Here is a 60,948-nt window from a genome sequence, read left to right as displayed (position 1 = left end):
TGTCAGTGGTACTATTTTTAGAGTTCCTGTAATCGAATAAATATTTCGCAATTTTATCATGTATTGTTAATTTGTTACAACCCTGTAAAATTATTGCCTTCAGCTCCTTTTTTTACAATTTTGACAAAACTTTCGGCCTGCCCGTTACTAGATTTCTTGGGTCCATTATTTTCATAATTACATGTTTTTAATTATCGTGGATGCTTACAGTAAATGGGTCGAGTGTTATAACATGCCTTAAAATAAGTAAAATGTGCCCTAACGAGGGAAAAGTGAAATACGTGAATTTCGTAACGGACGGCGATCTGCCTGTCACGTTAAACGATTTGCGCCGGGAAACGACTCGCGACACTAACCTGAGTACTGTAAAGGATACCTTATGTAGGTATGATGTCAGGATCCCATCCTCGTCGCCACTGTTAAGTATTTGCGCGGGAAATCGGGAAATGACATTCGTCAATCAAACTCGCTAGTTTGTTGCACACTGCTTTGATATTTTTAAAATCGAATAGAATGCGCGGGACGCAGCCCGCGCAGTAATGCCAACATAAGGGCGCGCAGTAATACCAAGCGCGCATGCGCGACAGGAGTACCAATATAACAATAGTTTAACTAGGAACTTGACTAGTTCAAGCCATGCTAGAGGCTCATTTTTATGAGCAGCATTCGGCGACACAAGACGCGTGACGTGTTAAAGTAGTTAAACACCACGAAATAAAACACACAAATATTTTAATTAATCTGTATTATCTAAAATTACAAATCTTTCATAATTCAATCATTACACCTAGTTACCACGTGATTATTCAGCACATACTATTTACTTTGTCGTCTAAAAATATCAGATTTACATTTTTACATCAATCTCTAACTATTAACACTGAATTACATATCTGTGGGGCGGGAGGAATTAGAAAAAAGATATAAGGCAGCCATCTTTAAAATGCTTGTCTATAAACTTGAAGGAACTGATTGTCATTAAAATATTTGAAATGATTTTACATGAAGAGGAGAACTAAATGAGAAAATTTGTGCTGAAATCAAGTATAAAAGAACTTAAATGAAAAATTCGACTTAAACTAGCTTTCTAACAGCATGCTTTAGAAATATTGGTGCATACTTTAGTCCGATATAACATTTGAAATAAAATAATTAACGAAAAATGTATATACATAATTATATTCCCTTTTTACTTATTTATTTCATTTAACTGACTGTGTCGTAGTAATTTTATACTATTTCATTTTGAAAAACAAATATTATTAATACCATAAAACGAAGTGAATAGAATTCAAAGGGTGAATAATTACAGGAAAAGAGTGAATAGATGTTACAATATTTTCCCAACTTTTATTCACCCCTTTGAATTCTTTTCACACCGTTTTACTTTGTACATATTTTTGCAGTTATCTAATAAATACTATTTATTTATATTATATATCTTATGATCGATTGGTTTTTGGTTTGTAAAATATATCTATATAGAAGATTATTATTGCTTTACAGAATACATTAAAAACAATATTTCTAAACACGCTGTCAAAGTAAAAATTGCACCTATTTCATTCTAAAATATTGCCAAAAATGGGACCGAAACAGTATTTACAAATCAACACAAGATAAAACAATTAGGATCAATTCATATTAGCACAGTTAAACCGTCAAATGACACAGCAAATTCACCTTTATCAGGATTAAAATAAAGCACATTATTCCTTTAGAGACAAAACGCAAGACGATCGAATTCGCGCGTTTATTTTTATCATAGAAGGAAAATGATCTTTACTTTGCAGTGATAAGGCTGAATTTGCTATGTTAAACATTTCAGATTGACGTTTTGAATTCTGCGCCAATACGAATGGCCGTTTGGACAAAATGGCGTCACCAAAATGTCCATATTTTACATTGTGTCAAGTTGTAAATATCAGTTATATCAATATGTTGATATTTTCACGAAAATATATATCTTTTAAAAGAATGGTGAATCAAATATTTCATTTGAATTGTCAGTACATACGTTTGTAAGATTCAAATCTTAAAATTCATTCATACATTTAAAGTAAGGATTAAATTAAAAGTATAAAAAGCTTGGAAAGTAACTTGGAAATCAGCTAAAAACATATACTATGTTGCGTCGCTTAGACATATTCATATGACAAGTGTATTACATAATTACGTCAAACTATAGTAGACAGAAAAATAAAAATATATAATTTCATTTTGAAACAAAAAAAGTAATTTTAATGTATAAGCTCTGGCAACACTGATTTTAACCTGTCAATCTGTATTCCAAATTCAAATGCGCAATTTGAATTTCGAATTACAATTTAAAATAAATATATTATCCACTCTAACGTCCATGGATAGCACGGTATCCAAAAAAAAGGAGCGTCATACGTCCATGGATACTATAGTATCCAAAGCGACTAGTTCTGTTTAACTCCCTCTAGTTTAAAATACGGTCTTGTTTGGTGAGTTTTGACTGATTATCTATACAGCTGAATAAATTGTTCGACGAAAAAATAAGACATGGCGTTGTAATATGCTTTGACAAACAAAATATAATTTTTTAAAGTTAGTTGACTCGTTTTTGAAGTGTTTTTGTGAGTTCCAACAATTATGTCGTAAATACTACAGTTTTGTTTAATTTATCTTGCAAGTGTTATACATCAAAATAAACTAGAAGATTTGTGCTTTACGATGATGTATAAATATCACAGTTTTAGCTGATAAATCTAGTCTAATTTTAACTTCAAACGATTGTTTCGAAAAAAATGGCCGGTCGTATGGTGTTGGCCACTTTTAGTTTTGTTTATACATATTTTACATACTTTGCATTACAATAGTATATAAAATATCGAAATACATTTCGTAATAAGCAAAATAATACATTTTTCAAAGAGAAATATACTAAATTCATTGAAGATTCCATAATAATGTCAATGTGTTCCTCAGGTTTTTTGATGTGTAAAATTACGAGTAGTGTTTTCTTTCGATTTAATTACAATACTTAGAGTTAACCGAATATAATCATATATACATCAAAAGAAAGGGTAATGAGTCTAGTTTGTTGTAAAAATATTTTATTGATAAAATATGCAATAGTTGTGCCGTATATTCTAAAAAGGTAGAAATAATTCTGTTTTTTTTTTCTGTGTTTCATGTTTAACCCGTTTTATTGTATTTTAAAGATTAACTAAAGATTTAAAAAAATCGTTAAGATTGTAGAGTATTTTTCTATCTTTTTTTTGGTATTCTTTTCTTTATTCTAGGCATTACGGTTCAGTAGCTATATAGGTTTTTTGTTACGACGAACTTGCGAGTCGCGCGCGGTTCGGATGCCGTGCGCGGCTGGACGTTAGAGAGATAAACGGTCGCGCGGGCCGGACGTTAGAGTGGTTATAGACCTCTTATCTGCCTGTATCTATAGTTTGACGTAAAGAAGTTTCTAATAGGTTTTATTTACGGTGTATTTTATACAGAAAACCAACATACATCTAATATATCTAGAAGCATTGTAGTTACACATACATAGAGCACAATTCAGTATGAATATCGACCCGAAATAGCAAAAAAATGTCAATTTTCATGCTCGAAAGGTTTCAGTTTAAGCTGTACTTGATCGGGAGTCGATATTCATACTGTATTGTAATTACTAATCATCTGTAAGGCAACCATTGGTAGTGGATAGTCTAAGACATTGATATGGGAGCGCACTTATTCTTGGTTCGTGATCATCTAACGGGTGCGAGGGGAAATGTGCTCAAGTATGAAAGTTATAAGGTTGAAAATTGTTTGATGTAGTTACGAATCTAATTTTGATATGAGAGAAAATTATTTATTTATTAATAAAAACAACATATATTAACATAGTAGGTCATTATTAAGCAACCTTTTCTCAAAATCTAAGTTTTATGCTTCAAGAAATGTCTAACAATTTTTTCTTTTAAGTTTGCCATCTCTTTCTAACACACTCTTTCTCTTTCAGAGCACATTTCCTCTCCCCGTTGGAGGGTAAGCAAGGGGTGTGTGTTATTAAATACTAAATTACTTTGGTCGTTAGGTAACTTACGGAAAAAAGACGGATTTGTTACCAAGAAGTGATCGGACGCTACCATACCAACGTATGAGTGGAGATACGAACTATTTATAGTACTTCAGCAACTCGCATTCGAAGCAATTACCACCTTATTCTATAAAGGATAAGGTATAATTTAGCTGTTTTTATGTAGCTTCCAAACGCAAATTGCCGAAGCACAAAAAAAGTATTTAATATTACAATGAAACACATTCTGCATAATGAAACACTAGTCAAACGGATTTCTTACATACTTATACATAAACAAATAAAAAAAAAACACCCAAATCAGATGAGATCCTGGACAAACCAGATTCAATGTGATATGAAAAGCGGTGCAAAACTCTTTTGTAAAAAAAAAGTAAAGAGGCTGAATGAGTTTGTTGTCTGAGCCAGTGCTGTCAAATTTTTAAAAAAGGAATTTGGTTTGGCGGGGCAATTTAGAACATTGGTTAACCAACGCCAATGGTTTGGCCAACATTTTTATAAACCTATTTTTATGAGTCAAATGTTTGGGCAAACATTGGCTGTTATTGGCTGACCAATGCTTAAAAACTGTTAAGTATATATTTCTTTATTATAATCTGTATTATATTTATCTAAGTAAATATATATTTTTACTATATTATTTTGTCATTGACAACACTGGTCGAAAGTTAGTGTTGCAATATGGGAATTATTTATCTTTGTTACTATTCAAATTACATTTTTTAGTAAATATTCACTCACATGTTTGTTTTAAATATTTGTAGGCACAAAACCACTAATTTATTAGTTAAGGCACAACTCTAGATGGCAAAAGAAAATAGAATTATATTTGGATATATATTTTTAATAATGGCAAGATTTTTAACGTCGAATGAGTTGATAATAGTCACATTTTAATGTGAAATAAGTGATATTTTTTTTATTTAACCAATTTACAACACAGAAGTCATGTATTTTTCCTACTTAGGTAAACTAATTTAGGTAATTTAGTCAAATTGGAAAGTTTGAAATATTTTGTAATAAATACATTACCAGGCACTTTAACCACTCTAACGTCCATGGATAGCACGGTATCCAAAAAAAAAGGAGCGTCATACGTCCATGGATACTATAGTTTCCAAGGTGACGAGTTCTGTTTAACTCCCTCTAGTTTAAAATACGGTCTTGTTTGGTGAGTTTTGACTGATTATCTATACAGCTGAATAAATTGTTCGACGAAAAAATAAGACATGGCGTTGTAATATGCTTTGACAAACAAAATATAATTTTTTAAAGTTAGTTGACTCGTTTTTGAAGTGTTTTTGTGAGTTCCAACAATTATGTCGTAAATACTACAGTTTTGTTTAATTCATCTTGCAAGTGTTATACATCAAAATAAACTAGAAGATTTGTGCTTTACGATGATGTATAAATATCACAGTTTTAGCTGATAAATCTAGTCTAATTTTAACTTCAAACGATTGTTGTTTCGAAAAAAATGGCCGGTCTGGTGTTGGCCACTTTTAGTTTTGTTTATACATATTTTACATACTTTGCATTACAATAGTATATAAAATATCGAAATACATTTCGTAATAAGCAAAATAATATATTTTTCAAAGAGAAATATACTAAATTCATTGAAGATTCCATAATAATGTCAATGTGTTCCTCAGGTTTTTTGATGTGTAAAATTACGAGTAGTGTTTTCTTTCGATTTAATTACAATACTTAGAGTTAACCGAATATAATCATATATACATCAAAAGAAAGGGTAATGAGTCTAGTTTGTTGTAAAAATATTTTATTGATAAAATATGCAATAGTTGTGCCGTATATTCTAAAAAGGTAGAAATAATTCTGTTTTTTTTCTGTGTTTCATGTTTAACCCGTTTTATTGTATTTTAAAGATTAACTAAAGATTTAAAAAAATCGTTAAGATTGATCAGTATTCTTCAATCTTTTTTTTGGTATTCTTTTCTTTATTCTAGGCATTACGGTTCAGTAGCTATATAGGTTTTTTGTTACGACGAACTTGCGAGTCGCGCGCGGTTCGGATGCCGTGCGCGGCTGGACGTTAGAGAGATAAACGGTCGCGCGGGCCGGACGTTAGAGTGGTTATGTATGAAACTAGAAATACTAGCACTGAGCTTGCAAGACTTTTTCATTGAAAGGAAAATCAACTTTACTCCTTATAGAATAAGATTGCTCCTTATAGGAAAAGAGACAACGCTATACATATGTATCGCCATCTCTTTCACTCATAAGAAGTATGTATAGAAGTTCTATAGTCTTACTTACTCATTGCTATATACAAGGTGTAATAAAAATGTAAGACAATGCAGATGTTAGTTTAAGCCATGACAAAAAACAAAATTCAGTTTTAATTTAATAGTACTTTAAGAAATAAAAAAAATGATCTTCCCACAGAAATTAACGCGACTCTCAACAATCATAAAGTAGTGTGTGAAAATAAACAAAACTTACATTTTTCTACTATAACCCAAAACTACTAAATCAAAACTTTCATACCCAAACTAACACCAGCAAAAGTTAAACATTAAATTCCTATCACACCCTGTACCATTTCCGTCTCTATCAACAAACATGTGAGTGAATAACTAACCTGTGTATGTGTGTGTGAGGTGTGTGAGTAATGTTACATGTGTGTGTAGGTGATACGTAGGTCACTATAGTCTTTGCACTTGCTTGCACTAGGGCTAGCCTTCCCGCTTGATGCTTGGCATCTGTGGTGGGGGTTCGGCTAGGCCTTTCACCTGGAACAAATCATATTAAGTGTTTATTATTATTTTTTTATATATATAGGCAATAGGCTCACCCCCTATTACATGGGATTTATAACACAAATGGTGAAAAGTGGGTGTACATTGTATAGCGGCATTACGGCCGTAATGTGCATGTGCACCTCTGCCTACCCCTTCGGGGATAAAAGGCGTGACGTTGTGTGTGTGTGTATTTCTTTTTTTTAGAACTTGTTTTTCGTCTGGAACTTCTTTCGACTCTGGAAGACAGACTATGGATAGAAAAATATCACAGCAATAGGTGGTTTTTTGTGGTATAAGCCGGTAAACGAGCGGACGAATCACTTGATGGTAAACAATCTTCGCCGCTCATTGACACTTGAAACACCAGAGGCGTTACAAGTGTTCTGCCGCCTTATTTACAGAATAGTGCTTTAGATAACCTCACTTTCAAATTTTTTACTTCAATAAGTAGGAAAAAAAAAGAAAATTAAAATATGTTAGTTTCATAAAGATTGGATCATACCATTAACTAATCTGTTAAGTCTACATTTACTCGCAAAAAGTGAAGTGATCTACTTCACATTACTCCATAAGTTTGTTACAAAAAAATCCCAAGGCCAGGAATGTTTTTATAGTAAAGATGGTAACTACTTAAGTGGTTTAACTAAGGTACTTAGAAAAACCCAAGCAATTGGCTACTTGATACATAGTAAAGACGGATTTACCCATTACTCGGCTTAAAATATAGCTTATAAGTTATTTCGAACAACATTCTTTGAACGATCCATTAATTCCTAGTTAAAGGAGGGAAGCCCACGGTTTTTTTTAAGCTAAAAAATATGTAGAAATATCGAAAATGTAAACAACATATTATCACGCCTTTAATCCCCGAAGGGTATGTAACATCCGCTTTAAATAAGTTGTGTTATAAATCCCGTGTAATTTCAAGTACCTACGATCCATGCTGAGAAATTCCACCAGACACCAGCTTGGGCAAAGGAGTACCAGGAAGTATTCCTTTGCCCAAGCCTGGAAGTAATTCTTTGCTTGGCTGTCCCATACCATCCAATGACTTCTCCCGCCTTGGGCGAGGCGAGATCCGAGTGTCAGACTCTTACAGACTACAAACCACCCCATTCCTACTCCTGCTTTTCGAGCCGGAGCCCCGGTACTAGATCAACAAGGCAATAATAAAAGTTACCTTAAGCCGAGCTGCTGTCTTGAGGAAGGCGGGCAGCTGTTCTTGGGAGACGTTGACTTCCCCAGCGTACATGAACTCCAGGATAGCTTGCAGGTGGAGGTACGACACGTCCTTCAGGATTATTATCGGGTGCTTTGATGGATTCTCCTGTAAATATAACAATGACATTGAGTCAAATTTGGATACACATAACTATGTAGAAGAAAGAGTTTATTTTACTGTCTTTAGATCTCACACATACAAAAAAAAACAACTCTTCTGTTTGGCAAGTGTACTTAAAAATTGTATAAAATAAAATCATTTAAACTGGCTCTATCCATCTTGTTCAATATTATTTTTCTTTAGTTTTTGTGTTAAAAAGACTTATTATTTTGTTTATTAAACAAAGTAAATAATATAAATTCTTTAACCTCCCAGATTAAAACCGTTTCGAAATACTCTTTCAAGATGAAAGTTTTGCTCCTAAACCTAAAACATATACATAACCATCCACGCCTATCTCCCATGGGGATAGACAGAGGCAGACACAACGGAACGCCAATTGCTACGAATACTAAATAATTAAAACCTAAAATTTCCATTCACACATAGATTTAGGCATACACAGATAAAGTTACACACAAACACAGGTAGCGTAGTATCGCCTTACATTCAGCTAGTATCGAGTTCCCAGCTAATTCACTAAAACATCCTGCCTATGTCTAAATGTCTATTACTGTCTATGTTTACCCTTCGTATCCGTACGTGTTAATTACCAATCGTATTTATTAAATACCTACATTAGTCAAATTATCATCGTTACTTGTGTATTGTTATATAGAGTAGGCTTGTAATGACTCAATTTGGTGTATCATGTTTATGTAGGTAGTAAGTAGTTACATATTTTGATATTGATTTAAACATAATATATTTTCCGACTATCACTATATTTCGCCGTTTGTATGTCTGTGTGGTAAGATCTTTAAAATTAAGTGACAGATTTTGTTGGGGGTTTTTGTAAAAGATAGAGTAATTCAAGAGGAAGGTTTGTATGTATAATAGCTCCGTATTTAAAGCAAAAGCCCCGGGGAAAAGCTAGTTTTTAAATATTTTGTAGGCAATATGGTGTTATAGTGCGCTGTTATAGAACTACTTGACCGCTCCTTAGTTGGCGAACAGGAGTGAGGGGGCTATGTATGTACAAAAAACTTTTGGATTTATTTCCTAAATTGAGTCATAATATCTAGGCAAGTATTTACAAATAAAAACTAAAGTAAAATTAACCAAATAGACACATCTATTCTGGAGCACGGATCAATGAATGACATACATTCAGCAATTGATTTTTATTTAAGTATACTGTAAATAAATGATTGCACCAGTCGGTATTGATCGTAAGTACAAATTGGTAAGGTCACTACTAAATATTGGTTAAATCGAGTATTATTACGTCTATTTGTTTGATGGTAACTTGCTTTATATTGGACAGTCTTCAGTTACACACCTTAACGTTTATTTCATAAGAAGTTCAGAGTCATTTAATTGTTACTTAAGCCAGTACTTAGCAATTGTTATCAGAACAAAATTGTTACTAAGTTATAGTTTGAGTAACTGGCCGTTAGCGTTAGTTTAGATGCTATACAAAATGTTTATGCAAAATGGTCTTATTGACCATCTATGGACAGTTTGCAATTAAGACCATTAATTTCCATATGATGTCCATAGATTCTGCTACCAAAGATAAAATATTGCCATGCTTATGTCAAAATGTTTATTATCTTTAGGAGCCAAATGTACCTAAAGTCACGTTATTGAGACTGGCAATAAGATTAATAATAACGGAACAAAAGTGATTATACAACTTCCCTAGCATTTCTTAGCAAAACAAATGGCTATGATGAATTTGTACTATGTAATATTGTTGTTTTTAGTGTAAATAATTCCAAGAATAATCTCCATTGTGTGTTAAAGGTCATTGCTGATACAGAGAGGAACAATTAATAAGATATAATGCCTGGGATTGCAGTATCACTGAAAGTTATGGAATGCTAATGATGTAAGATGATAAATCTTACTTTTTTTTAGTATGTAGCAGTCCTTATCCTATATACCTATCATTTTATTGTTTTATCTACACTATAAATATACAAGAAACTAGCGGACCCGACAGACGTTGTCCTGTCTACACGTCTGATTAATTAAAAAAAACATTGTCCAGCGAAAAAAAAAAAGTGAATCTAAACCATTCTCAGATCCCCTTGAACACACACAAAAATTTTCATCAAAATTGGTCCAGTGGTTTAAGAGAAGTTCAGTGACATACACACTTACAGAAGAATTATATATATAAAGATATTTATTGTTTTTCAGCTTACTCAAGTAATTATTTGATGAGGAACAACACACACGCATTTATAATAATGAGTGTGATTATCACTATATTCATAAAAGACTAGGATCAGTATCATTGGTACAAGTTTTATTCACATTTAAAGTAAATGAGAGGAGAGCATGTTTGGGGCTCTGATTGGCCTGCTCAAATAAACCAACCAATAACAGCGCCAAATGTCCTCTCATTTTGATTACTTTAAACATAAAGCAAACTCGTACTGTACTGGAAAAGTACTGGAGAATAACAATGTACCTATATTCCAATGAACAAATGCACAGAGGGAAAGAGTAGTTTTATAATAAATAGTGATACCAATACCATTAGCTCACCTCTAATAAGCTTTTGAAGTAGGGACTACATGCAGACAGAACCATTTTATGTGCCTTACATGTCTGGCCCTCACACGCTAACGTCACCTGGAAGAAAATAAAGATATTTTTAATAAAAGTTTTGATGATAAGAAACGAAATATTGTATTAGTTATGCTATGATTATGTAAGAGCTAAGCTGTGAAACTATGTGATCGTTACGACTACTATGCTATAATACTAAGCTATGTAGTTGTGCACCTAGAATATGTAATGAATATAATATTAGGGAAACTATCCATAGAATACATCATTTCATTTCAAAACATAACTTAGCTGTCCGTTTCCACCAGTGTTAAGCTCTGTGTACCAATGAATTTGATTGGTGGAAGCCAAACGTGTCCACAGCAACATAGCATAACACATATCTGGTGGAAAGGCATGTTAAGAGAGATGGTCTCATATAGCGGCATTGGATATGGTAATGGTTTCCATTAAATAAAACGTATGGGGGTAACTTCAATGGTTTTATTTAAATTAAGATCTGAGGGTAAGCAATATTGAAGGATTTTGCTAATTAATAGATGAATATAATAGGTATATTTTCTCCACAGCGTTTTAAAGAGTTCAAATGGTCAAAGCCAATAAGATTCACTTTATTCTAATGAGTATATATTATAAAAATGCACTGTACATCCTTTTTAGTTCATATTTTTAGTTAAGCAGTTGATTATGTACTTTAAATCTTTAGAGCATTGCAGTTTCTTTATTTTAATGCTCAGAAACTTAATTCAATGTTATAATACAACACAGTTGGACCATGGCATGTGAGAATTTTCAATGAACAGGAATCTTAACTGTTTAAAAGTTTAAGGTTATAATAGTTTGTTTGTACACAAATACACCAAAATATTATCATACTCACGTCTGTAAAGCTTTTCTCATCTCTCAAATGCCTAAAAGATGTCACCATATTAGTCTGGAAGTCGTTCCATTTCAGGAAAAATTGTTGATCACCCATTTTGAAGTTTAATTACACTGCAAAAACACAATTTAACTATTGAATTACACCTAATATGTTACACTTTTCACCGATTCTAGTAAGAATTGAGTTATTAGAAGTATTCTGAATATGTTTTTTGACAAACCTTCACAATTTAATAGTGCACTTTATATCGTTTACCTACGTCACTAGTTGCAATAGAAATGATGCTTACCTACGATCACTTGGTTACAATTTATTATTCTAAAATTTGGACCCTGTACACCAACTTAGATTTGTTGTACAAGGGCACCGCGTATTATTTCGAAAGTATCACAAATAGTTAAGCAATTGAATCTCAAAATAAAGACGCTGTCTCGCATAAATTAGTGACTTCTTTCTATTTCTTCAAAATTCCTTCATTCACCTATTTAGGGTTGCCATATGCGTTTTAGTGTTTTGCTTGTTTTAGAACTAAATTTTCTATGCCACCACGCTGTCACATTTTTTAATGTACTATTTTAATAGTTTTAGTTGATATTGTTTGGAGTAAATTAGTTTTGTTTACTTATCTTGTTTGCTCTTTGGTTAAAAACAATATTGTAGCTAATCGCACAAGATTATCATAATGTAATTATTGTCATTGTGAATAGAATACAACTTTTAGCTGCCTATCTAATCAACTTTATGCTATAATTATAACTGAATTTACAAAATCAGGTGGTGATCATAATTTTACCTATCTACTTTTTGCTTCTAGTTTTAATAAGACAATTATAAGTTCAAGCGTGTGAGAGCCATGCTTACGTATGAATATGCGCCGGCTCGACCGGAGTGATACCACGGCCTCATAGAAAACCAGCGTGTTGCAAAACGCTAGTGTTGTTTTACATTAGCGTTGCGTTGCGTCGGCTTACTGGCGGCCTAATTACCACCATCCCCAATCTAATTTCCCAATCCTCAAATTCTAAACTTATAAACCGGCAACGCACTTAGAGGTTCTATGGTTTGTTATTATAGTAAATTAAAATTTTATTTTACAGTACCGGCAGTACCCTTAAAATTGTAGTTTTCCTAAACAACCCTTTTCCCTACAAAATATCGATTTTAGATGAATAATTAATAAATTACCCTCAATGTGGGTAAAGGTTACCTATGGTATTCCTAATCATTCATTGGCCATCGTTCATTCTAAAATTTTAAGATGCGTTCATTCAAATTATGTTACGTTCATTACTTTAAAATTATTGCTTTTTATTGCTTATTATTCTATGTTACTTATTTATTATTTACGAAAGATATAATGTTGCAAAAAAAAAAAAAAAATTAATAATAAATGTATTAAGCGGTAAATAAAAATGTTCTTAAATAATTTATTAAAACAGGTAAAATTTGTATAAACGCCATCTTGTGGGGAGTAGCATCAACTCAGAAGACGAATAAGCCACCCGATTGATCATGATTGATTTAAATAAAAAATAATTGAAAGAAACGTAAACTATATGTTTATTCTTATATAATATATAAGGAATAGAAGTAGTACGGAAGGAAAAATATCTTTCTATCGTATCTTTTAACCGGTATGTATTAACCAGCTTGCAGGAAGCTAAAAGTACACACGGATTGTAATAGATGGCGCTGTTTCATTACCATTAGCACTACTGGTCGTAACTGTGTAGCCATCCATGGATTAAATTGTTATTTGTCCGTATTATAATTTTGTTTATACACTTTTTTTGTATTATCTACTAATAGAATTTTTGATAATTAATGCCGTTAGCATTCTCGGACTGGCAACCACCGGGTTGACGATACCACCATAAAGTGGTAGTTGCAAAGTTACGTTAGGCTCACGCGAGACGTTTTCAGTATTCCTAGGGATGTGCCGTAACAGACGTTGTACCTTGGGACTCCGGAGCAGGTCTATGTATAGAACTTGTTGCCCCTTATAGGTGCAGAGGGTGGACACCTGAGTGGTTTTAGTGAGATAAAAATCTCACACTCCTAAGTCTTATATCTCCAAAAAGATAGGCGCCTTTTGAAGGTTTCCTCCATGGTCATCAAAAAAGGGGCAAGTTTGTTTATACATTGTATTATAAGGTATAAAATAAAAGAAAGTAAATTTATTATTACACCATTATTTATTTGACAAAACCGTTTTTAAAACGACACTCATTGATATTGCGTAAAGAGAGGCAAAGTGTGAATCGTAACATCTTATTATAAGTATCATAATTGTATAGTAATAATTATTATTAAAACCATGCATAGTAATGGTAAAATTTTACTTTAATCTTATAATACGAGAGCATATTTTTAAACACACACGTACAACTACGTTTAAAAAGGCCAAGCGGTGTTGCCACATTATTCTTAAAATCTACAATCTTATAATATTTTTTTACTAGTAAGTACGAGATTACTACCTATTTTCTAATTATAATTATGTAACATTATTTTTCTTTAAACAGCAACTCATACCTAACTACTGGACGAAGCAAAATTTTTACACAAAAAGACACTAAATAAATACAATTTTTAAATATCAAAAATCATTCGCTTTTTTTCCTTCTAACTATAATTGACATGAAGCAGGAATCAGTTAAATTAATTATAATACGTACTAATTAATACACTTAGAATTTAAATCTAAAAAACTTACTTTGGTATACTTTTAAGTTACAAATGAAATATTTAGATATAATTTAAGAAAATTCACGTCTATCTTTGAAATGTAATAATTATGAATAGTAATTACGAATTTAGGTCTTATAAATGGTTTTAAGAGAAACAGTGACATTCTCATTCCATTAACTTCATCTTACTTGAAGTGATACATATTCTTAGCTTGTATTTTTCAAATAAATGTACCTTTGACATTGTTTCTCACATAACCAAGCCCTTAAACACACTTATATAGGTAGATACAATTTACACAATTATTGCTTAAATCTGACTTCTATACCATACTCTAAAAAGAGCATTATAATTATTAATAAATTCATATAATATTAATTATTATATTTAAACTTACATTATAATATATTTGGTATAAGTATAGTAGCATTACAAAATATACAAAGCACATTCGAACTTAGGTATATTCTAGCGTATGATTCGTCAATCCAGAATGGAGACTTTAATTCCTATAATTCTAATTAAATCCTACAGGTTCATAACCTTTACGAAAATAAAAAACATAATAATATTGCTGCACCGATATTTTACCAATAAAATAATAATTAAAAAACAAAACTCCAATAAATTTTTCAATGTAAAAACTAAATAGTTTTGTTGCTAACAAAATTAACTCCCATTTTGGTTAACGGGGCCACCGATAGCCGTGGGTTAGAAAACTTATATATTCAGAATTTATATATAGAAAAATATATTAAGATATAAGTACTAAGAGATCCTAACCTTTTCCTTAAGATAAACCCTAACATCTAGTCTTTGTCAGTAAAGAAATGCCATGAATTTGAGCAAACAAAATTCGTAAAATATAATTACACAATGTGTTAGAAAATTAACGTTTTCGAAGTTCTAAAGATGTCTATTATACACTTTACTTACTAAATTAGCATAAGACTGGCTTCTGCCCCATGAGATACAATATTTAAAGATTGAAATAGTACCTAGTATTTATGTATAAGATGAAACAAAATAGCATTATACTAGTTGAAGAATAATTATGTTAAGATATGGGCTGAAATATTCAAAAAGTTTTAGGTATAAGTTTAGACAAGTCTACAGAATCTATATAGAATTATTTTCTAAGTTATTATTATTAAATATAGGTAGTAAGATATTGTAAGAATAGAAGCTAAAACTATTCATTGGTTTTACAATAAATTGGAGTTTTACACATAAAAGTCTTAGCATAATTATCTAATATCTAGACTGTTAAGAGGATGATAACTTCGTAGTTTTGGTATCATAGCTTAGAATAAGGAAAAAAACTTCGTTAAAAAGTTGACTAGAACAATTTTGGAATTTGCGAAACATAAGTTTTTTTTTGGCTGACATAACAGCTTTATTACTAAAATGGGTGTTTTATAAGTAAGTACATACATGAAAAGTCACGGAGAATAGTACCCGACTAGATGGAAATGCAAAATTCATCGGCTTCTAGTTCGTCGATAGATTATGAGCTAACTATGTGCATTAAATATAAAGTGAAGTTTTCGAAAATAACTATGTATTTTATGTTTTTATTGTGTTTTAGAGTTTCACGAGAACTTAATGTTCTGACTGCGGTATTTAACTCTAAAATACAATACAAACTTACAATAAAATGACTCTATCATACTTACAACTGGCTTACATCGTTTATGTAAGAGCATGAGTATACACTAACAACTAAATTATTACAGTGTACTTTAATAACTGGCACTAAAACCTTCGTTGTTGTTTACCCACATATTTATACAAGCTTTAAGTACAGTAAGGCATAATAGGACGGTTTATACTTTATATTAAGGCAGCTAAAGGCACCTAGTAAATTATTATTTACACGCTATTGCATTGAAGTGAACTGTACCATAACGGTAGCACTTAATGCTTCTACTCGTTGCTAGATGGCGTTGTTATAAAATATACATTCGTTGAAGCTTTGGATAACTAGAAAAAAGATATTTACAATAATTTATTTGCGCAAACATACGTATGTTACGTCTACTCGTTGTTAGTCGAGGTTGTACCTTTATCAATTGCTTTGGACGTTTGTATTTGCATGTTTTGTAGAGGTAATTTTAGTCCTCGTGGCGCTAGGATAAGTCTAGCGGGTGTCACAAGGACTATTGCGTACTCTCATTTGTTTACGCCGAGTATCTTTGCGGCTTCGTCAGCGGACGAGAGGAGTTTGTTGATGGTCTTATCCGGGATCCCGAGGAGTTTGCCAATGAGATCGCTGTTCTCAGGGTCGTTTTCTGCCTCCGATGAGTATTTGCGCGACGTCATGTCGAGTTTCAGCTTCTTCTCGTAAGGGGCAGACGGCGGGGAGTTGTTGTTGTTCACATTGCTGGGGATCTCGCTTCCTGAACCGTCGTCGTCTTGGTAACGGTATCTGTAATAAGAAACTGAATTAGTTTACTGTTCGGTACTGTATAAGTAGTAGTGTATGTACTTATTAGGAGTTTTGAGGGCTTGGTAGTAGTTTGCTTTACGTTCAACGAGATCGAAACGGGAGCTTGTTCGGCACTCTGATTGGCCGGTACACAATAACCAAGCAATCTGAGCGTCGAACGCACCTAAAAGGATTGGTTGATTTATTTGAGCCGGCCAATCAGAGCTCCGAAGGCGCTCGTTTCAATTTCGTTAAACGTAAAACAAACTGCGCCCTCAGTTTTTAAGGGTACTGTAGATTTTCATAGTTCAAGATACGTTACTCACCCATTAGTGATACCATCCTCAAGCGGAGTGTTCGGAGGCGAGGGTTCCTCGTCATCAGTGATTTCCTCGCGATGTTTCTTGCGGTGCCGCAGCATGCTGTGCTTCAGCGTGAAGCGGCGGCGGCACAGGTCGCAGGCGAACGGTCGCTCCCCGGAGTGAGTCCTCATATGGCGGCGAAGGTCCTCGGCCGACCAGAAACGGCGAACACAGAATGCACAGACCACCTAAAAGAAGAAAAGAAGCATTTATTAGAAGCTTGTTTCTTACGTTCAGTATGATTTTTTTTAAAGGGACAAGTCCGCCACATCCTGTACCGCTGCAACTCCTGTAAACCAGGATCTACAGTAGATACAAACATGAAAACACCTGAACATTGAAGTCCGGCGCGTCCCAGGGACATGAATGACTGTTTTGGATACCGCAACGAAATAAATCAGAAGATATTATTAGAGGAGAAGATAAACATGATCAGTATGATTTATAAACACTTGAACGAAATTGCGTATAAAAGAAAGTGGTTGAGATCTTACCTTCCTGTTGGCATGGTCGGGAAACTTCCCTCTTTCGTCATCATCAGCGCTTTCACTCCTGTCGCTGGCAGCGTCCAAGGCTCCCTTGCTGACCAACTGCTCGTACTCCGCCGCATGGCCAGTCGCCAAGTGGGACAAAGCCCCACTCCTATCCCCGAAAGAGGCTTCACAAAGATGGCACTTGAAGACTAGACCACCATCATTGGTTTCCTCCAAGACCTCAGGAATAGGGGAACCAGGCTGAGAATCTGATCCATGCCGCGAGGACATGTGTTTCTTTAAGGTTTCAAGGGAAGAAAACGTGCTGGTCGGACATGAAGCGCATTTGAATGGCCTCTCCGGTACCGCTCGAGAGTCTGTAGTTGGTTGTGGTGGGGAGACGGTGTCTGGTACTGGTTCAGCAAGTACAGCCCTGGCGGACCCTCCGTGCTTCCTCAGCAGATGACGGTCGCAGTTGGACTTGGTGGTGAATAGAAGCGTGCAGTGGGGACACTTAAATGGCTTCTGTCCGGTGTGGGTGAGCACGTGGCGACGCAGCGATGATGACCAGGGAAACTTGCGGTGGCAGTAAGGGCATGACACTCTGTTCGGCGCTAGACTGTACGCCGACTTCTTCTTCGGTGGTAGTGCTGAGTCCGTTTCAGATCTAGAAAGGAAGTAAAAATTACTGTTAATAAATTATTTGTGAAACCATTTAAGATTAATTATGTATTTTTGTTTGCTGTATGGAATTATTTTATTGAATTTTCAACTTACTTGTTTTCATCGCTGCCCGAGTTATTGCCTTCGCTGGTGGAAGCGACTAATCCTTCCTCATCTTCTTCTTCATCACTACGAGTTGGCACCACCGGTACAGGTAGTGGCTCCTGCGTTGGCGACCCAGAACTCATGCCAGACTCGTTCTTGTCATTATTGATAGGAAGAGGTTTGTTGATCAAGTTGCCAGCGATCTTAACATCAAAGTCTTTTGCCATTTCCTGTTGGCAAGTTGCCATTAGGATTTCAGCGGCAGCCCGGCGCGCCGCGGTGTGATCTTCCGCCTTATTGTCCTCCGGCTCCTCATCAATCACGAGAGTATCCTCCTCGTCTTCCTCATTGTCGGCCACTTCATCAGAATCCCTTCGTACGGGTGAGCGTTCGGATTGTTGCAAGGGCCTCTCAAGATGGCGAGCTAATAGTGCGAACTTCATTCTCTCGTTCATGTTATCGGGCATAGGGTACGGTGGTGGGGCCCTCGGCGCTGGTCTTCGCACACTCCAGTGCTGCGGGTGCTGCTGTTTTACATGCCTTTCCATGTTGGAGCGCAGTGTAAAGCGAGCAGAGCATTGGGAGCATGAGAAGGGTCTCTCAGTTCTATAACGCCGTTGTTTCTGTTTCGGCATCAGAACACCATTCTTGATTACCATTTTCACAGAATCTGTTTGGGGCACTAGAGTGTTAGTCATTGGTGGTCTCGGTGACTCGGAGTGCGGCGATGGTATTGGAGACACGGACGGTGGCGGCTTCTGTTCTTCTTCTTCAGGCTCCAACTTGGTTTGACTTTCTTGCTCATTTGGCACAAGTCTGCCACCCGACATACTCAAGCCCCTGATGATTTCTTTCTGTATATGCTGTTTGATCTCGGCTAGTTCTTGCGAATCCGTAGGGTGGGGGAAGAAGGATGGCTGAAGTAGGTAAGGTGTGATGGGAAAGGATGGAGGCAAGGGCAGGCCAGGAATACCAGGAACAGCGCCAGCGTATAGCTGCGACAGTTGAGATGCGTAGTACGCCGGGTCTATTTTAGGAAGAGAATTCTCAAATAATCTCTGGGATGCTAACAGGAATCTTGTCTTTTCAAAAGCTGAAGCTGCGACACTGGCTGCGTCAGGCTCGAATGATGGACGTGGTGGGACTTTAGGCTCCTCGGACTCGGTGTCTCGTTTCTTTTTACTGAGATCAAGAACATCGCAGCTGTTATTGTCACTCGTGCTCAAGTCGACGGGAGCTTCTTCATCGTAAGAGTCGTGTATGTCGTTTGATTTGTAGGTTATGTCTGGTTGTCTGAACTCTGGTATTTGGGTGAGTTGACCAATGCCCTTGACTTTAATTCGCGGTTGGGACTGCGGTATGTCTCGAGTTATTGGCAGCGGCGACTCGGGCAAAGGTAACGGTAACGGTTTGCTAGTTAAGTTTGCGACAGGATGTCTTTCGGTAATGAAGCTAGGATTGAAATGTGTGAGCGGAGTATCACGTCCCGTATTTTCATTGCGTCGGTCGATATCCGGCGTGTGGAATGCGAGCGATCTCTTCACCTCATCTCGCGCTAATTTTGAGTTGACTTCATCATTATTTGGATCTTCAGATGGATGATAAATTATTGAGCGTTTTACATCCTCTCTAGTTATTTTCGCATGCCTGTTCCTCAGGTGGCGCTCGCAATTGGCTTTTGTTGTGAACGCATAATTGCACACAGCACATTCATAGGGCCTGTCGCCATTGTGTGTACGCATGTGGCGTACGAGCGCTGCCTTATCTAGAGAGGCGTGGGGACACATGTTGCACTGATAAGGTCCTGGGCCCGTGCCACTCAGATGTACTCTGTTATGTCCTTTCAGGGCGCGTAGGTTTGGGAACTTGGCAGGACATAGCCTACAAGGGAACTCACCACGCAGTTTCATTCGGCGGAACTCTGCGGCAAAATTATCTTGACTCTCTTCCTGATCTCTCTCTTTGATTATGGTGTCCGGTGGGGTTAAAATTGAGCTTTCTAAAGCCACTCTTGTGCCAGTGAGCCTCTCTAGCAGGCCTCCAGCAGATGTGACATTTAAAATTGACTTTATATCAGCGAAGTCGCAAGCAGCATCTATGTGTCTCATGCCGTTGGTGACATGGTTTTCGTCAAATTTGGGAGTAAATCTCTCCATTGGTGGTGTCAATGTACCCGTGATACCAAACGATCTATTTGTAAGGTCTAATTTAGCGAAGAAATCCTCTCTGCGGTCTCGTTCTTCGCGTGGGCTCGGGATACGTGTGGTGGAGAGGCAAGCCTTCTTGTGAATGTCCAAAGCTTGTCCACAGGGGAAGTCACGGTTGCACATGTCGCATCTGTAACGCTGGTCCGTCACTGACACGTGTGGGTTACGCTCACACACTCCTCGGGCGATCTCTGGGAACTTTTTACTGGAGAAATCTACGAATGTTAAGTCATCGAATCCAGATTTGGTGTCGTCACTGTGTGCGGTGAATCGGTGGAGGTCGTAGGCGTTGGCGGATTCAAATCTCTGCCGGCATTTTAGGCATTCGAACCTCGCTGTTCTTTTGTCCATAGGTTTGGGTGAGGGTGAGGTGGAGGCAGCTCGTTTGCGCGCCCTCCTCAGGTCATCTTCCTCGCTCCGGTCTGATCTGTTGTCGCTGTCGATGCTGGTCGTCCTCGTGACGCGGAGCTCCTTCTTGTCTATTTGAACTCCGTCCATTTCTTCATCAGCCTCGACCTTTGCTTCACTGATGACTTCCTCTGTTTTTATATCTGTAACAAAAGAGTACATGTTACAATTGATTACGGATTGTATGTTTGAATAACGCGGGGCGCTTTCTTACAATTCCAAGAAAAGTCGACAATAGATGAGTCAGGCAATTCACTTGTGCGAGGTCGCTATATTAGAATAATAATAATCTGATATTATCAGCATTGGAAACGATGCTAATAACAATTTGCTAATAGATTTCTAAATGTATTTCTTTGATTGAGTATTTATTTGTTGCTATTCGATAACAGATGGCGTTGCTTCCAACAATAACAATTGCACCATGAAAAGCTTTCTTTTCAATCTATTCATAAAATGAAGTTACTATTTCACTGAAATAATGAATCATCGGTCAAGATTCAAACCTTTAGTTACTTTTATACAAAACATCCTTAAATCCAGAGGCATACGAATCAAAATCGAATAACACGGTCTATCCCTAAAATTCTCAAACCACAACAAAGTTCTCGACGGATGATTCACACTATCTTTTGTTTTAAAACGATCTTTGGTTGTATAGAAAAATCCGTCGTAACGCTCAGAGAATAAAGCACATTTTCCGCTGATATGCGCACAGTGAGCGTCGCAGAGGCTATAGGGCACAAAAATCAATAAGACTGACACCTAGTGGGCTATAGCTAGAGCTGTATGTATGGTTGGCAAGCGACTGACTCACGTAAACGCTATCAGATCGTTGTTTTGTGAAAAGTAGCGATTGTGAGATACTTTAGGGACGTGCCATGAATAAATACATATATTTCGTGGGTAATTCCATAAGGCTCTCGCTCAATTTTCATGAATATGGTAGTACGCGAAGGTATTGAGAGTAATCTGGTCTAATATAAGTATCGATTGGATAGAAAAAGGCAATACTAGTAACATCACGTTGTTTATTTTTAAATGAAGGCGTCAATGTGATGATGGTATATCAAAACTAATCAATTTATATTGTCTTAGAATTAATTGTCTGTTACTAAATGACTAAAAAATTTTTGGAGGTCCCGAAATAGTGCCTTGAGGTACTCCCTACTATCCTTAGTTCCTAAAAACATTTCTTCATAATGATTTTGATATACAAACTCATATTAAGTTACTTTTTTACTTTAGTGTATCTAAAAAATACACCTGTCTTCTGTTTCATTCATTCTCAGATCTACAAACAAGATACGTAGATTAAGTAAGGCTATCAAACGCTTTCGTGAAATAGTAGCAGTTGTAGCATATTTAACGAACGTGATGGGAATAATTTCACATTATTTTGTCTGGAAAACACAGATTCTAATGAGATTGGATCGCGCCAATGCGCTTCAGAGTTTGAGTGTGTTATATTTTTTTATCTTATGATTTAGAGAAATGATAGATGATTAACCAAATTTGATTAAGCCTTTCACTGCCAATAAAGAACTGTTAAAGGCTATTCTTCCACTAGCGTCAGTCAGCGTTGTACATGGCTTCTTATGTGTTTAAACCTTTTTTGATAATTTTTTTCTTACTTTTATATGTGGTTAGTATCTTTTGTTCTTATAATTTTAGATGGATAGTTAGTAAAGATTTTTAAACTAGGTTACTTAAAGAGAATTCTATCCTTTGTAGGATTTAGAAGAAAAACTGAATCATCTACTTATTGTATGTAATCTAAGTCACACAAAGTCCAGTCAATTGTATTGATAAAAACTGCGTAGTATCGAGAAAACTATTGTTTTGAGAGTTCGTCATTCACATAGTAAGTACAGGCAACATTGGAAAAAAGAAATGTCAAAAGTGTGTCACAGATTATAATACTTTTTTTACGTCAGCTGTCATTAATGAATAATTTAATGGCCAAAACAAGAACACAGTATCTATAAACATTAAAATCAATTGCTGTTCGTTAGTCTCGCTAAAACTGGAGAACGGTTGGACCGATTTGGCAAATTTTGGTCTTAAATTATTTGTGGAAGTCCAGGGGAGGTTTAAAAGGAGAAAAAACAAATGTTTGAGGCGATACGAAGTTTGCCTGGTCAGCTAGTCTAACTTATAAAATTAAATGTCTACATGACAATGACGGCGGGCAACGCGTCAGTTTATAGTAATTCCCTAGCAGGACAATGTATGTGACTGACTGACTCATTACTCGTCACTAACCTACATAGACACGAGATTAATCAATGTAAATTATTATTTTACCAATTATGGCATTATAATCATTATATAACACAATTTAATGACGTTTACCGTGTTCTGATTTTAAGGAAGTTTGAATTTAATTTTAGAATGTTTAATAGAATTATCGTTTAATGATCATTTGCCTCATATCAATGGGATAATTATTTCTGTCCTTGTTAATAGTGATTCAATAATTTTATTTAGCGTTACCATGTGGTTACTGTTGAGTAAAATAGACTAGGTATATGTGTTACCAACCCTGATTTTCCCGTGAGTATCTATTATAAGAGTACTATTAAAGGACTACTAAACTAGCTGATTGTTCGGTTTGCTATAATGAATGAGATTAGAGAATTAACACTGGAAGAATATTTCTGAACAAGAAAATCCTTTTTAATGACTTAGATCTAAAACAAGGAACAGGCCATAATAAGCTCTAACAATGATAGAATCTTACTAATATTGTAACAAATGTGAATATTTGTGAGTTTGTTACTCAACCACGTGTAAAAATGGCTGAAGGGATAGGAATAAAATTTGGAACAGGGGTAGAAAATAGTCTGCAATAACACATAGGACACTTTTTATCCCACAGGACCGTGGATGAAGCTAACAGAAGCTAATAAATAATATAACTTACTACTAATAAATTGCTTTGAAAAGAAATCAAACGGATATAGTACCATATTACCTACATGTTGTAAAATAGGTGCAAACTCGACACCTCTGTAGGTTAACGCGAATTCAACAAAATTACCTCATAAGCTGAATACTTCGTATCAACGTATTTAGATAAACACATCCGTTAACACTCGAATTACATTTACCTAAATGATGTAAGAAGATATTTTTGCGCTTAAATAAGTAGGTAAGTAAAGAAATCGAACAATTTTTTCCACGTAATAAGCATGGATTCTGGAATCTATGGTAAAAGACTCACCATGTATTAAATGGGAGTTATGACTAAGTAACTGGTAAAAAGTGAATGCTACATTGACTATGTACGCCTTTGTCAAACCCTTCAGAGGATTAATAGAGGTGATTGTCGTCATCATCAGCCTATAAGTGACTACTGCTGATCAAAGGCTTCTTCTCACACGGAGAAGGTTCATTTATGCATTTCGAAATCTTTAATCATTAAATTCTGAGTCAGTTTTGATGTGTAGTAGACTCGCTCGATATCTAAAAAGGCGTTCTGAAGGTACACCTTTGCTTACACAAAATATTTGCTATATTTTATATATCTTCCTTTTATTTACACCAGCAAGGAAAAACGTGTAATATTCGCTATGTATCTCCGAACATTTTCTCCCTATCTAAAGGTGATATTCGTTTGCATATTTCCCGGAGTTTCGGGGAGGGTGGGAGATTCGCACCCCTATTCCAACCCTCTGGCAACGCCCATGAGATTAACCCCCTTAGGGAGACAGACTACCCAACCCATCGGATGGTGGTGGGCGTTTTAGTCCTTATCAACATAATCTGACGGTTTAAGATTCCAATTTTCGAGAAGCCATATTTTCTTTTTTGTTGGGGTAAGGAAAACCGTTTTCTCAGTTCGATTTGGTGTTATGACACACCCTTTTTTCTTGGTTTGTTTTTCGATCCATTTTAAGAGAATATTCGCTTTTTATACAGTAGGCTAAAATCCTGATAATTCTTATTAATGTATAGTTGAAAATATAGAAAGTAGAACCGAAATATTTCATTGCATTTCTGTGAAAGTAATATTTAGGAGTCCCAAGTTTTCGTTTAGCAGTGTTTTTTTTTGAAACATCGGCTTTCCAAACCATTACATTCGTCATGCGAAATAATTATATAATTAGACATGTCATCAAGTCATCAACAATGATCTACATGACATGTATACCATTTTTTTCATTACATAAAAACGTTCTGTGCACAGTTCACAAGTAAGCTTTTGCTCGCACCGGTGTAAACGTATCGTGTCGAGTTTTCTTACCAATAATCTTTTCACGCAATCTCGTTTGTAACCCGATGCGTGAGCGCATTGTTGCTGCCTGTCACACCGTACTGTAATTTTACAGTGTTATTTTTTTTGTTTAGTTTAAAAAGGTTGATTGGTTTGTGATTTTATTGTAGTTTGATAAGTAAAAATGTAATCGGAGTGGCACTGCTATCGTTTTGTGTCACCTAAAAGAAATATGTTATAGTTAAACTTAATCTTCTTGCATATGATGTCATTAATTAGGGAAATCTATATTATTTTTAATTAATACTTGTTATAAATTAGTAAAGAGATCGATTAGTTCATTGAACGCCGTGGTGGTCACCGGTGACCGACGTTAGCGGAGGATTTGCCTTCAACAGTTTTCTATTGGCAGTCAAAGACGACGAAATGCGACGGTGTGACAGTCAACTTTACGCAACATATAGGTACACGGAAAACAAAAGTAAAAATTTAATCGCGAATACATATGTATAATATGTCGAAATTGAAAACGTATTTATTCTTGGAACATTACTGAAATGCGCTTAATGCACGGTTTTGGTAGCACGCGTTCATCGAACCAAGATACTGTATTTATGTTTGAACCAAGCTAAATTATTTATTAGCCAAGAATAAAGGTTACATAACTTCATATTCAGTTGTAAAACGAGATTGTATAGATGAATAGGTTTTCCTTAATTCATCGTTGTTATGTATTGTGAACCGTTAAGTAATCTAGAACTTTCCCCAAATGTACAGAGATATTTTTAAGGAAATGCGGTTTTAAAATGAATGAAATCTAGGTCCCCCAATTGTGTGGTTCTTCTAAAACCGTATCGGATCAAATGGAATGCTCCAAAAACAATCGGATCACTGCTGTGTACTTCGAATTAATATTCAACGTGTAACAACACGTGTAAGGGTCATCAAAATAGTACAATCACGGAATAAACACCATCCGAATTCAACGTACAGCCGAGTTCAATAACTTCATATACGGAGAAAAGGTGTGACATAGAAGCGGCAGGCACATGAGCCACACCGTGACTTCCTCCTTCCCGCTTATACGGAATTTAAATCGACCTATCGCCATCCCGAAGTGTCCCGAAGTCCGCCGAAGTTGCACGACAATAACTCTTATAGTCCGCATAATAAGATGGTTGTCTTTCTAACGGTGGGCGGCGCATATTATAAGCTATTTGATTGATATGTCGGGGACGTCGCGCAGTACCGCTGCTTTCTTCAACACTCCAATGAGCCTCAACGGTACTGAATTACACCATGTAGTATCTCCAAGCCGTCATTTATGGTGTCGCCAGCGGCAATTACCTGACCATACGGGTATGCTTTCGCAACTGTCGTTTTGCTGTTAAATTAGAGTATTTTGCACAGTATTGTCGTCTAGTCAGACTTTCCTAGCTGTAAAGTTAACTTTGTCCGTGACAACTGAGACGGCTATTGTCTAGAAATTGATAATGTGGTGCTCGGTCGTTCATTTCGTACGTTTGTTAGCGTTGTACCCGTTTCGGATCTCGGGGGGAAACTTAATTATGGGTTTATGCAATTGGTACGGTCATTTTCGTTGAGATACTTTCTATTTGTCAAAGCAATTTGTTATTGGTAAACTGGCGTGTTGTTTAAGCGACGAATTCGAAGACTTTAATCCCAAGGCCTTACTTGGGTACCTATAACTTCATAAACTAGGTTCCATAGAGAATTATAATGAACAAAACAAAACTTACACCTCATCACCACTCTGTGGCCGTACTGTTTATGGTTTTAAGATGGCGTCCTGATTAATGCAAGTCAGGAGCGTGCCTTCCGCAGTAACGGTGCAGTTATGATGCCACACTCATGTCTGCCTTCAATACTTTATAGGACGCCCAGTTCTCTTGGTTACTGGGACGGTTTCTAGATCCTGGATTCTTTAGACGGACTTTTCATACCAGTTCCAATAAATAGACAGAATACGAAATAGGTTGAATTGAAAACAGACATTGACAGCTGACGTTCTTTTTTTAAAATTGAAAAAAAAAAGAATGTCGATATTTGTTTTTTTGGACGTTTTATTAGTTTTTTTTAGGTAGTTGGTAACTAGGTAATTTAGTCTTAATCATAAATCCTATAATCTATAATCCTAGGATAAATCCTAAGTTGTTCCTAAATAAGACAGGAAAGTCCCACAATAATGAATTACCTTTGTTTTGACAGCAGAGGAAATAGCGATTTGATTACTTAAGCATGTTATTACATCGGACAAGGTATCAAATTCATCATTAATGTGTTTATTAATATCTAGTCTTTAAGCAAACGTATGTTTTTCGAAGAAAATAGTAATATTCGGCGTAATATGTGGTTTTATGAACGAATTATGTTTATGTTAGTAGAATGGGGCTCGTATTACGAAGTATCTTGTTTCAATGCTTACGTGAAGACGTATTTTAGCGGTTGAAGATTAGAAGCTGATCCAATTATTGTGGTACCTAACAAATATCGTCGCGCTTCGTTTTTGTTTAAGTAATCAGTGGAATTTTACTCAGTAGGAATAGTGTGGGGAGTTATACAATTATGTTTCGAGAATTTTTTTGGATTATTAAAGGCGTGTTTATCAGTTATTTCTTGCATTGGCTTGGGGGGTTTCCTTAACCAGTATTTGCGTTGTAAACCTGTACATTATGTATTGTTGTATGTACAGTCATACTTAAAACTATTCCTCTATTACTAAGCACTTATCTCAAGAGCACTTCAGCAAACAAAGATCCCATTGTACCTATGTACCAAACTGACGTCATCGAATAAAACGAAATCTCGATACGAAATCGATCAATCGTACGCCCAAAAATGGTTTCCACTCGATCGGTCGCTTTCTCTGAACGGAAAAGCGTCCCAATTAGGCGCATACGCAAGTCGAGGGGTAGAGGGGGGAGTTGACGGTAGAGATGTGAATAATTGAATGTTAATTCGTTTAGGGCCCGAGAGATGGCAGGACCGTCGACCCGGTGTTCGTGATCCGAGTTACAAGTAACGCCACATATTTCTTGAGGAGTGCTTTGACACTGAGTTAGTTTAGGTAGCGAGTTGATTGATGGGTAGACAGAGACGCGTCCGTATGTAGATTAGTTTAATCGCGTTTTGTAAACGAAAATATTAAACCTTTAAGCTTTAGTGGTGCAGTCAAGCCAATATTTGTAGGGATAAAAAGAAATACTAACAAATAATTAACATATTAATTGTAGTTAAGGCATGTTATCGTCTATTTATTGTTGCGACGCGACGTTCAAACGATCATAAAGTAGCGAATTTATTTCAATTACTTACAATAGATTTTACATACACGTGTAAGTTTATTGATTTAATTAAGACTCGTACAGATGTTCCGATGACGTATCTCTTCTTAAATTGCGTTTAAAATCATGACATAATTTTATTCTGATTAAAGAAAGGCGTATTAATTTGTCCAGCTGTTTTAAGATTGACTTTTATACGGTCCTATTTAAGTTGTAAATAAATAAAATATGTGATTTACACCGATCTTCCAGAATGATCCACTTTATATGTGTTTGAGAACAATGCCTTATTATTATTCTCAAGTATCGGGGGCTGTATACTCTGTTAATTTATCCAGCCAGCTTTATCAATTCCTTATTTGAAATTTAATTGGCTACCGGCCAGTATGCGTTTGTTTGTAGAAGATTATCTATGGTTTACTGTCAAAATTCGAAAGAGGTTTTAATTTAGCTTTGAGAGGTCGAAAATAAATGGAAAAATTGTAACGTGCCTCAATGGGTTCGTCATTATTTGCCGTTTTGTGTTTACAGAGAGCAATTAGGGCCGGAAGACGACGTAAATGGGTTATCAGATAAAGTACCGTTCGAGCTACACCTTCGGCAGACGTCCTAATCGGTCATAGGACATCGAGAGCACCAAAAACGTTTAATGAGACGTTAGACACTTGATAAGTGTCATTTGCATTTGACAGATAACAGTAGCTGAAGCATTTAAACAGTTTTAAAACGAATGGAAACAATTTTAATTGTTTCTTTTAATGGCTTAGGATGCGGCACGTGTATCAAGAATCGATTAATTAGAAATGTATGTCATGTATCGATTCGGAGTTTCCTTTAAAAATGATTGACTCGATTTCTAAGGGAAAAGGAAGTAGATTAGTAAATCTAATCTCTTATGACGATTTCCTAACATTTCGACGGAATGATTTTGTTTGTGAGTCAGTTAGTTTAGTTTAAATATTGAACTTACTATAAAGAGTTTAAATGTTCTACTTTCTTTATCTGAACCTTGATTTTTGCTAATTTGGAAAACTATGTTTTGACTTCGTAAGTAAACAGTAAGAGTAATTAAAGATAATATTCATAAATGTTAAGGTATGAAAGTGACTCGAAACTAGAGCTTTCCTCTATTAATGTCGTGACTAAACCGTTCATTTAATAAGGCAATAAGTCAATTGTAGTGAACATTGTTATAACGAGAGGAGGACTTGGTAAGTGCTTACTTATAAAAATTAAACAAAATGTCTGACGCGATAAAAGCTACTTATAAATACTTAGATATAAGAAAGCCATTGTTTCTTAGCCACGATTCAAAACTAATTAGATTTGTTGAATAGAAGGAGAAGTAATAAAACCTTATTTTATTTAATTCCTTATTCTTAAAGGTACCTGGTACCGGTCAGTAATCTCTGAACCAGACGCCTGCAGAATAAACTTTAATAGAAAAACAACTTTACACCTTTGAAAATAGGATTGAAAATCTCAGAAATGTGACAAGATCTTGGAAGCTTGTGGCTTTATAAGGTACCGTTGATGATGACAAGAATGGCCTTAAGATGATATTGACACAAGTGTGTGTCAGACAAAAGGATGTAAGTAAAGGATCTTCAGAGATTGTTTCTACGGCTGAGCAAACCGAATTCCACGTCTTAATGAAACGTCTAATGAGATATTTGACTTACGAAACATTGCCTTGGTCTCGTTAAGTCTTCGTTTAAACAGAAGGTGCCTTGAAGTGCCGCGTGGTATGTAGAGGACAGATATATGATGGTGATTTGATGGATGCGTATTAGTGGTTCGGTATCTGTTCCCTTAGTATGAGTTTGTTTTACGTTTAAAGGAATTGAAACGAGAGTGCGTTCGGTACTCTAATTGGCTGGCTGGAATAAACCAACCAATCAGAGCACCGAACGCGCTCTCGTTTAAACGTTAAACAAACTCATACTGAGGTTACTGATTTAGTTTCGTGTTATCGAAGTTTAATGAGAGTGCTAGCAATGATGTCATTATTGATTAGCGATCTGGTCTTTAATACCAATGTGATTAGGTTGAAAGTTATTTGGACAAATCTTTTCTTTGAAATTAAATGTACCTAATGTTATTTGCTGCGTGTTCTTGTAATGTCCTCTAAATACCGTAAATGTTATTTGAAACGACAATAGATACACCTGTGATGGCACGCCACAGATAAGAAATATACCAAGTTTAATTACTTCTATTTGAAGTATCAATAAAATAGACTGTAAAATTCTCTTGGCTCGACTATTTTGCATAACTATAATGAAGAATCCAGGCGATACGTCGCTGAATACCGGATGCCAAGTCATAAACATTATCAGCTGTTCTAAAACGCTGTAATAAAATATGAGGGTAGTCGTATAAATGCTCGGGTGTCGGGTACCGCGCGTGCGCGCCATCAGTCGTCAGGTTGCCGTCATTGAGTGCACTCGCAATTAGCATCTTGTTGCGCCGGAGATGCGGACGGCTATGAATGTGGTCTTAATAAAATCTTAATCTTTATTACGAATTAAATTGAATCGAATACTTTTGGTGATGTACGTGGACTTGATAAAATGTTTATCGTTGAATGATTATGCGGAATAATTGAAAAACATGTAGATATTGTAGATATACTCACGTTGGGAAGATGGCGGCTCGGCCGCGGGGGGCGCGGGCGCGCTGGCAGCACCCTGCATGGCCCGCGACGGACGACCACGCCTACGCCTGTGATAACGGAAAACATACTTTATTATAAATGCCTAAAAACTTAAAATTACGTCAACAAACGTCAAAGATTTTACACATTTTCAGATGATCATGAACAGATTTTTACTTTTCATCCATTTTCTAATAAGGTGACCATTATTATAACGCTTTTAGGAATTTGTCATTGAAAATTGACAAAGTCAAAGCCAAAAAATAAGTTTCAAAGAAAACGCAACAAAATGCAATTTCATCATTCTTATCGGTATTCGGATCGAATTAAAAAATTGCATTAAGTGTTCTTGTTAGGACATGACATGTGTTTAATCGATATATTTTCTCGGTATGACGTCGGCGTACCTAACACTACAACAATGATCTTTGTTTCCTACGACATAAAGATAATCTTTATCTACTAAAGTACACGTATCAATCTTTACTTTGGCACCTTCCAATAGTGATAGTTTAGGACCATTTCGTTTAGACGCAATATCTTAATATAACCTATCTGTCAAGACATATAATTAATGCTGTATATTGTGCTGACTTCAAGTAATTGGGTTATGGATCAAAAAGATTGTCTACGTGTCTCAAAAATTTTAATATCTAACCTAATTATTTGACGAAGAATCTCAACTAGTCGAAACATGTTATTTTTTGAGGGCAGAAAATTATCCAATGACTTATCCCGTCTTGGGCGAAGCAAGAGGGAGTGTGAGACTCTTACTGACTAAACAACCACTCCGTTCTTAGTCCTGCTTTTCGAGCCGAAGCCCCGGTAAACCCGCTAGGCAGTCGGGATCAGCCCTACTGGGCCCCGGTAGTGTTCTGATGGTTTTCAAACCACGTTAAGGGTTCATATTCATAAGTTCACAATTACGTCAGTACCTACCTATATCGTCGTCAATGTTTCACGAGAGTTAAAATACAACTTTTAAAATGTCTTTGTAAGTAAAATGAATGTCTTTCAAAAACTGGTTTGTGACGAAATGACAATGGGTATTGAGTCATTTGCTATCATCGGCTTCCTGTGGCACTTGACGCTAATCATCGATCGGCGAGGAATGAGGGTACCTAATCTACTTGCTCGTATCAGGTCGGTGTTAGGGACACACCTTCTACGGTGTTGCTGAAGACTTTTCCGGTAGCTTTTTTTTTATTGTTTTTTTTTATTGTGTAATGTTATGTATGTTGTTAAAGTTTAAAAAATATGTTAATTTTTATCAATATAACATTCAGTTTATGCTATGTTGCAATAATTTGCAACCGCATGCTGTTTCAGCAAAATTTTGTATTTCACAAATTTGCCTAATCATGCCATTTCTTTACTTCCAAAAGTAAAGCACTGTATTATCATGAGATATCCAGAAATTGTTTGTTAAAATCTTACCCAGAAATCGAATTGAAAGTCCTGCGATCCATAATCATAGTAAAATCCACAGTTACCACAAAAAATCCACAATATAAAAAATATCTTTTTAATATCACTACTCCATATTAAGATACACCACACAACATATACGCTCGGATATCTCTTATAAAATAATGATCCAAATTATTTATTACACTGAAAAAGATAAAAAACAGATCTAAGCCACGATTGCTCACAAGCATATTTTGGTTAAATCATCTGGAAAGTCCCTACAGATAACAAATAGATACGGCATTCAATAAAATACTCGATATTTATATTATTAATCAGAATAATAAGATAATGAATACACATGACTTTTTATCGAAAATAATAATAATTTAAATCAGTGTATAAAATGCCGCATCGGAGAGATATAGCTGTCTTCTGTTTTAATGAATCCGTGGTCATTCTACTGTCAGTTGGGTAGTACAGTGCGCATGCGCGTCTCGCCGTTTATTATAAACCAGACAATGTATGCTAATAACCCAATCGAATGGCACGCCACTTATGTTACGGCGATTGTAGTAAATTAAGTTATTTTTAGTTTTGTACTAAACAATTGAATGTGGACTTAATCGTAGACGTTGAACCCTTACAGATTACAGTAGGGCTGATGCCCGACCCAGAGTTGCGGACAAAGTAACAGGTTACCGGGGCTCCGGCTCAAAGTAATACAAGGAACGGGATGATTTTAAGTCTGCTTGGCACTCCCTCTCGTCTCACCCAAGGCGGGAGAAGTCATATGATGATTACCCCCATCAAATAAAAAAAAGACGTTGAACCCTCTTGTAGTGAAGACTTTCTTAACTTTGCAGTAAACATTATCTTGCTAAGAAAATAATCGCTTAACCTACAAAATAATCGACCAAAATAAAAATGATCCATCCATATAATAATTCATTGTTAAAAAATCGAGATATAAGTAGATAAAGCGAAATTAAACCAGTTTAAACCTCTTTTCTGTTACAATTACTTTCACAATAAAAAAAACTGCATAAAAACATGTCCCATTATTTTATCTGTGTAGCAGTGTTGCCCTAGTCCGTTCACCAGTTCTGCGCACGCGCGTCTGACCTATTATAGCCCAGACAATACCAACTGGTAACCCACGAGTGGTATGCGACTTGTTATGTATAACTCCTTGCCTCTGCTGATTACTTAATGTACTGGTAGCGTTATGCTATATCTACTTATTAGGAAAACTTGATTTAGATTATGTATTTACTTGGTTTTAGCTAAAAATGTATTTATGTCGTTTATAGTGTTTAGGCTGTATATGAAACGTCAGGGCACGTAGTCGTGTCTTATTAAAAAAAAAAGAACTCTTCATAGTCTGTGGTCTTGACTTGTCATTTTAGGAAGTCATTCGCGCTAAAATCATAACAATTTAGGTAGAATCATTGAGATTGTAATTTTATAGAAAAATTTTAAGCAAACAGATCATCATACAATTTCAGTCTGTCATACATAAAACCGCTGATTACTGAAATCTAAAGAGGCATAAGTAATAAAAGGACATTTGTTCCTCCAACACAACATCTCAGAATTTGCAACGATCGCCGCGGGAAACGGCTTCCATCTTGGAAGTTCTCAGCTTTCTTCATATAACGCTAAATGTACTGAAAATGATGCTCATCGGCGTGTTTGATGATTAGGATTACAGTTTACTTGGAAACGTAATACAATATAATATACCTAAGTACCTATTTCACTTATCTTGGTCGGCGTACTTTGAACATGGGCTCGTGTGTACGTGGTACATAATTATCTGTTTGAACTAATTCTTAGTTTTACTCATCAATGCATTGGTAATTTCTATTGAATGTTGCTACCCTTTTTGTATGGAATAAGTCGGTAATAGAGCAGACGGATCACTTGATCAATCGCCGCTGCCCATAGATACTTGAAACTCCAGACGCGTTACTAGTGCGTTGCCAGCCTTTTGGGAGGTAGCTAATCGAGGCTTGGGAAGATTGAGAAGTACCTGTTTTACTCATTATCTCTTTTACAATTTAAGAATGGTACTTATTTTGACAAAACAATGGACTGGTTAATAGGTTTTGGGTTATAAAGGACAATGCCATCTTTTACTCTGGTTTCTATGAAATGGCATCTAGTTACCGTACGTAAAAATACCACGTTAAAAAGCTAAAATTGTTTTGTGTTTTCTCAAAACAAGTTTGCATTGATCTTTTGATTTCCTATTGGCATCGATTACTTATTTATTTTGAAAACTTATTAAACTTTATACTACCAATTAGAAAGACAGTTTAAGTCTAGTTTTATAAAGCTTAATATTATTTGCAAAGAAGTTTTAAGTTTTTGTTAAACACACTTATTGTGTGTATTGCGATTAGAACTTTTAAAGGGCTATTCTCAAAAGATTGCGCGCAAATGTTTTGCAAAATTAATTAGACACGATTTAAACATCAAACGCATATATATTTTTCACATTTATTATTTTTAGAAGAAATAAAATTAAATCCTTTTTGTAATATTTTCCATGGTTTTTACCATTAAGAGTCGTAATAAAATAAAATGAAGTACGTATTGATTCTGTTATCACGAGTCGCAAGGATTTCTTCATTATCAGTCGGTAGACGTGATCCGATGACTGGTTCTAATCTCTAACTATTGTTAACTAATTATTACGTATAGCTTGTCAAGTATATTGTGTACCATGAAAGGAAGGTGACATGTAGCACGTACCAAGGCATTATGAAACTTTTCAGACGAAAAAGTACCATTTCTTATTAGATTTTGGGTTTAAATTCCCATTTCTGGTCTTTTATAGATTTTTTTCTTGGATTCGTACTAGTAGTTGTTTAATAAGTGAATAATATGAAATAATAACATGTATTAAGAGATGAACACGAGAGATTCTGTGTGAAATAGCATGGCGCATCTAACTACCGTATTGCGTACTCTTTTGTTATTGAGACATTGGTTTTAAGAAGAATTTTAAACTGTAATTATGTGTTAAGAGCAATTAGATGTAGCTTTTTAAAAAGGTGTCAAGTATTTGGAACTTAGACGCACTTAAAGTTGTGATAAGAATTCTAACCGTTCATCTATCTTTAAAACTGATATAGGTTGATAAAAAAAACACCTTCTGTCACAATCATATTGAAATACACGACAATTACCAGATAAGAGGAGTTGAAATGTTATTCGAATGAGCTATCAGTTGGTCCGTGACAATGTTATAACATCTTGACGGCAAGAGGCTGTTGTCGCAATACGCCAATTACGGTAGATGATGATAAATACTTGTTCGATAGTGGTTGTTGCAATGCTTTGCGCACGAGTGCGATTTGTAAGTGTAGACTTTGCGTTGCGTTTTTTCTTTTCTGTCTTTTGTGTAGGAACTTATTAAATGATTAAGGTGGAAAAGAGACGCTGGATATCTAGCATTTACGGGTCGTTTCGTGCCGACGGGTTATTGAGGATTCCTATTTTCGGTAGTAAACGTTGTGGCTATTATAATGATGATATTTGAGTTCAATATTCTTATAAGAGTATTGGAATTTATTCTAATTCATTAAGAAGAATCTAATTAGACCATTGTGAAATGGAAACGTTTTTATTGGGAAACCCGAAATCTCTAATCGAGTTTGATAATTCTTGTAATCCATTATTAGATTGTATTGGAAAAACGAAATATCAAAGAGATACAGATTTCAGAAACTGTATTATACTATATAATAGATAGTCCACGATGAATTGCCAAAGTCGTTCCGCAAGTTACAATCGATAAATGTGCGCTATTCTTACATAATTTACTAAAGAGCACATCACGGCTATCAGTGCTCGAGTGAGATAGAAGACGTTACAAGATAATGGAGGTATAATGTCTCAATGAGATGAGATTGGGATTTTATCAAGCAATTACTTATCTCACTCGAGATGCACTTGAATTTGAATCATTGTTTCGCAAGATAAGAGCTTTGTTTTGTCATTTCTTTGAAGTTAGATCGATAGGTACTTGTTGGCTGAATCTGAGTGCTTTTTAACATCATTCGTCATTTTTATGAGTCATACTTTCTAGTAAAAAGTAAATGATACAGACTTTGTCCATGGTATTTAACTGTCGTACTCAAATACATTTAATGATTACTTAAACAATTCCAACAAAATCTTTACTAAACGATTTTGTTCCGAAAACAATTGCTAAGGACTGGGTTAAGTAATCATTAAATGACTCTGATTACGGCGCTAAGAGATAGATTACTCATTAGTAATTTGGTGATCATATTGCAATATTAATTCTAGATTAGATATATAGGCAATTTTACCAAAGAAATAATACATATATCGATACTTTTCTGAAATATGACATTTTAAAATCGTTCTCGTTTTTCTAATCTGTGGAGATTAATTGAATGATAATGATTATCTGTATTTTTATGACGTGTTTAGGACAGACATGGCAAAATAGCGTGATTCGCGGAAATTATTTGGTTTAGAAACCAGACCAGCGCTGGTTGATCGGTTTTAGTTAACTGGATGTGGTTTTTCCTGGAAATAACATTTTTTGGGATGTGGTTTCGTCAATTTCATTCGGCTGTGCTTTGTAACAAAATTGATAGCACAATGACGCTCCATTTCAATAATTTTTATTTCACGTTTTACTCAGGAGTTATAACTATTGCAGTTATTTTTTTTTATTTGATTTGGTTATTACTTCGTTTTCATTAATATTTATAACGACTAATTGGTGACGATATACTTTCGAGAAAAAAATAGATAACAAAGAAAACAAATTGGCTGAATCATTCCGCTCGTTAATCTCTTATCGCCTTTAATTTAGTTACTTATATCAAAAAAAATAATGGGATTTTATCTAAAAACTGTTGTGAATTTCATTTTCTAAGTTTAATTTTCACTTTTGTCACAATGCGGTATTATTTTTGTCGATAGATTTGGAGACATTTTTAATCTGTAGTTAGTTTATGAAGCTTTATCAATTTATTATTATAGTTAATTTATTAACACGAAACTTGGTGAAATAATTAAGCAACACCTGAGAAGATCCGACGGCGAAAGTGTTATTTAGTAGTTATCTTGCAAGACAATTTCGATTTTCTTAGACATTTTAATTGAATTTAGTGTAACAATAATTGGCAAAGCGAGTTTAGTTAGTTTAAACTAAAGCTGTTGGTGCCACACATTTTTATTAGCTTAAAAAATATACCTAGTTACCTAATTGTTTGCTTTAAAAAAGGAATTTAGGGTTATCCGATTTTTTAAATTGAAGTTGAACACTTCGTAAAATTTATTTAGGCACACGACACACAAGCACTTACGTACAAATTAAAAAATATAATATATATAAAATAGAATAACACTAAAATTAAGTAGCTTACACATAACCGACAGAGCTTTTATGCAAAAAAAAATATATTTCGTATTTTTCGCGCACTCATCTGAGTAACGGTCACGAAAATTGAATTTGAAAATAGAAATGGAGCGACATTCTGCAACAAATTGTTTTTCGAACGCACAAGTCACCTTAGAGGGCTCAAGGGTCAAGAGACGACAAAACATACGAGTGTCGTGTATCGCACTGAGCCCACTCGATATTAATTACTAGAGGTACCTAAAACACAGGGCGACGCCCGCCGTCACAAACGATAATTTGCATCGTAATCTAATCGAAATAACTTACCCAATGGTGGATAATTTCTGCGATATCAGCCGAAGCCCGAAATAATACAAAATAATAGTCCAATAACACACGAAACAGCGTCCAGTCTCTCACAATACACTTAATTAAATTTTTTGAGCACAGATTTACAGTCTTAATTTATTTTATATTTACAAACACTTTAAAATTTTTAAGGCACTTATTGAAATAATTCGCGCGTCGAACGTGTATAGCATCTCGCGCGGGAACGACAACCTCGCGCGCCGAGATGTCGTCTCCTTGTGATCGTGATGAGAGTACGCACTGTCGCTCTGCTCTCGGGGGAGCAAAAGATGGCCGCCGATTGGTCGAGAGCGGCGGCCGGGCGCGCGGGGAGAAGGAGAGAGCGCATCTCGCGCGGGCTGCGAACGAGCGAGACAGCTAGCGTCATTCGTTTCGTCGGCCGGGCGAGATTGTCCGCGCGAGTTCAGGTGGATCAGCGTCGAGAGCGCGCAATGATAATAATGTGGAGATGCCGCGCCGAGTGGTTCCGTCATTATCACTTTATTTAGCTTTATCTGTGCGATAGAACAATGATGCTCGTCGATACAGTCTAGTCAACATTTTTACAAATTAAACATTTAAAATAATTCAGACATGTAAATATTCTGAAATAAAAATAAAGCAATAAGTCTACTTGCGTCATTGGCAATGTTTTGTTAGATTCTCTAAAAGTTAGGTGTTTTGATTTGCAAATATACCTAGATCGGTATTAAAATATAACCTGTCATCGAATCAATGATGGAAATTACCGAACCAGCTATAAAGAGGACATAGTTATGTATTAATAACGTAATTACTAATTATTATGAATCTAAACTTACATAAAAGGAACTTCAAACGAAGCTACCTTATAGCTTAGCTATTAATTTAAAAACATTTAGATTATCAAAATTCTATTGTACAAAATTTCAAGTGTAAAATAAGACGGAAAATATTGATGACATTAGCAAACAAATGAGCATAAATCTATATTTCTAAAAATTCATATTCATTGACAATATGCATAAAACCTTCATGTTATCATTCATAATGATTTTGGATAAACAAAAGAATACTTGCATTTAATCTTTTATCGATATTTTATCTGTAGTCTTTTGTAAAAACAAATACTTTGGCACATACTTCAATTAAAGGGGCTTTTTCAATTTCTAGAAACGCGGAATCAGTCTTATTGTAAGCCACGTAAGAGCGATAATTATTTGAAGGCGTGTACTACCTACTCATACCTAAGAGTGACGTCATTTTGTTGTGACCGATCACTATTTTATTCTTAATTATTTGAAAAAGGAACAATAATACGCCGCGTGGTAGATTAGGCATAACGATTTGCGAGAAAATAAAAATGTATTACACAATTTTTTTTATAATGATTTGATCATTTCTCGTTCTTAAATAGGTGCTTAGTCGTGTAATTGGTACCTAATATCGATTAATCTAATTCGGTATCTCCATTTAATGCCAAACTGGTTGGTTCTGATGTCGTAATTTCGGTTTTTTCGTTGGTAGATAAGCTAAATCTATTATTTTGTTATTGTAAGAGAATAACTAACATTTGATAAGGTAATTAAGTATTTTATTTTTAAAGCCAAATGAACATTCCAAAGGCGATATACTTAACAGTACCTACCTATTTCTCCAAACTGATCTAACTAATCAATAGGCAAATTAGTTTGCTACGATTTTTCTGCCTATCATTGTTGAAACAACGTGTCCTTTGAATAAACCTCATTATTATTCGCTATCAATACAGTAAACACAGGCAATCGACTATTTAGTTAGCAATCGTTCTATATTTTAAATATTGAACGCATTAATAACATAAACGAACGAGATCTATGGTAATTTTTCGCGCCTAAGATCGTGAGGCGTAACGTCATCGTTGTCAGTTGAAAGAAAGATGGCGCTGTGTGCATCAGACGTGGCTGTTTTGTAATATTTTGGGCTTGGTTTTCTCTGTTTATTGAACTTGTTTTAATAATATTCGATAGAAATCATTAGTAAATTGATTTTGATTAATATATTGGGAGTTTAAAGCTTAACTAAGTAATTTTAGTATGGAGTTTTAAAGTTGTGTTTAAAAAGAAGCACCTATAAGCACTAGCTATTGTTTGCTAAATTCAAAGAGATGTGATTTTAAATATTTCGCTGTATTAGTCACATATCATTAGAACTTCTTAATGATTGCTTTTGCCACCCCAGAAATATAAGTACATAATTAAATTCAAATTAAATTAAATCCGTATATCGAAAACTGGCATTTTGTAACCTCACACTAACTAATTAATTAATTATTTGTATTTGCGGATATTATCGACTTGGTGCTAACCCAAAAGTTGATTAGGAATAGGTGAAAAGAAAAAAAATACGCACTTGTTTCATCTTTGAAAAAACTGCAGCTAAGTTCTCAAAATTTCAAAATAACGTAACGTAAATGTTTCTTTACTCCAAAACTGTGCTTCAATCTCATGTTTACCCAAAAGAGGTGATAGGCTTCATTCAATACAAAAATCGGTTTATTTATCAACCGTACTGGGGCCCCATCTCAGAGTCGACCTCTGATATCGGTCACCTCAACATATGCAAACATGGCTCCCTCGATCTGTCAATACGATGCTAACGTCTCTCTGATGGCTGTTTTTTTAAATATCGAGATTGATATTTGTGTGGATAAAGGCTAAAAGGAACCATACTCCCATAATCTTTAACATAATCTGTAAGACAACTAAGAATCTAAAGAGCATCTACAGAAAATTTTGTCAAAAAAAGATTTTAATGAATACTAAAGTTGAGTATTAAGGTTGATTAGACAAAGTATTGTCTGTCTACGCCATAATACTAATCGATATCGTGGGCGAAGATAAGATGGGTCTTAAAATAGAATAATGGTATTATGATGTCTAAGTAAGACATAATATCATTTTTCCTAAATATTTCAAGGCCTTCTGGTATTGGCCTTAAGGTGGACTTCATCCGGAGCTGCGGACTACCTAGCGGGTTTACCGGGGCTCCGGCTCGAAAAGCATGAATAGGAACGGGGTAGTTTTTAGTCAGTAAAAGTCTGGTACTCGTCTCGCCCAAGGTGGGAGAAGTCATTGGATGATTTTCCACCTTAAAAAAAGAGGTGGACTTTATTGAGGCAACAATGTAATCAAAGAAGAGCGCGAATATTAACTGGATTCATCTGGTTTTTAAATTCATTTCGTAATAAGTCTACTACCATATTTAGATATATGAAACAAAATATACCATAACAACAAAACAAAAGCTTTTGAACAGAAATTTCTTCCAAGACGAGTCAGACGTTAGTCCTTCGCATTTTTCTTTGTTTCACTTACAACTGCGCGTTCATTGTATTTAGCCAACAAATGGCGTCCTTTCTCCTAAAAAACTTTATCTACCTCACCTTTGTAATATTACATAGCACCAACACATTCGTGAAAACCAGTTATTTAATTGATTTTCTACTATTGTGCCCTTTTTACTATTCTTTGGCTCACCATATTTGGTTAAAAGCCCTTTTCTATAACTCTCATCAATGGATGCCTACATCAAATCGTGATTAGCAATTCACATTTCAGCATCGTCATTGAGTAATCAATAACCAGCTAGTTTACCATTATTATTATTAAATAGGACAGGTTTTTCAAACCGATAACCTTTATCTATACAATCATAGAGTGAATTAAATGTATGATTGGTTAGCTTGTTTGTTTCTTTGTACATAAAAAGCCCCTGATAAATGGTCTAAATGTTGGAAAAATCTGTTTTCTTATCTATCTCCTAATTTATCTACAGATTAAAACTGAAGGATGATTGTGAAGATGTGAATAGGATGTTAAGGTGAAGCGTTGAAAGAACAAAATAAATTTGTAATCACAACACTGATTATACATTATCATGATGATTAAAGTACACGAAGACAAGAAGAGAAATATTTCAAAATACAGTTTAAAATATAGGAAACTATAATTATTATCTGATAGCGACGTTATTGAACAAACAACACGCACGGATGGAGAAATCTTATCTTCAGTTACTCAGTGTCCATTAGCAGTTTTACTTGATATAATGTGTACTTCAAAAATCTTCGTCCTAAACGATGTTCCGTTAACAGATAAGGTTTCAACACCTCATGACGTAATGTTGTTCGAAGAACATACAATCGTACCTCACCTTACCTATCTAGATATTTTGTGTTTTCTTTGTTGGGTAAATATGAGTATCGTAAATATCAGATCTGGACCTAATAATGTTTTTACAACGTTTTGAATTTTCGTGTCCGATTTTTGGATCAATGGATATGGATGATTTAAGTTAAGCAACTTTACTAAAAGACTAGGTTTGTTTTCAATCCTCTTCTATTGCAATCTTTTCCTGCAAAACATGTTAGACACATGAAGAAAGTATACCTATCATTGATATCAAATACAATAAGGTACACAATGAAATAAATCAAAGAGGTACGAACTATGAATGAATTCATCCGATGACGAACAAATACCACAATTTTAGTATTCATACGATCATTAACATGCGTTATATAATGTACGTACAAATTGACGATATTATAAAATTATCCGGCCAATATGACGCAAACTTTTCGAATATGTACTATGTCCAGGATAATATAGATGTAACCATGCTGTGATTTTGCCATTGCACACAGCACGTCAAACATTACTCAGATAAGGAAAATGTTACTAAATTGTCCCTAATTAGTGAATTACATTGATCCATAGTCAATGTTATGGAGCATCATTCAACTTTATTTGTCATTAAAGACCTTTGCATTTATGAATGGCTATATTTATGGTCTTTGGAATTGGATATCTATACTTAGACCTTATTCGATGACTCAATGAATTTCATTTTCATTGAGCTTAATATAGAGACCGAAATTAATGGACAATGCATTTGATTCATATATGGGGTTTCTTTCAACAGTACAGTGAAGAAATCATTCGTATATCAGTTATGATGTCCTAAAACGGATCTGTTGATAGAAAATAATGATTTATCTATAAAATAATTGATACTTAACAGTTAATTGTTATCAATACGATGCATTGTTAGCGATATCAGGCACATATTTTGTGCAAATGATAATTTTGGAGCAATACGTTTATCTATATTGTTTAAATAACCTGGATCTAGTTTGCTGTTATTGGGTCGCTATTGTGATTTGATTGTAGATACTTACTTACCATAAATACTTAAATTTAGGATTTCTGTCAGTTATTTAGGGGAAACTTCGATCTTCATTTACGTTACATTGTCATTCACATATCTAATTGTACTCCCTCACTCCTGAGCTGCGGACTGCCTAGCGGGTTTACCGGGGCTCCGGCTCGAGGAACAAGAGTAATAACAGGGTGGTTTTTAGTCAGTTAGAGTCTGACACTCCCTCTCTCCTCGCCCTGGCGAGAGAAGTCATTGGATGATTTTCCACCCAAAAAAAGTAAATAAAATAAAAATACTCCCTCACTAATATTTAAAGCTGAAGAGGTTTTTTGTTTGAATGCGTTAATCTCAGGAGTTCCTGAGACTCGTTCGATTTTAATAATTCTTTTTGTGTTAGATATCGAGGACGATGGATTATCTAGGGCTTATAAAACACCACGCTATGATCACTAGGAAACTAGCATCAGGTGAATCGCGGGCGTAACTTGTTGGGAGTAAAGGACTTTAGAGTATGTTTCTAGTATTGGAACGTTTTTCATATAGGTAATTTTGATCATTTAGCAATTTCTCTACCACAAAACTGGCTACTTTTAGAATGTGATTAATCAAAAATATAGTCATTTTGATACAATACATTTATTTGCAATGCCATTTATTTCCACGAAAAGATAGTAATTTCATGAATTTAATTCATTACACCATATCATTTATTATTTATTTATTTATGAATGAATTATTATGAAATTTATTCATTCATGGCTTTGTAAAATTTATTTAAGTAAATAATATTAATTATTAATTTCCTTGTCAGCACAGATTTGTTTGGTTTTACCAGTTTAATTCTTTGAAACGTAATCTGTACCGTTTGTACTTACCTTTTATAAACCGTAAATTATTTAATATTTATTGTGGAACTTTATAATAATAATATAATTATTAATCATCCTGTCAGTACGACTGGGTGCATGTAGTGCGTAAAACGCGACGTTCTTGAACTTGAAACATTAGATTGATTTCAGAAAAATAAAGAAAAATGTAATTAGTTACGTGAGTCAGTGATATAATCATTGACATGTGAGCTCGGACAGTTTCAAAGATGCAGTCATTGTCCTCACGCGATTTATGATCGTCTCTTCACTCCACAATCCAATAACAACTCAATAGCATTACGTATAAGGTTTATATTAACCGAGCACCGTGTTTAGATAAATATGTTTGCCTACCAACACGTTCTCCCGCCAAATCGCGGAAACTGCGCGAATTTCATTCACAAACCGACATAGACGTTTACAAACATGGCTTCGTCAACGGAAAAAATAGATGGACGGGATGTCGGGCGGTTAGTTTACAAAATATAGACTAGGGTGGCTGCGAATCCCCTAACACAATAGATGTTAATCAAAACCATCTTATAACTAATCGATTTTGACAACTACGGAATATCAACACTAATCTTACGTCTTGTTTGTTTAATGTTCACGTAATCTTATTAATTAATATAAATATTTTTGTCTAATCTATAGACAGGGCTCATGTACAATCGATTATTTTATTAATCACACGTTCAATGCCTTAGATACAAGTGTTAAATAAAGTGATTTTGTTTGTAGGATAGAATCTCCATTCCAAATTTTTTCCTTGTCAGTGGCATGAGCTAATGATCAGGAAATACAAAGAACATTATTTCCAAATCCAACTAATTACAAAACGTAACGATACGAACGAGGAAGAACACTAAACATGATGAACATCACAGTTTCTGTATCGAAAGTGAATGAAAGTCGCGTAAATACATCATTTTCATCACGCGACCAATATGGCGGAAGACTGTTGGCGCGAAAATGAATCTTTGTTTTTTTCTTAACGGCGTTTATTAGCGCGGGACATTTACCGGCCAGTGTCTGTTACCGTGCGCTGCGTAGCATAGAAAAAAGAAAATAATTTCATGCAACCAGCTGTTATGTCTGTGTAATAATGCGATAGATTGAATAGCGCATGATATCGATCTATGCGATGTACCACGCGTTTAGTGGAGTACATAGACACCGTAAATAACAATAAACAGAATAACATTGGACCATGCTCCCGCTACTGGTCGGCTCCTATTATTATATTTTTAAATATTATTTTATTTTGTATTTTATAAGTAGTATTTAAAAATGTAATTTTAGAGGATTTTAAATGAATGTATGGAAACATAATTTAATTAATTTGTTAGACTGGAAAGATTTGTACAGTATCCAAGACCCTGATTTGGCTTTAAACTTTTATTATGATAAATTATACGCATGTTTCGAAGCCTGCATTCCTCCGAAAACACAATATAATAACAAAAGACGATATCCAGAATGGTATAACTTAGATCTTATAAAAGAAATTAAATTAAAATACAATTTGCACAAAAAGTATAAAGCGACCAAATCTCCAGGTGACTATGAGGCATTCTCTCGGTGTCGGGCAAGGGTGAAGGCGGAAACAGAGCGTTGTCACCTTCGCTACAGAGACCGAGTACAGAACCATCTCGCTACAGACCCTAAGTCATTCTGGAATTACGTAAGGTCGAAAAAAGACACGACTAGTCGATACAAACTAATCAAGGAGGGTCGAGTTCTATCTGGTGATGAATGCGCCAAGGATTATGCACGATTCTTTCACTCTGTGTACAGTACTACGGCGGGCACGCTGAGCGCGGAGGCGGCATGTCGGGAAGCAGCACCGAGTGGAGCGTATGTGCACCTCGCCTGCCTCGAGCCGGCGGCCGTTCGGAGCGCGCTGACTTGTTTGCCGCCTAAGCGCTCAGTAGGTCCGGACGGTATTCCGCCCTTCATTTTGAGGGATTGCCGCATGGTGCTAATAAAACCTTTGTTGCACATATTTAACATCTGCTTATCGGATGCATACTTTCCAAGTCGTTGGAAACTTACGCGGGTGGTCCCCATACCGAAGGGTCAAGGTGGCACGGATGTCAGTAACTTCAGGCCAATCGCGGTACTGAGCGCGCCAGCTAAAGTATTCGAGATGGCTGTTCACAATTGCCTTTACACACAGTTGGGTCCTTATTTGTCTGATACGCAGCACGGCTTCCGTCCTGGACGCGGTGCAGCGGGGAACTTGGTTCAACTGATGACACAGTTGGTACCAGCTGTCGACGCTGGTCATCAGGTGGATGTGGCCTATCTTGACTTTAAGAAGGCGTTCGACACGGTCGACCATGACGTACTCTTATCGAAGCTGGCAGGTATGGGTTGCACACTTCACACAGTAAAGTTCTTCGCCAGTTATCTTCGAGATAGGCGTCAGTATGTGGACTGTGGCGGATACTTCTCGGATCCATACTGCACCAGATCGGGCGTCAGTCAAGGTACAAATTTAGGACCCTTGCTATTCATTATTGTGGTAAATGATATATCAGAGGTAGTTAGCTCCAAATGCTTGCTATTTGCTGACGACCTTAAGTTATCTACAGTTATAAAAGACACTGAGGATTGTGACAGGCTGCAGCACGACTTGGAGAGGGTCACTGAATGGAGTCACTCCAATAAGCTATACTTCAATGTATCAAAGTGCTCAGTGCTTTCATTCACACGCACACGAAGCCCACACCACTACCAGTACATCATGGACGGAGAGCCGCTGCAGCGTGTCACGGAGGTAAAGGATTTAGGCATTACTTTCACCAGTGATCTACAGTTTCGTAAACACGTGGTACGAGTCTGTAAAAAGGCATACAGGAATCTGGGATTTTTGCTGCGTCTGGCAAATGACTTCACGAACATCCGTGCATTGAGGGCTTTGTACGAGGCTCTTGTGAGGAGTCATCTCGAATATAATGCGGCCGTCTGGAGCCCGAGTGAATTAAAATACAAGACCATGCTAGAACGGATACAGAACAAGTACATCCGATTTATGTATTTAAAATTATATGGAAGATACCCGGGATACCCCTTACTGTATCCTACCTTGTTCTGTCTCGGAATGGTGGGCTACTATAAATTAGAAGTTAGACGTGAAGTAGCATTGGTGACGTATGTTTTTAAAGTTTTAAGAGGTAGTATACAAAACTCAGGTATACTATCCGAGATAGGATTCTGTATACCGGACAAGTATGTGGAGCGGCGGCACAGGCCGCGGCTGCTGGTGGTGCCGCGTGGGCGCACCAACCTGCTGGGGCGCGCACCGCTCACTCGTGCGCTGCGCACTCTCAACACAGTGGCAGACACCATAGATATATTCACCTGTACACTGAGTGAGTTCACAAGGACCACGTACTGTGTAGCATGTAAGTTATAGTTAGGGAAAGTTTATAATAAGTTATATTTAGAAATAGTTTATAATAAGTTATAGTTAGATATAGTTTATAATAAGTTACTTTGTCGCATTAGATTTAGTATATCTGTAATGGCAAAGGAAACATGTGATAAATAAATAAATAAAAATAATAATAGGTAAGACAACATAATAAAACGTAGATGATATAATGTCCATCAACTTCCCGCCTATTTTTGACAGACGCGCCGAAAATAATAATCTGTGGTTTTACCAAAAAGGAATAATAAAAGTGTGACTGTGACCATAAACTAAATATAAGGATACAAGACCTCTTCCGATCGCATCTATCGTATTTGGCTACATTATTTGTTTGAGTCGGTATCTCTTCTCGACTGTCAATATTGTCAGAGCGGGCGTTGACCCCGGTGCATCGCACGTGATACGAATATCTCTTACTTTATACGAAAGGTACCTTATTCTGGTGATTTCAAATTCTTCACTTCGGTAATAACAAGTTAAGATGGTTTATCCAATGTTTCTCGTGCTAATTTTATGTGTGGAGTCCGAAAACAGAAAGACTTGGCTTTAAAATGACTTTGAATTTGATCTGACAGTTTTTATTTGAAAAATCTATGCTGATGTTGCCAGGCTGCTTTTTTAATCAAGATTATATTAGCCCATCTTAACCTCTTAAAAAAAGACTTCTTCGGTAGACTTATCTACAACATGTTAGGAGAAATTCGAATTTAATGTAGCTTCATGCAGTACATAAGTACCTACTTATGTACTGCAACTACCAACAAACATCGCGTTTAATACGAGTGTCCTAGATATGAGAGTATATTAATGAGAATAATTTCCAATATTTGTTGATGATAAATGTAAAACAAATAACTCCGTTCATAAATTCGGACATCATTATGTATCTTTAAATATTCCAGAGTCTGCTATTTGCCTGTATATAGGTATATATGTATTATGATTATAATATTTCTTGATCTTCTTCTGTTTAGATCGGAGCTACTATTGTAAGAGCTGATGAGGGGATTATACAATTAACACATTGGTATCCGAGCCCGACCTGTTCACTCTCCGATACATCTGAACCTTTTAAACTGCGATCTTTAACCAATTTTGAACAAGTATGGTGATTACTGCTTAAAACCTTCTCCGTATAAAGAGACCTGTAGTCAGCAGTGGGCATTTAGGTATATACTGATGATGATAATCAACCTGCTTGCCTTTTTTTTAATTGGGAAAATCATCCTATGACTTTTCCCGCCTTGGGCGAGGCGAGAGGTAGTGTCATACTCTTATTAACTAAAAACCGCCTTGTTTCTACTCCTGCTTTTCGAGCCGGAGCCCCGGTAACTCGCTAGTCCACAACAGTAACAGTTCTACTGGGCCCCATCTGTGGTGGTCTGGTGCCCATAGTTCACCATTGGACTGTCATGGAGCGACAGACTGCTAATGACTTTTTATGACTAAAGTAGTACGAAAATATGTATTTAATATTCTTTTTAGGTCCTTACACTTACTGATAAAATTAATAGCTTAAGGTAAAGAATGGTTGCCTACGACTCAGTGTTTTATCAGCTGAAATTATACACAGAATTAATATGAATTATACACAAAAACTGAACGTAATAAATTACGTAAACCCAATAGAGTTTGCATAGTATTGCGACAGACATTTAATTAATGCGTCCGTATTCTGGGACAATACGAATATTGTTCAGTCTCGTTTTGAGATGTCATCGAAGAAAAGTTTCGTTAATAACTTTTTTGTTGCTGTTGTTAAAGAAAAAGGATTATTTCTAATCCAATTGGCAGTTCTATTGTAATTCTTCTATTATTATTTTTAATGGTATAAGCCGGTAAACGAGCAGACGGATCCGAAACACCAGAAAGATTACAAGTGCGTTGCCAGCCTTTTGGTGGTTAGAAATTTAAGGGTTGTTGGGGAATCAGGGATTGGGAAGATTGGGAAGAGGTTGTTTCACGTCTATTTTCTGTGAAGCCGTGGTATTATTACGGTCGAGCCGGCCCATTCGTGCCGAAGCATGGATCTCCCACACTTATATTATTAACAACTTTTAAAAAATCTTTCTAAAAGTTCCTTAACCTATTAGGTATCAGTTTCGGATAACTATCTATATCAGAAATTCAAAAGAAACGGTTTATAATTTTAACTTTATGAACATATATTTATAGTAGGTATACATTATGCTGAAATAATCGAGAGGTGTACATAGACTTAGTCTAAATAAAAATAAAAATTAAACGTTTAACATAATTTGCAATAAACTCATGTAGCAACTGTTTTTATAATCTGACTTTGGGACGCGCAGAGGCCGTGAAATCGTTATTAATAAATATGAATAGTTAATCGTATGGCTAAGTGCTATTCTCAAAAACGACTGAACTGATTCTGAGCCCAAAATTCTTAATAAAGGCGTTACAAATTGGGGAAGATTGGCGTTTGCGGATCAAAAATCAGGACCGTGAAAAAGATGCACTGAAGTCTTATATCCAGCTGTTATGATTAAAGGGAATTTTTGTCCATAACATTAAAAAACTATACATATCGAAAACATAACAAAGGATACTTAATAACCTTTTGATGTTGTTGAGTCAAATCAGTCAAACCAACTAGGCATCTATATCTATAAGACTAATTGCATATAAAAAAGAAACTAGACAACTTTTTCAAATGTACCCTAGTCAAGTCAGAGAAAACTATGAACTAAGGTCTTTATAAAGAGTAAATTAGAAAAACAACTAAATAAAATGCATAGAAGATATCTGTCTGCTGGTGTCACATAATTATTGCAGTTTTCAATGGGATAAATAAGAGATAACGCAACGCATTTGATTCGTCATAATTACGCCACTTGTTCAAATATGGCGGCCAGAACATATGTGCACAACGATGTTTTGATTGTTATTGAACAGTAATACATTCACCTCTTACATTGTATGCTTTATACAAATAATAAGAGTCAAATAAACGATGAGAAAACTGCAAGACTTATGTATAATATTAATGTAGTTGAGGTAAGTCGCGTGAATTAATTAATGTTCAGGATTTGTCTTGGTTTGACTAATTTTTGTAATGAATTTGTTGTAGTAGGTACTCAAAGATAGTGGTTTGTTACAAGCTAAATATCCAAATCCAATTAGTATTACATATTTATATTGGCCACATGACTTAGAGAAGTTCGTTTTTATTCAAATTCTGGGTGCATTTCCAAAAAATATTGTTCACTTTATGAACTAGACACCTAAACCGGAAAACGTAGAAAGAAAAACGCTGAACAGTCGCCCTTGTGGCCACTCTTGTCTGTTCTGAGCATGGTATAAAGACTATTGTGAGACTTACTAAGTTAACTAACAATTACGGTTTACTTACGAAAATTAATGGACAAAAGCTCTACTAGTTTTGAGTCACAGAGGGACTCTTCATCGTGAGTAGCGTGCGCAGATGCGGAGACTCCATTAATTTACGTACGAGTAAACCGTAATTTTAGTTAATATGCTATAAAGATTTGGGTTCAATATACATAGAGATATTTCATAATAAGGTATACATAAGACATGGTGAAACCATACTCCTTCAGGCACATTATGTGGCTTTCTACAACCAATTGAAAACAAAGATCAGCCCAGAAAAGAAACGAATCATCTATCACACTCTAGCCGCTAGTTTTCTAGTAGCATACCTACAATCATGTAATGTATTATACCTACTTATTGAATGTGTCTCGCTCGGAGGCGCATTGTTCGACAAATTGTCATGTGCGAATGACCGATGCCAGACTGCTATACACTGTGTCTATGTATGTATGTGTGTGACAGACTATGTACCTATCTGTTATAAAGAAAACCAGACAATCTGAATTCTTTTGTAGGACTTAGGTAGAATGTATCTATGTACCTAGACAGTATGTTATGTTGTATTATGAAGTCTCTTTTTTATAGAGGTTGCAAAGGTTTCTGTCAAATTGCATTGTACATCAGTCTGTATGTCAGTGAAGCTAAGTGTGGTGACTACCTAGCGGGTTCACCGAGGTTCCGGCTCGAAAAGCGGGAGTAGGAACGGGGTGGTTTTTAGTCAGTAAGAGTCTGACACTCGCTCTCGCCTCGCCTAAAGCTAAAGAAGAAATTGGATGATATTCCGTCCATAAAAAAAATAAAAGCATTCCAAAGTGTAGCTTCGAATGGATTCTAACCATAACTTTATCACAGGCTTTTGTTCCGCATCCATGTTATAATTAATTTTTATTTCAATAAACACTATCACGTTGATAGAGAAGTAATAATTTTAGAAGCAACAATTTATTAACCAGTCGAGATAAAAATAACCGCAGTATGTATTTATCTGAGACCACAATTTAGGTACAGATGCTGATAGTAGAACGTTTCTCGTGGGAGCTTCCGGAATATACCGTGTGATTTGATAAATTATTAAATAATATAAAATATGTAGGTATCAATAGTAACAAGAAGTCTGAAATGGGCTATCAACATTATAATATTATTAGATTAAGTACGTAACTTTGGTCATTTGAGACAACATTAAATTTTTTTAATCTAATTAGTACCTAACTAAGGTCACTCGAGATAGAATTTTTCCTCCTCACGATTTTCTTGTGCGAGGCGAGAGGGAGTGTCAGACTCTTACTGACTTAAAACCACCCCGTTCCTACTTCTGCCTCATCTTAGGCGAGAGAAGTCATTGGTTAAAAAAATAATATTATAATTCTTTATCGTACGGGAATTAATTCAAGAGATTATAGCAGTACCCTCTGAAACCCTAGACCGCATTAATCGTACCTATACCTAACAAAGCAGAGTTTTATCATAATATCATAACGTAACTATAATCAACAATCAACATAACCTATTACAAATTCCCGCGCAATTCTCATCTCGAACCATAGATAAGCAGCCATTTTGTTTAACGAACCCAAGAAGGTTTTAATTATAATATTAGCAAATCATATCGTTTACTTGGAGGTTGCTGCCTGTTGTGATTGTGATACGTAGTATGTTGAGATAAGCCGCTCACAAGACCTTATGAAACGTTTAACTAAATCATTATTATAATACATTGCGTTCAGTATGCGTTTGAATTTTTTATTAATTAGGATTTATAAGTGCTGGATGTGGCTTCAAAAATTGCCTCTATAATTGTTCCTGCTTTCAGCTTTGATGTAAGAGGAAAATAGCTTTTAATTTTTTTTAAGGGTGAATATTGACAATTGCTTTCTCCTGTCCCGACAAAAGAGGTTCTCAGTTGAACCTGTATGCATGTATGTTTTTGCGCGATTATCTCGCGTTTTGCTGAACCGATTTTGATGCGGTTTTGACCATAGTATTTATCAGAGTTAGGAGATTTTTTAAGGATAATACCCGACTTAAAAAAAATGGAGAAATAAAGAAAACTGAAGGCGCTTCCCTTTTTTTAAAGTTTTATTATCTGTATCAATTATTATCAGTTTCATGGTTTTTTTTTTATTTGTACCTGTAAACTTACTAACTGTAACTAAAGATTGAGATGGGTTGCAAAAATTTAATTAAGTCCTTTTACCAGTAGCTAAATGGGCAAACTTAACAGATTATCAACATCGTTTAGCATCGTTTAGCGTTTTACCGTCTCAACGTAAAAAAAAACTGTGCAAAGTCTCTTCCAAATTCTCTATATCTTGGTCGTGTTCACAAGCCGTTAAGTAGTAACAAGGTCTAATCATAGCGTTACATTTGAAGCTCATCTCATCGTCTTACGAAACACAGTGTCATATCATTACGTCATGCCCTCTTTAATCATTATAAGCAAATCATTATAATTCACGCCCAAATTCTTTAATTAACACGTTAGCAAACCTTTTTGGTTACGGACCTAATATTTTTATTGTAGGAAGTTCCGCTGCGTTATTTGTTGTGGCAACACCGTTTGCTGTTTGATTTTGGAATCTGCGTTTGTGTAATGTTTTAATTTTGCGCCATTTTTTTGTTCTTAGCGTAGCTGCTTTTGAATGAAATATTTTCGTCGGCTCTAAAATAATCCTATACGAAATCTCGTAGAACTTTAAAAAAACATATATAACAAAGTTCTAGTTACATTAAATATATACTTAACTTATTATTACGCTAAGTATGAATGTTTATAAAAATGTTTAAACCTTTTATTAACTCACTAATTACTATAAAGAGTCTAGCACTAACCGCTACTTAGGCAACGGAACGCAAGTTATCATTAAGTAAAATTATAATTAAATCATATTCACATAGCTAATTACTTAATTATTGTTTCTAGCTGTTCTAAGTCTAATTATTTATATGAATAAGTATGTTTAAATCGATTTTTGATTACTTTTTTAAAGGCGTACTTCAATGTGGGGAGCCATGCTTTGGCACGTATGGGCCGACTCGGCCGCAGTGATACCATGGCCTCACAAAAAAAAACTAGCGTGATATATAAGACTAGCAACCTCCACTCTGTCTAAAACATTATAAACCTGAACAAATATAGGGAGTCATGCTTCGGCGCAAATAGGTTGGCTTGATCGGTGTGATACCACAGTCTCACCGAAAACTGACGTAAAAAACGCTAGCGTTGTGTGCGTGGCCCAATTAACACCTTCCCCAAGTTCCTTAATCCCAGAATCCCCAACAATCCTGAAATTCCTAACCAACAAAAGGTCGGCTACGCACTTGTAACGCCTCTGGTTTTTCAGATGTCCATGGGCGGCACCGATTGCTTAACATCAGGTGTTCCGTGCGTATAATTAGTACCATTGTATTAAGGGTCTCATTGAGTCCCATTTATAGACGGCTTAAGATAACATTTATTACCTTTTTAGATAACGACTTACCGGGAACGGAATCTGTGCTTACTGACTCATAAAAAATAAATAATTGGAAAGCGTGGTATTATTTTTACCGACTTGTTTCTTCGAACAAAGTGTAATACGTAAATGGGTAATGAATGGACAATCACAGTGTGTTTTCTATTCTAAAATATCTCAGTAACTTGAGCTAATTCGGATACTCAGTCTAAACATCCTTTGTTAGTTTTTTTTAGTTGCCAATTACGTTAACTGTTTCATGTCGACTTAAATATTCGTTTTTTGACCAATGAATAAATTGAAAGATAATAAATATGTCATAATATTGTTCGCATTCTTTGTTTATTTGGGTTGTATTATATATTGCACTTATTATTAGCCAAACACGATATTTTCGCGCGGAGTCCATTTTTATTTAGGGAACTTTACTCTCTGTTCCTTAAAGTTTAATTAATACTGTGATCTGCTGATTTACCTTAAAATTAAGGCTTTTACGAAGAATGTCGTGCCCGAAAGGTTACTTCATTAAATAAGAGAAATTAATTCATCACAAACTGTGTTTCACAAATTGGTTTGGTACTTGTTACATTTTATAAGGTAAATCATTGTTTGTTAGGTAATATTATTGTGTGTCTGGCTTTATTTATTTCAATTAAGTACATCATGAATACATACCTATCATGAATAATTTAGACGGTCCAACCATATTTGACTGTGATTATAAATAAATTCACTTTCATAAGTAATAATGTTTTACCCTATATCACGTTCACTTTTTCATTTAGTTTTTAATTTGCATGCAACTTTCAGTAGTTACAAAGCTTACAGGCTTTCTGAATAAAGGTCGTATTAAGACTGGTGTTCAGCTCGAGCTCCGGCTCAAAGCAGGAGAAGGAACGAGGTGGTTTTTAGTCAGTAAGAATCTGACACTCCCTCTCGCCTCGCCCAGGGCGGGAGGAGTAATTGGATGACTATCCTCTCTAAAAAAAAGACTGGTGTTCAGCTGTAGCTTAAGTACCTAGATGCTGTACCTGGGTACAGGTAGGTGTGTACCTGTTCCTATCTGTACCTGCCCAGTATATATAGGAATTGGGCATTTCTCAATTGACAACTCATAGAAGAAACAAATTAACAAACAAATCTATATAAAAAAAGATTTTTTTAATATGATGGTCAACTGTTAAACACATTCCAAATCCGACAATAATCTAGGAAGTCACATGTCAGATGTTGTCAGCTATCAGCTCAAAAATATTGGCACTAGAGTGCGTTGACCCCTGCCAGTATTGTGATCACGGCGACATTTCCTGTAGATGGATACTAGATTTAGGATTACGTGAGCGAAATACAATGGATGAAAGAACTTGTGTGGCAAATGGGAAATATTGGTGATGACTCCATGATATTATGATGTGTGAATCGGTCGTTGATCTGGTGTCGGTTTGGCAAAAGATTTGGACTTTTATTAAGGTTGTGTGTGCTTGGAACAGTAGCTTATGCTGTGATGGATACAATTTAGTTTTTGTGTAACGAATAACAGGCTATTTTTGAGGGGTGTAAAATTATACAGTGACTTCTCTAGCCTTGGGCGAGGCGAGAGGGAGTGCTAGAATCTTACTGACTAAAAACCACCCCATTCCTACTCCTGCTTTTCGAGCCGAAGCCCCGGTAACCCAATAGGAAGCAATAGACTTAGTTTTGCGTTTACGTTATCCAGTGAATGTGTGTTTTCATTCTACTTTGTTATTTTTTAACCAGATATTCTGTACTATGCATCTCCCTGTACATAAGAAATAATCTTGACAGATGGGTTAGAAATCACAGTTTATAAGAGAGCACTGCTGTACGATCTCTGTAAAATTCACAGTCCTATAGAGCAACCTCTTGAAGAAGTAAGGCAAGAATAGGAGTGGTGAAACATATACGCTGCGTTGGTTGGTACTACATGGCTTTATTACTAAACATAATGCTAAGCAGCATATATGACTATACTGCGTTGTTGTCATTACATGACCTTATAATAAACAAAAATAATTATATTCATGAGACAAATCAAATACGAATAGAATTAAAGGTGACTGTACGCGACTGTTTCAAAGGAAAAATATTGTAACCACGCATCAGACAGGATCCTCTGACGTCTGTATGGTTTTGTGATAGTTTAGGGAAACCATATGGTCATTTATTTAAATTATTGTTGACATGGCCCGAGACCACAATCCCACAGACACGAGGAGATATCGTGGACATCCATTTACCTGCATGGTAGCATGTAGCTTGTACTTACTGGAAACCATATTTCCAGATTCAGGATAATGTTCGGAGAAGAGGTATGTATAGGTCAGGTTCAATATTAGGTAGTTTTACTTGTATTGTGTGTAGTTACTGACTATAACTGACTATATACATGACTATAACTAGTGGTCCTTCTAATAGAGATGAATAGCAATAGCAATAGCTGGAGGAACAGAGTAGTTTGTACTCAGTAAGAGTCTGACACTCTCTCTCCTCATCCAAGGCAGTAAATGTCATTGGATGATTTTCCCCCAAAAAAAGGTACACTAGACGCTTTACTTCATTCTTATTTCAAACGTGAGGTAATATTACCCATTAATGAAATAAATATTATTCAATCTTAGCCTGATTTAATATAAAAATATGTTTTTGTCTAGTCTCGATGACGGTCAAATATTATTTTATCGATAAGTTGGCTTTGTAGGTACGTATTTCACACGTAGCCACCACGAATTGGCTTGCATATTCGCAAAATGAAATCGATTGGCAGTTGTCAGGGGAAGTGGTATTATGTTGCCAAGACATCAAATTATTCCATCATCGAGTCTTGTAGAAGATTTAAATCGGTTTACTGATAGCTATGTGTGGTGTGTGATTTACTAAAAATGAACAATTTTGGGTATTGTGAGTAAATCGAGTTAAGTGTGGTAAGAGTCTGACACTCACTCTCGCCGCGCCCAAGGCGGTAGAAGTTATTGGATGATTTCCCCCTCTCAAGAAAGATTGCTTATTTATATCATACATACCTATTAAATACATATGCACTGTTTCAACAGTACCTAGATACCGTATTTTACAAGTATTACAACTGTCTCTTGATGACGAATTATAATTTCAAATAAATAAATGCTTTCACTTCCAATATCTCTTGAAGTTGCAATCAATTTGGCTACAACTGACTCCATAGATTGTACGCACCTAGTTTCTACAACGTGTGGGCAGTTTGCCAACCTGTCAGATGTTCCTACACATTACATTATAGTACTCATAATTACTAGGATTTCTTGTCGTACATTTTAAATTTAAATTATCTTCACTCTCAACTCTTATAGGCCTTACAGTGATTTAGCTTCATTCATATAGCGAATTAACTTAAGAGCCACTTCAGCACGTATGGGCCGGCTCGACCGGAGTGATACCACGGCTTCACAGAAAACCGACGTGAAACAACGCTTGCGTTGTGTTTCGTTGTGTGAGTGAGGTTACCGGAGGCCCAATTCCTAATCTTCCCAATCACCGACTTCCCAACAACCTTTAAATTCCTAATCTCCAAAGGCCGGCGACGTACTTGTAACGCCTCTGGTGTTTAATTTCTGGTCAAGTGATCCGCCTGCTCGTTTACCGGCTTATTCCATAAAAAAAAACACAAAGAATTGTCTAAAATCTATAACCACGTGTCATTCAATTTTCTCTGGATAAGTTACTAATACTATGTAATAGTTATGGCGTCATGTTATTATAATAATGGTCCAAATATAATTTCAAACTACCCGATATACTCGTACATATTGTAATGACATCTAAACTCCACTAAACACAGAAGAGCAAGTCTCTTAATAAAAAAAAATCTCTTTGATATGTGTGCAGTATCACATCACAATACTAAAGTACTGAGCAACAATAGACAATATAGTGACCATAAACAATGTACGGTAGCTATGGAACCTCCGAAATGTGTCGCCCGCGAAAGCGGCCGGATGTCTGCGCGTACCGATCGATCTGCGCCCGCGCATCGCTAATGCACTGTCAAACTTTTCTCTAGAGGAATTTTTTTAAACGATTCATACTTGGATCCCGGACTCGGTTATTATAAGGACGATTATAAATTTTTGTTTTTGGAAGTAAATGGTGGTATAAACTTGTGATTTTAGAATTAGATTTAGCGGTATCAAAAGGGTTTTTAGTGAAATGATGATTTGTAATAAGACTTCTTTAAGATGTTCAGCTTATCTATCAAGTGGCTGCAAATTGCGTTAAGAGTAACAGATGTCAAAGGCAAATATGTAAAATGCTCATACGGAATGCTTTAATATTTGACACACATTTTCCGCTGGTTTAAGTAAGAAGTTAATGCAAAACAAACTTCATATCACAGAAAAATTCAAAAAATGGACATCAATAATTATAACAAAATACGTAGCGAAGGCTCACGATCCAGCAGGGGACAGTCACAGCCTGTTGATGATGAACGACCAATCGCTGGTAGCATTTGACGATGTCATCGGCTAACTTAGCAGGAGGCGTACCCACGTAGTAAATTATTTAGCTATATTGATTGAGGTCCCTGATAATTCGCCAGAAGGACGTTCCCTTATCTTCTAGTTAAATAATATCAACGTCTGGGTATTTCTGTTTTCATAACGACGTCAATTTAATGCGAAAATTGATGATAATGTGAGATTAAGATGGAAGATTAGTTTTATTTATATTGGGGAGTCTAGACTCCCTGGTATGTTTTATGTAATTTGTACCTACCAGTTAGTAGCAACATATTCGTAAATAACTTCGGCTATTTGCCGTCGTCACCATTCAATAGGCCGTGCCTTTCCATTGGTGGACAGACTACGATTTATCTTCTTATTTCAGACTAATCTATTTGCACACAGCGGGTGAGTGAGAAGTTTTTTTTGTTGAATTTATCATGGACCTCCCACGTCGTGCCGGACTCTTACCAACTTAACTTAAACCACAGCGGTGTTCTTCCACTGCCTGCGGCCGTGATGAGGTTTAGTCAGTCGCCTGGAGTGAAATAGTTGGTTTAAGAGCAATACGTGTTTTATCCTACGTATCAGCCGCATGCGTCGTTGTGGCCATAAAATAATCTTGATAATCTTAAACATAAACTATACTAAAGGATTATGTTATTTATATAAAACATATATTATCAGGGAGTCTAGACGAGTCGATATCTTCAATGTCACTACAATCATCGCCCGTCTGGGTTTCATCATACATCATCACGTGATGTTTGGACGGTAAAACCATGTAACTTGATTAAAGATCAAGTAATGATAATGAATGACACCTGTCTAGCCATCTTGATCTTAATTTTTTAAATTATATTTTTAGCACACACTTGGTAAACACCCTTTTTTTAAGGGGTGAAAATCATCTGACTGAAGAAGAAGTCATTATGATCTGAATCATCATAATGACTTCTCTCACCAGGGCAAGGCGAGAAGGAGTGTCAGACTCTTACTGATTAAAAACCACGTCGTTCCTACTCCTGCTTTTCAAGCCGGAGCCCCGGTAACCGGCTAGGCAGTCTGCAGCTTCGGGTTACAGAATAACTTAGCAGATCTGGAAGTAACTAGAGGAGGCCTATGTCCAGCAGTCAACGTCTTGTGGCTGATATGATGATGATGCAGTTTGGTACAAGTAAAATGTTTGTATGGAAATAGATTTTTGTGAAGGAACACTTTTTCAACTTAATTTTTTTTCATGATTCGTTACCTGATGAATAGAAATCACGTCGTTTAGTTTTAGTAATCATCTCGTAACGAAGAGAGTGTTAATGAGATACCTGGTGTAATTAGCGTTGTCAATTGCTTTTACCTCCCACGTTGCGCAGCCGTCGTAGGTAGGCAGAAGGCAGGCCACGTGCTGACTTATATTACAATGAATTACTGGGTCCAGGGAAAACGACCGACAACTTGTAGAAACGTTGGTGATTGTTGTTGCATTCATTTGTTTGTGAGGATATCTTAGGTGATTGAAAGTGATGGGAACCAGTTTTCGTTATTTTAAAAGCTTTTAAAACGGTTTTATTTAGTTTCACCTCTTTGTTTATTTGTATCAATACATGATTGACAAGTTTCATAATTATTAATTATTATATTATCGGCTTTTTCACGTTACTGTTTGACGAGGAACTAGACTAGTTTCAAGCTAGACTAGAGTAAGCCGATCATAATAATTAATTTAGTATGTCTCACGAAAGTTACAATAAGGTTTTCATAATTATTAATTATTATATTATCGGTTTTTTCACGTTACTGTTTGACGAGGAACTCGACTAGTATCAAGTCATATTAGGCTCATATTCGTCGTGTGTCGCGACACACGAT

The 60,948-nt window shown here is 35.6% G+C and overlaps 2 protein-coding genes across 6 annotated transcripts; both read right to left on the bottom strand.

Moving 5' to 3' along the window:
• Nucleotides 1-728: 728 nt before the first annotated feature.
• On the bottom strand, nt 729-12,118 carry LOC118277377 (longitudinals lacking protein-like). 2 transcript variants are annotated; one of them, XM_035596142.2, is made up of 5 exons: nt 11,908-12,118; nt 11,616-11,728; nt 10,712-10,798; nt 8,012-8,158; nt 729-6,822 (listed from the first exon to the last, which is right to left on the bottom strand). In XM_035596142.2, the coding sequence occupies exons 2-5, from the start codon at nt 11,709-11,711 to the stop codon at nt 6,766-6,768; spliced, it is 387 nt and encodes a 128-aa protein (XP_035452035.1). In that variant the 5' UTR covers nt 11,712-11,728; nt 11,908-12,118; the 3' UTR covers nt 729-6,765. The 2 variants fall into 2 exon arrangements, with proteins under 2 accessions (XP_035452035.1, XP_035452036.1); XM_035596143.2 differs by lacking the exon at nt 11,908-12,118 and adding an exon at nt 11,839-11,887.
• A 1,676-nt stretch (nt 12,119-13,794) lies between these two features.
• Nucleotides 13,795-38,779, bottom strand: LOC118277535 (ras-responsive element-binding protein 1-like). Of its 4 annotated transcripts, none has more exons than XM_035596371.2 (6): nt 38,265-38,779; nt 31,118-31,203; nt 18,350-21,098; nt 17,594-18,239; nt 17,064-17,287; nt 13,795-16,737 (listed from the first exon to the last, which is right to left on the bottom strand). In XM_035596371.2, exons 2-6 carry the CDS (start codon nt 31,173-31,175, stop codon nt 16,482-16,484), a joined length of 3,933 nt encoding a protein of 1,310 aa, XP_035452264.1. In that variant the 5' UTR covers nt 31,176-31,203; nt 38,265-38,779; the 3' UTR covers nt 13,795-16,481. The 4 variants fall into 4 exon arrangements, with proteins under 4 accessions (XP_035452264.1, XP_035452265.1, XP_050552598.1 ...); XM_035596372.2 differs by lacking the exon at nt 38,265-38,779 and adding an exon at nt 38,108-38,134; XM_050696641.1 differs by lacking the exon at nt 38,265-38,779 and adding an exon at nt 37,963-37,985.
• Nucleotides 38,780-60,948: the final 22,169 nt, after the last annotated feature.

This window comes from Spodoptera frugiperda, chromosome 10 (assembly GCF_023101765.2).
Source record: "Spodoptera frugiperda isolate SF20-4 chromosome 10, AGI-APGP_CSIRO_Sfru_2.0, whole genome shotgun sequence".
Classification (NCBI taxonomy): domain Eukaryota; kingdom Metazoa; phylum Arthropoda; class Insecta; order Lepidoptera; family Noctuidae; genus Spodoptera; species Spodoptera frugiperda.
The sequence above is the reverse complement of the archived record's forward strand: the minus strand, read 5'-3'. Positions and strand labels throughout refer to the sequence as shown.

Bases quoted from the DNA above. Each gene is read 5' to 3' on its own strand.
- LOC118277377 (XM_035596142.2), bottom strand. From the start codon at position 11,711: ATGGGTGATCAACAATTTTTCCTGAAATGGAACGACTTCCAGACTAAT. The intron at 8,159-10,711 runs GTGAGCTAATGG...TTATATTTACAG, and splicing joins ACTTCAAAAGCTTATTAGAG to GAGAATCCATCAAAGCACCC. The intron at 6,823-8,011 runs GTAACTTTTATT...GATTTGTTCCAG, and splicing joins AGACAGCAGCTCGGCTTAAG to GTGAAAGGCCTAGCCGAACC.
- LOC118277535 (XM_035596370.2), bottom strand. From the start codon at position 32,610: ATGATTATGGATCGCAGGACTTTCAATTCGATTTCTGG. The intron at 21,099-31,117 runs GTGAGTATATCT...CTTTTGTTACAG, and splicing joins CGAGCCGCCATCTTCCCAAC to ATATAAAAACAGAGGAAGTC. The intron at 18,240-18,349 runs GTAAGTTGAAAA...CTTCCTTTCTAG, and splicing joins TCGGGCAGCGATGAAAACAA to ATCTGAAACGGACTCAGCAC.